The following is a 69,936-nucleotide window of genomic DNA, read 5'->3' as shown; positions in this document are numbered from 1 at the left end:
ATTTTGCCTTTGCTCTTATTTCCCAGTGCTTAGCATGGAGCACGGTAGGCGAGCTTCAGTGAAGCTATTGCCAGCAGGACCTTTCTGCATAATCCTAGGGAGGTTTTATTTGTAAGAACAGTTCCTGAGACCCAGAGAGCTTCCATGTGGTAGGTGGAGGGGGGAGTCTGGTGACACGGTGACATGGAGGAGACGAGCTGGAGGGGTGGCCACTGGATGAGCCCGTGGACTCTAACGTCTGTGAGTTTGCTTCCTCGTGGGACCAGGAGGTGCCCAGCTCACCCCAAAGGCTTGTTTGTGAAGGTGATCGGTAAACTCAGAGACCAGATATAATATGTTTATTATCATAAACACAGCACTTAATTAAGCTTGGGATCGATATGGGCCCACTGCCTTTTGTGAGCTGAATTAAAAAGTAAACTTATAAAAGGACCACACATGTGATGGGGAAATAGGAGAAAGGCGAGTGAAGTAATTACAGGTTTCCAGACACGATGACATGGAGCATGAGCCTGTGTGCTGTGCCCAGAGGGCTCCGGAAGTTCCGGTGTGTGGCAGGAGGTGTGAGGGAGGGTGAGGAGGAGACTCCTCAGGACCGCTGAGCTGGGCTTTGAGGATTGGTTAGGGTTTGACCATGGAGAGCAGGGAGAAAGCGGTGAGAGGCACGAATGAGGCTGGACCTGTGCGCTCCACAGACGATAGCTGCCTGTGGGGACAGTGGGCTGAGATTGTGCATCGGGAACAGCCAAGTTACAGGTCTGCAAAGCCAGGGGGAGAAATTCACATCGTGTGGCAGGAAACAGGACGTGAGGCCTGAGAGGATGGGTGTTTAAGCCTCAGGAGGGCTAGGAGGGCTGCGGTGTGGATCAGGCCCAGAGAGGAGAGCAGGCCCCATAAGTGACCTGCAGGAGGAAGGGCGTGATGAGGGTACAGGGGATTGTCGGACGTGGCTCAGGGGCTTCCGGGCTGGGCGGGTGGCTGAGCAGAGACCGGGAGGATGGGAGGGGGTGGTCAGGTGCTATGGGAAGAGTCATAAGTTTGTTTGGGGGTGTGACTATTTCACGGGACTGTGACGCTTCTAAAGAGCATGCTGTGAAGGCTGTTGGAGGACGAGGCCTGGAGTTTGGGTGGCAGACCCGGAAAGAAAACCTGTGGCATAATGGACCGGGTCCTTGGTGTTTTCATGCTAGATTTGTTCCTGCTAAGTCCTCCACCCCTAGGCGGTGAACGTGGCCTCTCACCGCTCACATCTCCTCCCCTGCAGGGGATGCTCTTACTTACCACAACGGGTGGAAGTTTACAACTTTTGACAGAGACAACGACATCGCCCTCAGCAACTGTGCCCTGACGCACCATGGCGGCTGGTGGTACAAGAACTGCCACCTGGCCAACCCCAATGGCAGATACGGGGAGACCAAGCACAGTGAGGTAGGTGACTGGCTCTGCCCACATTCAGTTCCCCAAGTGACTCCCTCCAGGCAGGTTTGTCTGCCTTCTCCTTCTGAGGCTCCCAGTCAGGGCAGGAGTTTGTTTCTAGGCTCCATGGCCTTGGGGTCAGGGCCCGCCTGCCCACCTGCTCACCCCTCCCCACGGTCTTGGGGTCAGGGCCCGCCTGCCCACCTGCTCACCCCTCCCCAGTGCCCCATACTTTCCGCCGGTCGGTAAGAGCCCAGGCTGCCCATTCAGAATATTCACACACAATGTGGGTCCCGCTCCATCTCACTAGACGAGTTCCTACATGGACATGGTCTTACCCAGCTTGGTCTGCTATCACCAAACACTATAGACGGCGGGGCTCCAACAGACATTTGTTTCTCTTCTGGAGGCTGGGAGTCCAAGATCAAGGTGCAGGCAGGCTCGGGTCCTGGTAGAGCCCTGTCCTTTTCACGGTGCAGAGAGCTCTGCTTATCGTCCTCTTCTTACAAGGGCACCAGTCGCACCTGGGGGGACCCACCCTCGTGGCCTCATCTAACCCTGCTTACCCCCAACACCATCACATTGGGGGGTAGGGCTTCAACTAGTTCTCCCGGGTAAACCAGAGCTATTTTTCTCATGTCTTTGGATCATCAGGGAAACACAGTCCTTTCTGCCCGAGCTCAGACCCATCCCTGGGCCCATTTCGTCCAGAACCAGCCAGTCCGCCCAGAGCTCTGTGCTGAGCACCTCCCCATTTCAGTGCGCAGAGGCACATCCTCGCAGCCACTGTCTCCTCTTGGCTCTGAAACTTTCCCATCTGCAGTGTCTCGAGCTTCCGTGAACATTGCCCTGACTCCTCACCGGCTATGGGCATCTCCTGCCTGCTTCCTCACAGCTTCTTGATCATTGCACCTTTGTTCCTTCTCAGCATTAATCCGTGCCCTCCATGCACTCTCTCGGAGTGCATCCTGGCTTTCTACCTCCATCCCAGGAAGCCCCGCCCCCACACGCCCCTCGCCAATGGCACTGTAAGGACTAGCACACCTGAAGCCCGGTGACATGATTGCTTTGGCCCTGACCGGCAGTAGCAGGGCTGATCCCGATCCCGGGTGATTTTTCACAGGGAAGAAGAAAGGTGCCCCTGGGAAGCCGTGGCGGGTGGGCCCAGCACCAAGGTGGCAGGCTGTGGCCCGACCCAGGGACGCCTGTGATCAGAGACCAGCTGTTTGCAATGAGCAGCCAGCGGGCCCCAAACCAGGCCCGTGTCTGCTAATAAAGGACATTCATCTGGTTAATGTGCTGCTCACAGTCGGCAGGGCGTTTATTTCCTGTTTATTATTTACCTCACAAATTAAAACACACAGAATTGGTCACTTGGGCTCTTTATTGGCCAGGTTGCGAGGTTATTAAGTGAATTAAATATTGTGCTCTCCAGTCAGAAGACATAAAATGAAATTTAGTTTTCAGCGGGCTGTTCGTTACCCCAGAGCTAATATCTAAACAGCCTAAATTGAAAATGATTCCACACAATAGGCCAATTAATATGTTTATTTTTGCCTTTAATTTTTTGGAAAGGGGAAGAGTGAGGCAAAGACAATGTGATCATTGCTGGCCAGGCTGATCCTGTTATCTGAGCCCCTGTGCCTCCTGGGCTCACCCCCCCACACACCACCCCACAAGGGGGCTCGCAGCCTGTCTAACCCCAGCTGCCCAGCAGAGGGCGCAGGTTCCTAGATCAACCCTCCCTTCCCTGAGGGCTCTCTCTGGCCCGGAGCAGTGAGGGTGTGGTTTCCCAGGCAAGGGACCCCACCCCCCATTCCTCTTCTTGATGTTGGATTTTTGATGTAGGGGGTGAACTGGGAGCCGTGGAAAGGACACGAATTCTCCATTCCTTATGTGGAGCTGAAGATCCGCCCTCAGGGCTACAGCCGGGAGCTCGTCCTGGGCAGGAAGAAGAGGACACTAGGAGAAAATTCTAGAACGTTCTGATGACCCATCTGAGCAATCATCGCATGAGGCAAGGCCGGCTGGGGTTGGGGCTGTGTAAGCTTGGGGTGGGGTGGGTCCTGGTGACTGGTAGTGGAAGCTGGAGGGAAGTCAGCCCCTGGTTCCTGAGAAGGCTGGTCACCAGCAGACACAGCCTGTCACCAAGCCCCAGGCCACCTGCATTCTCGTCCATCCACATTGGGGCCTGAAGACCAGCTCAGTTGTGGTTGCCCAGTGCATATGGGAGAGAACGACAAGGTCTTTCTTTCAGTCTTTCTTCAGTAACAAATATATAGGATTAGGGCAGAAAAAACCAGAATCCAGAGCTTTACTGACTGGAAAAGTCTGGAAGTCGGTGTGTGAATATGAAGCTCCGCTAATGCAAATCTTCTCTCTAGAAAGAAGCACCAAGGAGGTGTCCCTGACCAGGGCTGAGGTCGCCTGGTGCTGTGACCTCCCGTGACACTGGGTTTTGAGGAAAAGGGTGTACACCTTCCCCTTTCCAAAGCTTGCTGGTGTGGTGAGGAGGAATGACGGGAGCCAAAGGGACGAGATGGAGTCGCGCGGAGCTGAGCCCTGACCAGCCCAGCTCGTGGGAACCACGCCTTCCAAGTTTCTGCTGTTTCAAGCATCCTCTCCCCAGCCCTTTGCATAATCACGTTCCTAGGCCTGCATATGTTGTGAATAAATTCTCACTCGTTTCAACTTTAAGTCATTTGCCTCTTGATAACTGGTTGCTCCCAAAGTCTCTTTCCTGGGACTCCTGCTCAAGGCCCAGCCTCCCTCCCTTCCCCACCCACCCACCCTGCTGGGAAAATTTTAAGGTTGTGCCCAGTGGTGTGGCTCAGCCCTGGGGTTTTTCAGAAAGTGCTCAGCGTCCAAGGCTTGTTGTCGGAACAGACACACGGTCAGATCCTTTCGGCTTATTTTCCTATCTCTTTGGAAGGTTTTTCTGTAGGGAAATCAGTGACCATTGAAGTAAGTCAAATTCCTCTTCAAGAAGAAAATACTAATAAACCACCTGATTTAAAACATTTGCCTTGTGTTCTTTTCGCCACAGAAGTGGGCTTGAATTCTAAATTTAACCCAAGTGTGAGTGAAGGCACAGTCTGTGCACTTTAGTGGGATAGGGTTGGCTGTGGTCTCTTACTTGCATGATGGCAAATAATGGTATTTGGAAGCAGGAGGAGAGAGTGGGCAGGAGGACAAATGTCCCCTAAAAGCTGTAGTCTCCCTCCAGGACAAGGGTGTCCTTTATTGCCTCAGTTTCTCCCGGGTTTAACCTGTACTTTTGGAACTTTTTTTTAAATCAGCCTTTAAAATTTTACCCGACACACACACACACACACACACACACACAAACACACAAACACATACACACACATTGAGCAATGCCATGGTCACTGCTAGATCTCACGGTGGGTGGTCTGAGTGACAGTTCCAGAGCTGGGGCTGATCATTAAAAAATGCCCCACGTTGTTCTTTGACTCAAGAATTTAAGTGTCTGCCTGCTTCATACCAGGGGGGTCAGAGGTCCTTGCACTGATGGAGTGCATGCTGTCATTCATTCATTCATTCGTTTGTTCAGCACACTGAGTAAGCCTCGGGGTGTGCCAGCCCTCCTCTAGGCACTGCTGACCGTCACGTGACCAGCTCTGGCAGCTCCCACTCTGGGGCTGGAATGGGCTTCTGGGTAAACCTCTTCAGAGGGTCACACTCTTAGAGTCAGGTCATAGCCACTGGGGACAAACCAAAGAAAACCACAGCCTTCCTAGGCTGCCAGCCAGGCCCCAGGCAGAAGCAGCGCACTCATTTGATAAAGTCTCCAAGCCATCGCCTATTTCATGTAGGACACTACACAGCCCCTGCCCACAGCTCGGTGGGGACAGGCCTGGGACACCATGACAGTGGGCAGTGAGGTGGGGAGAGCGAGGTGACAGGGATATGGACTGGATGCTGCCAGGGGGAGGAGGGGGGAGGGGGGCTGGAGGGGGAGAGGGTTGCGGGCAGGGAAAGCGTCATGGGAGTGATGGGAGAGGATCTGTGGGGATGCCCCTGAGTTTGCTGGGAGACAGGAGAGGCCTGGGAGGAGGCAGGGCACCCGGGAAAGGGAAGTCTGGTGACAAAGACGGGAGGGTGGAGGGTGGTAAGTTTGAGGGAGGAAGTGGTCTCTGGGTGAGGGGAGGAGTGCTTGGTGCAGGGCCAAGCGGGAGAGGTGGGCAGGGACTCTGGTCTGGGCCACGGTTCTGGCTCCCGCTCTCCATCAGAATCAGCTGGAGCTGCTGTTCCCAGGTCCGGCTGGGCCCTTGGCGCCTGCGCATTTAAAGCGCTGGGAGGCGGGGAGGGGGGTCCGGATAAAGGGCAGCGGCTCACAGCGGAGGGGCTGTGCACTAGGCCTGTGCCAGGAGGCGTGGGACAGGGGGGCTCAGACCGCAGAGCTCTTCAGGAGGGAGGGTGAGAGGGTGTGAGGGCCAGGGTGGCGAAGGCACGGAGGGTCCTTCCCTGGCAGTTCAGAGCTGGTGTGGACAGTGGCGTCTGCTGGAATGGAGGCCCGGAGTTTGTTTGTCAGACGACAAGCGCTCTGCTTTTACGTGGAGAGCTCTCAGGGATTCGAGGATCATTAAAGCCAGAAACCGCTGAAGGGGCGGGAGAAAGACAAGCCTGAAGGGGCGGCCTGGAAGGAAAAGGACCAGGTGTTGTGTGCGAAGAGAGGCCCCCGACAGGGAGAAACGCAAATGGACGTACGGCGTGGCAGAAGGGAAAACAAGTGTAAATAATGAAAAGCTCCTGGCGAAACGTAGTCGTCTGCTGAAGTCCTGCGTGGAAAATCGTCCGGGTCGTTCCCGTAAGCCGGTCCAGGGCGCTGGAGAGGAGCCGGAGGAGCGCGGGTCAATGGGGCCAGGGCCCGCGGCCGAGCAGGAGGCGCGCGGTGGCCAGCCCGGCCAGCAGGTGGCAGTGTCGCCCCGCTCCACCGCCACGTCCTCTCCTCTGTAAAGGTGAGTTCTGGGGAGTCCCCACTTTTCTTCCTTCCTGGATAGCATGGTCTTGAGAGTCGCCTGTGGGTCCAGCCTGTGCTTGGTGGTTGTGGAGGCAGCGTGGCTGCTGGACGAAGGGTACCTGGGAAATGCCTTGGAGAGATTGCCTCGTGAGCCTGGACTCCTCCCGGACCTGGCCTACCGGGCTGGTGGCGAGACAGGGGCTGGGGGCTCTCAGCTTGATGAAAGGCAAGGGGGGCACCCCCTAAAGGGGTTTCTGGCAGTTCCTAATATGCAAATAACTCCACTTCCCAAGGTCCTTCTGGCTGTGGGTACTTCCTACGGGCACTGAGAATGGGCTGTTTCGATTCCAGTGTTACGTGGGGAAGTTAGGTTCCCAGGCCAGCCCACAGAAGCCTGTTTATGCTTTATTACAGCAAATCGCAGGGCACTGAGAAGGCAAGGACTAGAAAACAAAGGTTTTGGGGTGTTGTGATTTAAATAAGAGAAGGTAACAGAACGGAATGAAAATGCTTCTCCATGTTGGTAGGTGAAGACAATTAGCTTTAATCAGAGAGCGCTAACGAGAAAGATGCGGCTTGATGTGGAACCTCTAAAGGAGACATCTGAGTCCTTTGTTGCACCAGGTGCGCCTGCAGGTGAACATGCAGGAGCCCAAACCAGCACATGGCAGGGCCCTGGGGGAGGCGTTCGAGGCTCTGCTCCGTTCCAGGTCTGGGGAGCTGTGTGCCTCCTCTGGGCCTCGTTTCTTCATTTGTAAAACGGCACCATCCCTGGTTTACACCCTGCATTGGTCGCCGCAGGGATCAAATGGGATCCCGGGATGCTCTGTGTGTTATACAGTAGGCGGGAGGGGGGCGGGGGAGACCGGATCGTCCGTCTCCATAACTTCATTCAAAATGTTTGGTTTTCCTCGATGGAGGTGTCTCTCCAGCCAGCCCTAAGGTCTCCAGGCCATGAATAGCCAGCAATGGGATTATCATGGTTCACTAATGGAAGAAAGAGAAAGAGCAGCATGAGAAACAGAGGCTATTAAAGGTGAAGGAGAATCTGTGCATTTAGGAACCGATTTCCTTGGGGAATGTAGGAATTGAGCTCTAAGTAATGGAAGACAGGAACAGATAAGGCATGGGGGACGCCTGCCAGGGCAGCATTTCCCAAACAGTGTTCCTTGGAACCCTTGCTCCTCCAGGTGTGCTAAAAGAGGAGGTTTCATGGTCCAATCTGCTTGGGAAGACTGAGTTCAGCAGGGTGACACCTGTTTCTATTATCGAACCTGTTAGACGCTAATGTGATCCACGTGTGCAGATCTCAAGCAGCGGGATAGTCGCATATCTGACCATAGCATTTGTTTGTTTTCTGAGTATCTAGATCAGGGGTCTTCAAACTATGGCCCACATGCAAATACAAATATTGTATTTGTTCCCGTTTTGTTTTTTTACTTCAAAATAAGATATGTGCAGTGTGCATAGGAATTTGTTCATAGTTTTTTTTAAAACTATAGTCTGGCCCTCCAACGGTCTGAGGTACAGTGAACTGGCCCCCTGTTTAAAAAGTTTGAGGACTCCTGATCTAGATAATCAAATGTAATTCAGAGACTACACTAGCATTTACGTAGAGCGGTGATTTTCAACTGGTGTGCTGCAACAATTTTAAAAATATGCAATACCTGACTAGTCAGGACACTGACCTTTTCCCCGTAGATTGGCAAATAAAAAAATGACAACAGCCCACACAACAATGGTGCTCTGGTGTGCCCGGCACAGGGTAAAAAACATCAAAAATGTTCACGGAATAACCATGGCCACCCTGAGTGACGTGGCCTAGGTATTTGAAAACATCTCTTTGAACCTAAGACAGAGACCAAAAGCTGTGTTGAAGTGACTATTTCAGTCTTGTAATCCTGCGACTTTGAATTTGGTAATAATACTGGGGTCAAAGGCCCAGGAGCCAGCACAGGGGGTTCCTGTGAGTTGAGAGTTGTGGCATTGTCCAAGCCCATATCCACCCCAAGGTCCGGGCCAAGGCTGGGCAGGTGGAGCTGATGGTCTCCCCTCAGGTGTCGGCAGCTGGAAGGGATTGGGAGGGAGTCCTGGGGAAGTCCCGGAATCTGTGGGGATGGGCAGGGGACAGGAACCCACCCGAACTCCAGACACGCCCCTGCCGTGGGGCCAGGCAGAGGCCTTCCTTCCTCAGCCCTTGCTGATGGCCAGTGTGTTGATCCCGACCCCCACGAGCTTCTGGACCCTGCTGTCCAGGGTGGTAGCCACTGGCCGCAGGTGGCCGCTGAGTGATTGGAACCTGGCGGGTGTAACTGGGCGCCTGCACCTTTACTGCCATTCAGGCGGACAGTGTAGATATGGGACTAGACCAGCCGTGGGCAAACTACGGCCCGCGGGCAGGCCCGTTTGAAATGAATAAAACTATTGAGAAAAAAAGACCGTACCCTTTTATGTAATGATGTTTACTTTGAATTTATATTAGTTCACACAAACACTCCATCCATGCTTTTGTTCCGGCCCTCCGGTCCAGTTTAAGAACCCATTGTGGCCCTCGAGTCAAAAAGTTTGCCCACCCCTGGGCTAGTCCATCGTTCCTGGTCCTGGTGCACAGCCCTGTGCTAGCCGGTTTGACGACCAGCTTAGCATCACTGAAGGAGGGATCAGGAGCATCTAAGCCAGTGGTTCTCAACCTTCTGGCCCTTTAAATACAGTTCCTCATGTTGTGACCCAACCATAAAATTATTCTCGGTGCTACTTCATGACTGTCATGTTGCTACTGTTATGAATCGTCATGTAAATATCTGATATGCAGGATGGTCTTAGGTGACCCCTGTGAAAGGATCGTTCGACCGCCAAAGGGGTCGCGACCCACAGGTTGAGAACCGCTGAATTCTAAGCCATTGCATTTCGTATGAGGCAAAGCTATGGCCAACTCGGAAAAAGACGGATATTTATACGCACATACACGTGTCTCTCTAGGATTTTGATTTCTCCCCTTCCCAGGACCTGAGTGGACTCATGAGTCTGTTATTGTGTGGTTTGTGCTGTTTTCCCCTTTTTCCTTGAGGAAGACATTGCCCAGCCCCCTGTAGGGAGCCTCTCTAGGTGCTGCCCGGGCGCCTCTGACGCCTGGACCCCAGGCAGCTGCTCTGCAGGGCAGGGGCTGAGGGGGGTGGGGACAGTGCCCAGAGGGAGTCCCTGCATCCGTCAGTCCATCTGTCATTCATGAGTGAGTGACGTCTGGGAGAGAGAGGTCGTATCGAATGTCAAGAAAGGAACTGTCTGGCTCCAGCAAGGAAGGAGGCCAGGCAGGGCTTTTATTTTCTAAAGTATTTTATTAAATCAGTTTTTCTGTTGATGTGTTTGAATTTTTCAGAAAAAAAAAATACAAATACTGTACAATTTGGACCACTATGTTCTTCTTGAAAGGGCGACTACCCTTTCTCCATAGCCTTCCCTCCCCCCAAGAAACAGGAGAGCGAATCCCTGGAGAGCAGCAGCAGCAGGGGAAGACCTGCTCTGACAGGGGCCGTGCTGGCTGGAGCTGGGTACACATCGAGGGGCTCCCCAGGCCTTTGCTGGGGGAGGACGCCCCTTCCTTACTCCCTCGTTGTCCTTCATTAGCTTAAAACCCCCCGAGAGGGGCCAGGCAGGCTCCCCTCAGAGGCACCCCTGTTGCCAGAGGCAGCTCTGGGACAGAGGCTGGGAAGGAAAGGAGCGAAAATGGAGATGAAGGAAGGGATGGAACCAGGACAAGAGGGGATGGAGATGAGAGAGAGAGAGAGAGAGAGAGAGAGAGAGAGAGAGAGAGAGAGAGATGATGCCGCCCCTGGCACTGTTGTAGGTACCCCAGGGAGGGTCATGGGGGAGGCTGGGTGGGGAAAAGAGAGGCCTCGCTCAGGGCTTGGGTGTCCTGGGTCTGAGGCTTTGGAAGCAGCTGAGAGGTGTGTCCTGGTGTTTCGTGGCCGGAGCTGGAGCAGATGCACTAGATTAGGAGACAGCAGGGCCCTGCACCTGGAGATGGAGGCCTTGTCATGGAGGTGACAAACACTGCTCTCTTAATTCAGATGAGCAGCCAGTTGCCACGGCAACCATGTTCCCGGTGATCTGCTCTCTGGGATCATATCTAACACCAGCCTCAGCCGCCAGCCCCCCGCGTCTGCCCAACTCATCCATCCAGGGGACTGCGAGGCACAGACGGGAAGGCCGGCGTCCTGGGCAGCGGGAGACGTGGGGAGGTGACTAGCCGTCCTGCGATGGCCTATGGACAGTCAGCTGCTCTGACAGGCTCTCCCTGTGGCACAGGGGCAGGGAATCAGAAGGTGTAGCTTCTCTGGTCACAGGGGTTTAGGAGCCAGGGCCTGAGTGCCTGGGGGACTTGGGGCCTCGTAGGGGGAGGGGGTGACCATTGCTGGTTCCACAGTGTATGCAACTGAACTCGGCGTCCCAGATCACTGTGAGGAGACCTGGGACCCATGGCAGGCACCACCCAGCGTCCGCTCTGCACAGGCCTGGAGCACACCTGGGGGGCAGGTGAGAACCTGGTGGCCCACGTGCGCCGATAGAGCACTGTTAGCGCAATCGCACAGCATTTCGTTTCTGCTGCTATAAGTACCGTAGTTTAGCTACACTGTTAATTAAATGGCAATTGCACACCATTTGGGACCACCTCTGAGGGTTGCAAATGAATTTGGACAGCACAGCCTGCTCTCAGGAATTACCCACCATTGCAACACGGTCACAATCCAGTCCAAATACCAACCAGCTCATCAGACACGTGGATTACCTCGGCCTCCCAACTTCAGCCTGGTGGGGAGACACGCTCCTCAGCTCACCGTGGACCTGGTTCGTATGTCCTCACGGACCTCGGGGCCCACGTGCCAACCCACCCCCTGGGTCTGCAGAATTCAACACCCACTCCACCCTCGCAGCGATGGGGGCTCACTTAGGCCACTTGGGGGAACTGGCGAGGTATTCCAGCTTACCCTTAACGTCCTCACATACCCAACAGCGTCCACAGACAGTTATGAGTACCCACTGTGCGCAAGGCACTTGCCTGAGCTTCAAGATAAATATTAATAAACCTCTATATAGCTTCATCCTGCTTTCGCTTCAAGTCTGAATCTCCCGCATCCCACCCTCAGCACGCCACCCGTCGCTTCCAGTGTGCCTTCTGCGAGGCTGTGCCGGCGATGTCTTCACTCCTTCCCCACTGAAAGCCTCTGGCTCCGGGGGGTGCCCAGCTCAGGTGGGGCATCTCCTTCCACCTCTGCGTTGCACAGGACGGTGCACCGGGTGGAGTGGGCCGAGCAGCCTGTTACCTGGTTCCCATAGCTCCCTAGGAGCCACACCCAGAGCTGCCGTCCTGTGTGGAGGAGCCTTCCTGAGGGGCTCTGCGTGGAGCGTCTCAACGAGGGGTCTTGGACCCCGTTCAACACCGACCGGTGGTGATGAGGACCTTGCGAGACCATAGCTTCCGATGAATTCGGATCCATTGCACTTTAAACTTGCCCTCCTCGGGGAGGGGCCAGGAGCACGGGAGCTGGAGGGTCTGCATCAACAACAGCGAAGGGCACTGTGCCGGGTGCTGAGGCGTCCGAGGATGAGGATTCGCAGCAGGAGGGTTTGTGGGGAGCGGAGTAGGAAGCACACATCTGTAACCTGAGTAGTACATGGAACAGGTATGGAGTTTGTAACCTTGCAGGGTCGTGTAATTGTGCACTTGCGCCCGAATCTGGCCAGGCCCTCCTATGAGATGGTTTTGCGAGAGCAGATACTGTGCTGCGTGTGTGGGGTGTGCATGGTGAGCCCAGGTGGCTATGGATACGTGTTCCCTGTGCTTTGGCGTATGGACTGTGCCGGAAGTAGGTGGGGGGCACGCCTGAACCTGGAGCAGAGAGCGTTGCTATTGGACACATAGCTGCCCAGCCAGTGCCCACGCATTGTCCCCGTGCTCCCTGGGGGTGCCCTCCCTGGGGACACTCAGTCTGAGGTTTGCTCCTTGGCTGAGAAGTTCCTCTGTGGACACGTGTGTGACGCTCCAGGCCCCGTGTGTCGGTGGAAGGCCCCACTAGACCGGCAGCGATGGCCTCTTCTCCATCTGCAGGAGCTTGGGCTGGGCGGAGATCCAGAGGTCTTCTTCGCCCTTCTTCCTCTTCCTCTTCTTCTTCTTCCCCGGGCCGTGCTCCGGCTGCTGGCCCTTGCCCGGCCGGCTCCAGCAGCAGTAGCAGCAGACGAAGACCAGGGTGAGGAGCACTAGCAGCGGCAGCGCCAGCACCACGCCCAGGCAGACGCTGTTGAAGAGGCCCTCCTGGTGCTTGGTCAGGATGGTGTCCCAGATGTCACTGAAGAAGGAGCTGAACTTCTCCATGGTGCTCAGCTCGTCGCCACGTCCTGGGCTCGCGGGGACACAGCCTCGCTCACTCGTGACGGATTCCCCTTCGGGCGGAGGGTCTGGGCATGCCACAGAGAGCACCTGGAGAGAGAGAAACAGACCACTCAGGAAACGTGCAGTGGAACGCCCTCCTGTTTTTAATAACACCATCGATTTTAGGCTTAAGGGGAGGAACTGCAGATTTCCAGACTTCACTGGAATCCTACAGAGGCTCCATAAACAAGACATATGCATGCATTTAGTCAATAGGTAGTCGTGCATTCTCACCATGCATACATGCTGCTATTGGGCGTAGGATGTAAAAATCGATAGGCTATCAGTCCAGGCATGCAGGGGATGCTCAGCGATTGTGGGACAAAGGGATCGTGTGCACGGTCAGTGTTCTGAGGGCCCCTGAGAGCTGCTCTCAATCTCTCCTCCACCGCAGCTCACACTGTGACCTTCCATGAGCACAGCTCGCCATTTCCAGCACACACGAGAGCTGAGGCACAAGAGGCCATGCCGATGTCCGGCTGCCTGTCAGAGGGGACTACGAGGTCGTGGGTCCCATCCAGCCTCACTCCAGCCTTCTTACTGCCCCTTCCTGCTCCGAGCCCCCAGCCCTGTCCTCGCATCCCACTCCTGTGTCTGACGGGACTCACCATGCTTGGGGGCCCATCTGCTGGTCCTTCCTCTCCCTCATCACCCTGTCTGCTTCCTGGCCCTCGCCGAGTATTCCCACAATCCTTCCCAGCCTGCCCCCTTTCTTTCCAGTGGAAAAGGGGTCTTGACAGTCGCTCAGCGATGGCACTAGGGAACAGGGATGGGGTCCCTGGACCCTCCCTACTCCTGCCCTGAGCTCAGCTCACAGCTGGGTCTTTCTGGTTGCTTGTCTGGGCTGGCCCCTCTTCCTCCGGCACTCCTCCCCCTCTCCCTCTCTCCCCCTCTCCCCATGCATCTTAGCCATCAGCACTCAGGTGTAAGGTCTTCGAGGCTCCTTGAGTTCCGGAATCCTCAGGTCCTTGTGTCCAAGTGAGATGTGGAGGACAGGCATGATTCGAGGAAATGCAAGAGGCTTCTTGGTGCACAACATTGCCCAGGACCAAAGACCGCACTTGATCGTAGCCCAGAGGCCGAGAAGCGATGGGACCCCAAATCAGAGTCACTGGTTTTCAGGCTGAAGACCCAGCCAACCCTCTCACCTAAACATGAAGGATCTGGGGCCTGGAGTGGGGAGGTGACATGTCTGAGGACCCACAGTTGTGACAAACACCCAGACCCCTGGACAATGGGTCCAGCACTCCCAAGGCTGCCGAGCCAGCGAAAGAACTGAGGAGGAGGATGTTACCTTGTGCTTGCTTTTCGTCTGATACTTTCTTAATGGCCTTCGCGTGAATTACAGCTTTTAAGTGAGCAACAGGATGGCGCATTGTCAATGTGGGGAAGCGAGGGGGACGTGGCCCAGAATCATTGTTTCATTGTTTCGTGCACTGGAGCAGGGCCAGTGGCTGCAGCTGGGCCATCATGTGCCACATGGTGCCCTGGGGTTGTCCTCGGGGTCTGTGTCCTTGGGTCAGTCACAGGCCCTATAAGTGTCCCACGTACCCAGGGCTCCGTGTCCTTCAGAGCCTGCATGACCTCAGTCCTGGTGTGCTGGCCGGTGGCCCCACACCCTCATGGTACATCTTATGCAGTTGTATAAATGGGCTCCTGGCACTGTGCCGTCTGGCCCCTGGGAGGCAGTGAGACTATAAGTTGGCATGTATCACTTTACACCTGCTGGTCATTTAGTCTAGTCTTTCCCCAGGCCTCTAGCCCAGGACATGGTGCTGGCCTGGCTGATTCTGGGAAATTTGTCTCCTGATGCCCCAGGGCGAGCCCTTCACTGGTGTTGCTCTGGCCTCCTCTTCCTTTGTGTGGAATTAACCCGTTTTTGGCAAGTAGCCCAGGATGCTCAGAATCTTACGCTACTTGGCTACTCCCCAGACTGACGTAAACGTTTATGTTGGTCTGTCCTGGACAAAGGCAAAGAGAGTGACTTCCTGTTGTTAGATACTTTACAAATGCTTGAAAGACTTACAACAAAAACCAGGCCCTTCCCAAGTGAAGGTTTATAGAAAGCACAGGCCGCCCAGACAAACTCCACAGGCAACAAAGGGAAGCATTCTGAGATGTCACAGCCCCTCGGGGGCCTGGGAACACTGCCTGGGTCTGCCCACAGGCCACCAAGCCCCGTGGTCTTGACAGAGGAAAACCTCCACGGCCACCCACTGCCTCGCTCCTCACACCCCTCGCCTCCTCCCTTGGCCAAGGCTTTTGCTGTGACCTCAGCCTTGGACGGGCCAGTAGGTTTCGCTGCTCTGTTGTGGGGAGACCTGGGTACTTTTCTCTGCTTTGATCTTACCCACGAGCTTTCCTGGGACCAGGTGCTCTTCGCACTGCATTTGTGTGGTTCAAATTAGACACCAACCTCCACGTGTTGACAGTTTTCATGAAGGTAGAGCCACTTGGGGAGGACCTTGTAGGTGGGTAGGCTCTTGACGGAGAAGCGTGGGTGAAAAAGATGCTCACAGGCTCCGGGCAGGGACTTAGACCTGGGCAGGAGTGCAGGGGCCTCCTGGTGCTCCCGTGGGCAGAGAGGAGGTCTGGGGGTTGTGGCCGGGTCCCCAGGGCCTTCTTAGGGTGCGTGTTACTTCGGGGGCTTTGTAACGGGAGGCAGATGTTGTGATCAGAGCTGCCCTTCAGGAAAAGATGACGGGATCTGAAAAACTCTGGGAAATGCTTTGAGAGAGTTCTCTGTGCGTTTAACAGACATTTCGTGAGCACCTAATACAGTGGTTCTCAACCTTGGCTGCACATTAGAATCACCTGGGAATCTTTTTAAAATCCTGATTTCTGGGTCTCATCCTCCAGAAATTCTGTTTCTTTGTGACTAATGTTGTGGCCCCACCCCATAACAAAGAAACAGAATTTCCGGAGGATGAGGCCCAGAAATCAGGATTTTAAAAAGATTCCCAGGTGATTCTAATGTGCAGCCAAGGTTGAGAACCACTGACCTAATATATGCCACACGTTGCGTTAGGTGTCGGGGATTCAGTAATGAGGGACAAAGGTAATGGGGTCTGCTATCACGGAGCCTCGTACGTTCCGCTCACTGAGGGATCGTGCCATACAGGCCAAATCGAATCAGCAAATTCCAACTTAGGCTGCTTCGCTGGCTAAACTAGAAGCATGAATTTGAATTATGTGTTTGTCCCAATGTCCCAGGCCCTCCTACCCCTCCCAACCTTTGTCTCAAACTCATCCGTCCCATGGCACCTAAAATAGCCTTTGAATAAATAGATTTCTCTTCAAGCTTAAAGCTAAGTCAGTAATTCCCGTCTGGATTCCTAAAGGTACTGATTTGTGCCGGCTCCCCACACAGCCAAAGAGAGTATTCATTACCACGCGGGAACCCAGTCCGGGCGAAATGCGACTAAAAGGTTTTCTTTATACTTTTTACTCTCAGAACTCTTTTCTAGGCCCCCAGGCTACTCGCTAGGCTCGGCTAATCCGCAGCGTTTGATTAGCATTTATGAGCCTCGCACGGAGAGCATTCCCTGAACGATCAAAGGTGTCCTTGGGGGCGTGAGTTAATGTCAGAGCATCGGCAGACTGTTCTGCAAAAGGAGCCGGGCTTTGGGCCTCGGACGGCGCTCTGGGAAGCCATCCTGTTGTGTCTCCTCGTGTCGCTGCCACTGAGACGGGTCCTCTGTCCTGGACAAACCAAAGTGGGTGCCACCCAACCTGGGTCGTTCGGTTGTGATTGTGGGGATTGTCGCCCTGTGTTTCCATTTAGTCCCCAAATGTCGGAAACACAGGGCGACGATGCGTTTATTGTGCTTTTTTCCAGACGAACAATCGGACCCCTGGCTTCTCCTGAAAGGACCGTGTGGCTGAGCCCAGCGGCAGCGGCAGCGAGTGGGGTGGCCGTGTGGCGACGCAGGCCCGCAGGTAGGCGGCCCCGCCAAGGGGCCTCTAAGCCATGTGGCTGTGGGCTGTCAGAGCCGCCAGGGAACAAGGAGGGGACTAATCCACTGTGTTTGTGAAGAACACTCCCCTAAGGGGTGAGATGGAGAGATGGTTACCGGTGTCCGTGTCTGGGGATGGCACCGGGAGGGGGGAGGGTGGGAGGCAGGGGGGTCAAGGGCTGGACAAGGTGTTCTCTGGAGGATGCGGGGGGGGGGGGGACGGGGAGGAGGTACGTGAGGCGGTGTCCCTGGCTGTGTTCTGCTTGCGTCCTCCAGCCCTGGTCTGGCCAGGTCGTCGAGGCTGGTGCATTTCTTTTCTCTCAGTGGGGAATCACATCGAACAGTCTGTGCCGTCTCCCCACCATCTGTCCTTGGTGTCTCCCCTGCCTGCCCACACCGTGCCCCTGCTCCCCAAACCGCGGTGCAGTCCTTGCAAGACCCCGGTGGGGAACCTCAGTCTGTGGATAACGCTGCTGCTCTGGGTGTGTTTTCTCGATGGTTCTCGCCTGGCTCTCCTGACGTGCTCAGGGGCCCTCTAACTGATGGAAGTGCCGTTTTGTACAGAAATTGTCGCACCCCAGCAAGTAACCTGCGTGTGGATGATCAGGTTTATCACTGAAACCCGGCCCTGGGCATGGTGACATCGATGCCTGTGCTCTCCCCAATTTAAGTAACTGCTGCCCGTGACCCATGGGCGCCTCTCCCCCCGGAGTGTGCACACGTGGCGCAGGAAGTAGGTCTAGTTCCCTCCCAGTCACTGTGATCGTGATGGTTGCCATTTTGAACAAAAGCACAAGCTCATCGATGTAGACTGACCAGAACACCGTGATTATTAGCAGAATGAAATGTCGCTGGGTCCCGTGGGCGTGGCGAGCTGGGAGAGGCACAGGTGCGTCAGGTCGCTGGGTCCCCGCCCTGCTGAGGAGGAACAGGGGCCAAAGCGGCTGTGACTGGCCGGACACACAATGGCGATCGGTGGAGTGGGGGCCAGAACCGGTGTTTTCCGACTCCTGGCACCTCCTCCTGCCAGGTCTTCCCACAGGAGTCCTTAAAAATGGGCCCGGAGGCTGTGCCCACCTTCCTCTCCCTGGGCGCAGGCTGGACTGCTCCCCAAGCCCCCACACATCACCGCGGGTCCGGTGACAGAGTTCTGGCCCAGGGAACGGGTTCTCATGTTTTCGCTCAGCTTGCTCATTGGCTGGTGACAGGCAAAGGGCCATGGGGAGGACTCCGGGCCCTTGAATGACTGTGGAGCACAGCGCCCCCTGCTGACCACAGTCAAGAGTGGGATGAGTGAGAAGCAAACCTTGGTTGGGTGCGGCCGCTGAGGGAAGGGGCCTTTGCTCCCGCAGGTAGCCTGTGCTGACCGGTAACACGCCACGCTGGTCATGACTGTGACAACGATGCGATGATTCAGCAACTCCCCTCCAGCGCCTGATCCAACAGGGGTTAGCCAAGTGCTCCGGTGCCGTGCGGGGACCCCATTTCCCGGGTTCGAGTCCTGACTGCTCCTCACTGGCTGTCGCGCCGGGCGGGTCAGCTAACCTCTGTGTGGGGCTCCGTTGGCTCCTCTGTGAGGTGGAGTTGATAACCGGTTGTTGTGACAAGTCAGTGAGTCCGTGGACGTGGTGCCTCTTGGAGCCAAGGCTGGCGATAACCAAACAAACAGGGAGGAAGAGGTGCCACGATCCTTAGCTGACAATGCTTAGAGCTTGGGACGGCCCGGGTCCTGGCGGTGGTTACGTAGGCCTCCTTCAAGCGAAGGCGCTGTCTCTCTCTGTACAGAGATGCTTTCTAATCATCTGTTTTCAAAGAGACCGTTTCAGGATGAAAACATGGACATCACTCAGAGCAGCGTCCTGAGTGACGGTCTCTTCGCCCTCTCTCCGTGAACCCACATTCCGGGCAGAGTCGGACCCGTCTTCTCTCCCCCCCACCCCCAACCTCACCCCAGTGGCCTTTGGTCTCTGCGAATGCACCTCATGAGCCCTGAGTCTATGGATACAGCCCTGAATGACAGATGCGGCAAGGCTGCTACCTTCTGCAGGGAGAAGGGAGGTGACAAACAGTGACAGACCGAGAGATGTGCTCAGGGCTGCGCAGGAAGTAGTTGGTGTGGCCCCGAGGAGGGGACTTGGCACTGAGGTCTGAGGGGTGACAAGGATCCAGAGGGCACAGGGCACAGGGAATGGCCGTCGGGGCAGAGACCGCGGGGCAAAGGCTCCCAGGTGGGAAGGAGGTCGCCAAGCGCAAGTGCACTGGAGCCGGGAGCCCTGAAGGCGCCACGGGCTCTCCTTCCGCCAGGCAGCTCTGGGGTGGGGGTGGGGGTGGGGATGAGGGTGGGGTGGGAAGGAGAGAGGGGGTCCTTGGATGTCAGGAGCCCCTTTCATCTGTCTGAGCCTCGGTGTGGCTCTGGCTTCCTCCCTCCAGCTCCTCTTTCTAAAGCCTCAGTGACCGTGGTCCTCTCGGCCTCCTTTGGCTCCTCGTTGCTCAGATGATACCACAGATCTCTCGTGATCGGGTCCTGTCACCCCAGCCTCGTCTCCCACCACCGCTATCGCCCCACTTCCCTCAAGTTCTCCCAGACACCCCTGCTTTCTCCCGCCGTGAGCTTCGCACACGCTGTTCCGTCGCCTGGAAGGCTTTTCCACCTACTCCCCTCGTCCCGCTCAGAGGTCCTGTCCCCAACCCTCCCCAGATGGACTGCCTTCTCTTCTGAGCTCTGAGTCAGTACCTACCAGGGCCTTTATCTGATTGTATTAAAGTTGTTTCCTTTAAAAGCAGGAAAGAGCACGGGTCTCACACACACATTCCTTGTGGGCTCGCGTCTCTCATGCTCGTGCGAGCTCCTAACTAGCAGCGATCCACTCGGCCGTGGGACTTACAGCTCGCTCTGTGCCTGCCACACACTTGGGGCCTAAACGTGATGTGACGAGGGAGTGAATTCTTTCTAGGCTTGGACTAAGCCGAGGACTGGGTGCGTGTCCTTGGTCCCCCCCCCCTCGCCCCCTCCGTTATGGGTCAAACTGTGTCCCCCACAATTTACATTGTACAGGGCGTGGGAAGTCCTGAGCCCAGGACCTCACAATGGGGCCTGCTTTGGCCACAGCGTGTTTGCAGACGCCCTTGGTGAAGAAGAGGCCACACGGGCCAAGGGGGCCCATCATGTAATGTGCCTGGTGTCCTTCCGAGAAGGGAGTTTGGACACGGAGAGGGGCGTGCACAGAGGGAGACAGTGGGAAGTGACACTGAGAAGGTGGCACTTACAGGAGAGGGGCCTGGAACGAATCTTCCATCCCGAGCTTCACTAGGAACCTGCCCTACCAACACTCCGAGTTTGTAGTTCTAGCCCCCAGACCCGGGAGACGATGTTTCTGTTGCTGAAGCCCCCAGCTTGTGGTACGTTGTCAGGGCAGCCCCAGGAAAGTAGTGATACACCCTTCTGCTTCACCCCCACTCCACCCCATTGGCTGGACCCAGCAGCTCTACCTCCAAAACCCATGCATCCTAAATCTATCCATCTCTCCATCCATGGCCAGGTCACTGTGCCTCATCCGATCACTGTGACACCCTCCCAACGAGCCTCTGGTTCCCCTGGTCCCTCTAAAGCCTGCCTTCCCCCCACGAACCAGATCGCGTCACTCCCCACGCCCTGCACCTCCACTCACTCCCATTCCCCCATGGCTTCCCAATGCCATACAGTGAAACCTGAACTCCCCGCTGTACCCCATCATCTGGCCCTGCCTCCTTCTCCAATCTCATCTACCCTTTCTCACCCCCCACACCCTGGATACACCTACTCCAGGCCTGTCCACCCCCAGGACCTTGTGTGTCCCTGGTACATTAGCTCTCAGATCTTGGCGTGCGTGACCACTCCTTGCATTCGGAGCTCAGCTCAAATGCATTTCTGCTGAGATGTAACCTCAACTGTTACCCCATCAAGCCCCCTCTCCAGTCAACACCCCAGGCCTGTCTTGCTGCCCTTGTGGCAGGAACTTCCCGTTCACGTGTCCTGTCTCGTCACTGTAGGCTACAAATCACTGACTGCCTTCCTGTGCTGGAACATGAGTGCGGTGAGGACAGGGCGCTGGCCTGGCTCATTGTGTTTGGATGCCCAGAGTCTGAACTAAGGAATGAAGTCATGCCAGTTAAAGGGCCTCCAAGAAAAGGGATCTTGAATAAATGTTCATGGGTCAACCCCGGTCATTGGGGCAAGAGCAGGGGCAACGAAGGTTATAGGACAACGACCATCAGCCACGTCTCTTGACTAGACACTGATGACAGTTACTCACCGTTTAGCCCACAGGCCAGCCAGGCCCTCCAGCCAAGTAACTCTTTTCAGGAGGAAATAATGATCGAGAAAATTCCCTATCGCTGAGAGCAGCAGGGAGTGTGTGTGGGGGTGCCTTTATCAGTGCCCAAATCATCGCCTGCCTTCCTACAAAGGGCTCATTGTCGCTGGGACTTTCTGATAACAAGGGATCCTTTCCTAATTACTATTATATGCTCTGTCTCAGGTTCAGAAAGGAAAAGGAAAATGCTCCATTCATTTCACTCCAGGTTCAAATAAGTCAGTCTTTCAGTCAATCAAGGATTAATTAAACTGTGCTAGGAAGTTCAGGGGAGGCAAAAGACACCCTCTCTCTACTCAGAGATGATACCAGGGAAAGAGAGAACAATTTAAGAACCTGGGCTTCCTCTGACTTCCGGTGAGGGAGGGCCAAGGCAGTGATGGTGAACCTATGACACTCATTTTTTTGGTTGATTTTTCTTTGTTAAATGGCATTTAAATATATAAAATAAATATCAAAAATATAAGTCTTTGTTTTACTATGGTTGCAAATATCAAAAAATTTCTATATGTGACACGGCACCAGAGTTAAGTTAGGGTTTTTCAAAATGCTGACACTCCGAGCTCGAAAGGCTCGCCATCACTGGCCAAGGGTCTCCAGCCACTTTATCTCCGTTCCTCTTCACATCCTCTTCTCTCTTCTCATCCCTAATTACATGGTCTCCACAGGGTCCATGCGAATAATTAGTCTTTTTCAGGCACCCTTTGGATTTGACACTAGAAGTCACGTGTGAGTCTCTGAGAATCCCAACTATGCGGAATTCAATCAAATACCGTTCCTATCTCCAGCCCATTAGCAAGGCAACGACTTCCTCATATTTCCGTCCCTGAGATGATCAAGGAAATGTTCTGGTGTTTCTTCGTCTGAACAGAAAACTTGTGGTCAGGAATGTGGTCTCCCCCACTAACAGAGTGTGGAGTCTGGGAAACATTCACTTAAGCACTTTTTCCAGTTTTCTCTCCTGTAAATAGACATTAGCGCATTTCTCAGAGGGTTAATTTCATCCACTGTGCTACATCAGTTTTTAAAATCCTTACCCATGGATATGTTTATTGATTTGAGAGAGAGAGAGGAAGGGAGAGAGACACACACATCGACTGGTTGCCTCAGTATGCACCCCAACCAGGGATCAAACCCACAACCTAGATATGTGCCCTGACTAGGAGTCAAACCCGCAACCTATTTGGTGTACGGGGTGATGTTCCAACCAACTGAGCCACCCAGTGTGCTGCATCATTTTAGCCTCAATACCTAGCACAGTGCCTGATAGGTTGGTAATATAGATATTTGTTGAATGGATAGATGGGTGAATGAATGAATGAATGAATGAATGAATGAGGGAATGAATGAGTGGGTAAATGAATAAGGGAATGAATGCCTTATTGGGAAGAATAAAATAAATCATGTGTGTGAAGCATGCAGCTTAAGTATACCTCATACAGTGGGTGCCTTAAAATTGCCTTGACAATGATATAACACTATCTTTGTTATTATACTACTCTCTATCCATTTAAAAAACTATTTCGTTGTGACCAGAGTTTGATCCATTTTTCACTAAGCTGGTGTAAACAGTGAGTCAGCCACCTCCCCGGGAATCAGGGCAGACAACTGGCTGTTGCTCCGCCTTCTTGCTCTTTCCATTCATCCCCAGCCACGCCGCCCTCTTCTGCCCTCCTGACCTCCAGGACCCAGTTTCTGAGGGGCGCCTTGTTTGTCCATCACTATCATCTTTCTCCTCTTCATTTCAGCGAGAATGCTCACTTGTTTTCCTTTGGCTGGCCTCTGTTGACATAGATACCTCAGGAGGCCAAAGCCTCAAAACAGGGGGTTGGCAAAATGTCCTATCACTTTCCCCAGGAACAGAGGGTGATCTGTTGAGTCAAACAGCTGCCATTTGCTGCGTTCTTACTAAGAGTGCAACTCGGTGTGTGGTATCCAGGTTAGACATGTGTGGCCTCATTCAGCAACTCAGGAGGTGGGCCTCTGTAGTCCCATTACACAGATGGGAAAACTGAGGCTATCAGAGATTAAGTGCTTTGCCGAGGCTACTCGGCTGCTAAAGTTCATAAGACGTTTGACTATAGTCCTATCTGAGTCTCAAGATCCTGCTGTAACCACCATCCTCAGGAGGCCCCCTTGTCTTCCAGGATGAGGGGGTGTTCACCCATTGCCCCCCATCCTGCAGTTTAGAGCCTGCACCTGATGGATATACTCTTGATTAACTAAGATACCCCTGAGCCTTCAAGCAGCTCACATTTTCATAGGACCAAACATGGAAGAAGAGACGTTCAGAACAATACCACATATGACAGTGGGGATTAGGGATTATATTCACCTCATGGGCACCTTTAATTTTTTTCCTCTTCTGATTTCATAGGAAGTTCTCAACCTTTAGCTCATCCTGAAATTTGGCCACGCTAACCTCCCACGGGGCCAAGATCGGCTGGAGCTTTCGAAGGGCCGATGTTCCCCCCGTCGCACACCCTGGTCCCCCTGCCTGCTTCACCGGTCCTGTCAGCTGCCTGGTCCCTGCAGGCAGTTCAAGCTTGCGTTCCTTGCACTGTCCACTCCCGCTGGAGAGGGGCCACATCACCTATTCTGGGTGCTGTTCTGTGTAGGGGACAGCCCCCCAGGAGGCTTGACACAGAGAAACGGAAAAGGCAAAGGCAGCCTCACTTTCCAGTGTCACCTCCAGCTGGATGGCCTGATGCTGGTCTTTGTCTTTGGCTGATGGGATGAGGAGGGGCGTTTGCAAGAGGAATGAATAGCTATCAGAACACCCCAGGACAGCACAGGAGGGTGGAGGGGGGCGCCATGGAAGGAACAGTCAGCGAGGAGGCAGAGGACCCAGTTCTCGTCTCCCTTCAGTTGTCCTCCAAGCACCTGACCTTGGCCAGGTCTGTCCGGCTTTCTGAACTATGAAGCTATTCACCCGCCCAGATATTTTTTCTCAAGATTGTTGTAAAGACCGCACAAGGCGCATGTGTGAAAAGGACATCGGGAAGGGAAATTGCCGCCTAAATGCAAGGTAGTGGCCTGGTAGAGGATGCTATTAAAAAGCTGAATTAAAGCTCAAGTGAGAACCCTGGGCGGCTCTTAGGGGCGCAGCCCGCCACCCGCCTGACCCCTCCCCTCCCCTCCCGTTCCCCCTGGTCCTTTATGAATCGGCACCATTATCAGCTCCGTTTCCAATTTGGGGAATTTGTGGGCACACGCCGTGACACCACTCGCACCTGCCTTGGCCGTCTGTGTCTTTCTGATCCGACCACATCCTGGTGTTTGGGCTAATAAAACCCGTAGCCATGGTTACAGTGAAATACCTTGGCCACACAGCTCTCATTTTTACTTCTCAGACCTACTTGGTTAAGAGGGTGGAGCCAGTGTCTGTGGGTGCGGTGGGTGCCCAGGTGGGTTTATTTTTGGAGACGGTGAGCCGAGGCTCTGAGGTCATCTCTGAGTGAAGTGGGTGGGAGGGGTGGGGCCTTCTCCGCTCCACAAATAAATGGGGAGGCTCCGGAACTGAGGGCCAGGTCTGCACGCGTCATATCCTCTTGGAGGTAAAGAGTGTTTTTGGAAAAAGCAAGAAGACAACAGGGCACTTGTGTGATCCCGGGTCTCCCACTCAGGTGGTAATTAAAAAATAGGCCTTCAACTTGAAGTTGCACAATTCCCTTTAATATTGCAGAAGGGAACTCGGAGTTCTGCAAACTTTGCAGCAATAACCGAATGGCTGCTTCGTTTTTCTCGGTGGTGGCCGGGGAGAGGTTGGTAGGCTGGAATACTTGAAAACTAATGGGGTGGCGAAAATATACAATTATGCAACTCAACAGCAATGCAGATACGGGTTTATTTTCCTTCCCATTTCCTCCCTTCATTGAATGTTAACAGAAGTTCAGGACAATTAAAAACCCAGAGCTGCCGTGCTGTAATATTAAGGCTCAAAATGTAAAGGCCAAACCATAGAGGGAGCGGGCAGAAATATCCTGGTCCGGCCATGGCTCAGCGATGCCCAGTGGCACAGTGTGGAGTCCCCAGACCTGGCTGCCCTCCCCCAAGCAGACGGGCTGTGCAGAGGAGCTGGTGTGGCTGGAGATGAGCTTCACTTCCTGTCTGCTCCAGTTTAAATCTGCATCCCTCATGTCCAGTGCAGGCTTTTACAGTGCGACAAGTAATTGTGCTGAACGCAGAGCACCTGTGCGAGTGCCCTGAAGGCTTGACCGAGCACCCGCTCTGGCCAGCAGCCCTGGTGTAGACGGCGTTTCCTGTCTCACCTGGCGCGGCTTTAGGTGCCCACCTCTCCTAGCTGCCCCTGCCCAGCTCCCGAACAGAGAAACTCTGGAATGGCCATTGGCTTCACCCCTTCCCTGATCCCCTCGGTTCGCCAGACCTCACCCCCAAACGCCTTCCTCTCTCCCTGAAACGTGTGCAAATAAGCCATTTGGGAGAATGGACAGAAGAAACTGCGGGGGCGGGGGGTGCACCCAGATACTAACGTGTACGCACATGCAAACTAGTACACAGCTCACACCCTCTCCTCAGCCTCGACCCCTCACCCTGCCCCCCCATCTCTCTTCCATCCTTGCCTAGAGACCCCAAAGCTTTATGAAGACTTTCTGGAAAGCTCCTGGACCCCTGGGAGGGGGGATGAAGCAGGGAAACGTAGGCCTTGTCTGATCTCCCCGCAGGGCGGCCTCATGCCTGGCTGCCTGCAGGCTTGGGGCCAGCCTCTAGCTTTATCTCCCACTAGCAGCTCAGAATACATTATTATTATTTTTTATCAGACTAACTTGACGAACTGGGACATTGGGTGGGAACATTTTGATAGAGCAACCGGTCTGAACGGTGGCTCTGCCTCGGCCGGTCAGAGGCAGGGGCGGTCCTGGGGATGGGTGTCGGCTCGGCCCAGTCACAGGCAGGGACAGGTGTCCTGGTGGGGCCTGAGTGGGGGAGAGCCTGTGGGAGCCCAGCTCTGCTCTGACGCCGTCTGGTTGTGTGTGTGCAGGCTCCTGCAGGAGGTCACAGGAGCTGAGGGCTTGGCTTGACGACCGCGAGCAGGGGAGGCTCAGAGACTGTGATCTCCGAAGCCGGCTCAGATTCTCACCTGTGAGCTGCATGTGTCCTTGGCAAAGGCCTTCAGTTGCCTTGGGCCTCGGTTTCTCCCTCCCCAAATGGGGAAAAAGTCAGGACAGATAGCCGAGAAAGTGACCGCAGTGTGGCCTGGATGGAAGGGAAGGGCTGTGGCTTAAGGTCTGATCACACGCACCAGCTTCAGAGCAAACCAGCCGTGGACGCTGTGAAAGCGGACGTGCCTGCGAGTGTGCGCTTGGCCGGTAGGAACTGGGCTGCTGTTTGAAGTCATAACGGGGGATTGCAGACAGGAATCGGGCGTGGCAGAACACACGCAGTTCTGCAGGTGGCAAAGCGGCCTGAAGATCTTGGGAAACGAGCTCCCATGAGAGTCCAGATGGACAGATGGATGGCACCCCACCCCGCCTGGCGGCTTTCACCTGGCTGTGTAGTGGCGCTGGGCAACCTAGACCCTCCACGCACCAGGTGACCCGTGACCGGGGTCCCCCAGGGCTGGCCGAGCACGGAGCATGTCCCCCTGCTGAGCCAGTTCTGAGAAGCACATTCCATCCCCTGCCCTGAGGCGTGGGGCCCAGCGCTGTCTGTGGTTAACCCTGATGACCCCGATGACTCCGAGGTGGGGAGGTTTGTATGGAGTGGGTGCGAGTCTCCACACACACACAAAAATAATGCTGCAGGCATATTCTTTGTATCTAAGAAGCTAATAGTAAGAATCACAATTATTTGCATCGATAAAATGTGCCATTTGAGTTATTTTTCCTGAAGTTTGCACATGGGTTTTTATTTCAAGACAGGAAGTGCTAGTAACGAACCTACTATGTGACCAGGGTGGTGCAGAGGGAGGACCAGGCGGTGTGGGAGCCGGTTCCTTCCAAGGACTGTTTCTTAATGAAGCTCAGGGCGCTCCTGCCAGGTGCCGGGCAAGTCCCGGAGCCCCCGGGCCCCAGCTTCCTCATCTCTAAGATGGGAAGACGAGAAGCCCACCGACTCCATCACCACCCAGTGTTGTGAGAGCCGGACGATAGCATCATAGAGTCCTTTACAAACTGAAAGTGCCCTTTCCATTTCCAAACATAACAACAGCAATTAGAGGCGAAAGTGAATATCAGAAAATCCAAAGTGCATGCACCGTGAGAAAGGAGAAGGCTCAGTGTTGGCTTGGGTTCTGGGGGGAGGGGCGTGGAGGAGATGGAGGTTGTGCTGGACCCTGTGCGACCGTCATCACCTGGAGGGCTGGACACTTGGAGGAAGTTGGGGTGCAATGGATAGGAAGGGCTGCCAAGAGCAGAGTGTGGGACTGGGTGGCAGGGCAGAAACCCTCCGAGGAAGAGAGGGGGGTGCGGGGGGAGAGGTGAGTGGTTCAGGCAAGGCTGGTGAGATACAGACTGTGAAGGCCGCACACAGGTTTGCTGGGATGGGCCCCAGGGAGGCCCCGGAAGTTGGGGAGCAGGGGACATAGTAGGGTCAGTGTGTCAGACCTGATCTCTCTGGTCAGCCAAAGAACGCCTTGGCCAGAGCTGGGGACTGCGCAGGGTTAATCACAAATATTACAATTAAAAAAACCTTTTATTAATAGCCTACTTTCTCCCTCAGGCAAAATCTGATTAGGAACTGAAATGAAATATCACCAAAGCAATCAGAAAGAAACTGCTATTTATCTCCTGCTCCCCTGGGATCGGGGGGAGGGAGGTTAAAAACTCCGAAGTAATGGCTTCCCCAGGCTCCGCTGACACGGGTGGGCTTGCCTGGTTCATCTGTGAGTGGGGAAGGTGCCGTCAGGGACCTGCGCTTGTAACTCATCTTAATTTTTCAAAGGCTCTGCAAACATTTCTTCCCGGGTCCACGTCCTGCGGGCAGGGAGGGGTTTCTCACGGGATAAGCCGAAGAGCAGGGTGTTCGATATGTCAGTTTGTAACAGCAGCGCTGCCCGCGGCAGGCGGGACCCGAGCCTCCGGTGTCCCAGGGGGATGCTCTCACAGGAGACCGAGCACACGGGGCCCGGCCCCTCTGCAGGCCACAGGCCTTCCGTTTCTCAGGCTCCCTGGGTCCTCTCTTGTTTGGGGCCCCCCACAGGCTTCTTTATCTGGAACCCCCAGTGCTCCCCAATCCCACCCGAACCTCCTTTCACGTGAGTCTCGGCTGAACTACAGTTCCCCTTGGGAAACCTTCCATGACCTCACGGAGGGGAGAGCCCCGCCCTGTGCCCCTCACAACAGCCCCCACCCTGCCTTAGGCTCCTTGTTTATTCCGTCGTCTTAGAGTCTATTCCCTTCACGGCATCCCCACCACCTGGGCCGTGTTTACTCGTGGGAAGTATCTGGGAATGAATGAATGAACGTGTCTCTAGAGGAGGAAACGAGGCTCCCGAAGTGAGGCAGCCCAGGTCTCACAGCCAGTCAGGACCACGCGACAACTCCTCCCCAGACACCCCGCGTCTCTTCACTGCCGTGCAGTGTTCCTGGCTCCCACGCAGCTCTGGTCAGACAGACGGTCCCAGGGACAATGCATCCACCCAGTGGCACTTCATTATCTGGTTGGAGACTCTTACGGCCTGGGCTCCGGTGCCAGAGAGTCTTGGGCATCTGAGTGCAGGCGCACCCTGCCGGCCTCTCTTGGTGACGGGCTGCTTCTGACTCTCTGGTGAGGATGTCAGTGCCAAGGTCAGAGGTGACCGAGGCGTGACCGGACACCCAAGATCGCTGGCCTCAAATAGAGGGGCCTCAGGATGCCACTTGAAAGTGAGGCTACGATGTGTTGTTGGAGAGCCCCCCGACTGGCTGTGTTCCTGACATTTCCGCGTTAGGAACTGACATTCCATTTGGTATTTTCTGATTGCTGAGCTGAGTAGAGTCCACGTGTGTGGAGCGCTCAGCATCTCGCTGCCTCAATTACTGCAGAAGGCTCTCCTGTGTTTTTCCCAGAGGGAGGCACGCTCTGCTGGCGTTTCCTTCCTTCCCTGAGCCTGGGTTGTTGGTACGATTGAGGCCGAAGGGGCCAAGAGCTGCCACGTCTGCCGTCTGCAGTCCAGCTGCACAGTCCGGTGCACAGGTGTTGAGCACCCAGTGTGCACGAGGACGGGGCCCTCCTCTGTTGTCGAAGGCCCTCCGGGGCCTGCTGCACCTGCCCACTACCTGGCCGGATTCCTACGTGAACCACAGATACAGACTGTGCTTTTTGTGGGGAGATGGATGAGCACAGGAAACGGACGAGAGCGCAGGGCTAGTTAAGCATCCCAAGGGAAGCGCGGACAGACGGGGATGGGAGCAGCAAGGAGGCAGCTGTCACGCCAGCGGGGATCTGGGCCGGGTGCAGGAGGGTGCGGTCCGAGTTGGATGACTCAGTGCAGGCGGAGGGGATGACGGGTTCCAGGTTGCTCAAGAAAGCAGAGCTGGCCCCCAGGAGTCCATCACGGGTGCCAGATCTGGAGGTTTCCAAACGCCCACCGTTACCACGGCGACACTTCCACAGCTCCCTCCAGCCACCGGCTCTGACCCATGGACTCCTGGGCAGCCTGGCCGCAGGCTGGAGGGCCCCTCCTCTGTGGCCTGGGAGAAGGGCTGCTGGGACCATTTTCCCCTCCATGCTGCCTTCCCAGGGCCCGGGGACAGAGCTGCGGGTGGCCGATGGTGTGCTGGGCATGAGGTCCTTACGGGGTGTTTTACATGTTTGGCTATGAAAGCAATTATGTAAGAAACCTCGAGTGGATAGGGAGTAGTCAGCCTCCTTCTTCCCCGACTTGAAACACATTTGATCCCTCTGTATGTTCTTAAGTTTGGTGATAATCCTGATTTTAAATCTGGGGTCACAAAGGCAACCAAGCTGGTTCTAGTTGGCTCTAGTTCTTTCTCTTCCTCTCCCTGTGCCCCCCGCCCCGCCCCCGCCGTCCCCCTCCTCTGCATACTCAGTTAGCCTACCCGTGCAGCAATACTGCTAACACTCAGCACAGGTTGCTAGAAAAGAGGTTATTTCCCCAAGAGGGGCAAACCTGTATCACAGGTTGCAAACTGGAAGCCTGTGAGGCCGATGTGACCAGTGAATGGGTTTTGTTTCTTCTACAGCTTTCCCGATTCTTAGCACACGCTCCCTGCATTCCCACCCCACAGCCTGGGTTAAGGCCTGTCTCCCCCGCCCCACCCCACCCCACCCCCCAATTCACTAGCTGTCTGACTATCTCCTTTCCCTGATCCCTGGGCCACGCCGGTTTTGAGAAAGTGTGTGAGTTGAAATTGAGGTCCCAGGCATTGGAGTCACATGCCCGTGTGACAGGGGCTGGAAGTTCCATCTGCACTAGCACGAGGTTATGAACCCCTGTTTAATGGGCAGCTGCTATGTACCAGATACCGTGTGCACTGGGAATACAACAGACCGGCGGCACCAGGGGACAGCTGGGGGAGTCACATCTTACCAAGGGTCACCAAGCTTTATAAGTAAAATACTACTGGAGCCGGGGGAAGGACACTTAGCTCTTGGAAGAGACCTCGGTTCCCTCATCTGTAAAACAGGGACAATAGTTGAGCTGTCGTGAGGGTTAAATGAGAGGAAGGAGGTGAAGCGGTCACTACAGTGGCCGGCACACGTACATACAGTGCTCCATAAAGGTTGCTGCTGTTAGCTCTTGCTTCCTACCGAGTATTTTCTGTTAAGCATCCAAATAACTCTACCTCTAGGACAAGAGGCAATATCTTTCAGTAATTTGTAAGATCAAAGGCGACGAATAAGGGAGGAGGCACAGAAAAGCACGCCACTTAATATGCATATTATCTTCTAGAAAGGAACGTGAATTGATAAGCATGTTGATAAGAAAGTGGGGGAAGGGAAAAGAGTCTGGCGGCTCCTCAAAAAGTTAAACTAAAAATTACCATCTGATCCAGCAATTCCACTCCTCGGTATGTGCCCAAAGCAACTGAAAGCAAGCACTCAGAAGCAAGTCCTTGCACACCCATATTCACAGTAGTCAAAAGGTGGAAACAGCCTAAAGGCTATCACCAGAGGAGTAGGTGAACTGTGCTATAGACAGGCAATGGGATGTCAGTCACGAAAAAGCACCAAGCGTCAGTAGATGCCGGACCATGGGTGAACCCTGAAAACATGACGCTAAATGGAGAAGCCAGGCACTAAAGGTCAGACATTGTGTGGTTCCACTTGTATAGAATAACAGACAAGATAAATCCACAGAGACAGCAAGCAGCTTGGAGGCTGCCAGGGGCTGCGGAGGGGGAGCGATAGGGGTGCCTGCTCAGCGGGAACAGGGGTGACGAAAATCGAGGTGGTGGTTACACAACATCATGAATGTACTAAATGCCACTGAATTGTTCACTTGAAAATGGTTAATTTTATGTGATGTGAATTTCTCCCAGATAAAAACCATGTGGAAAGATATAATGCAAAGTTGCTTGAACTCTAATAGCTGGTAAGTGGAAAAGAATGGTCCAGTTTCCATTATTAATTGCTTAAGAAATAGAAAATGTCAGAGTTTATTTTTTTGGTGTGAATTTACCCATTCACTCCAAAAAGCAAATGTTGAATGACCGCACACCTCAGGGGTTTAAAATGTTCCTATTGAAGGAATAACTTTTTTAAAACCACTAAACACTTATTCCTGGAAAATGTCAGTCAGGAAGGAGCCTGGGACCTTCCTCCCCACATGGCACATGCTCTGTGACGGGTCCCCTCCCCTGTCCAGACAGGGCGTCTGCGTGGGCCTGAGCTGTTCTTTCCGTGGCTGCCGGGAGTCCGTGCGGCTGTCCACCGAAAACACAGCAGACGTCAGCTCTGTCCTCTCTCAGCTCGGACGGGCACAGTGGTCGGGCATCGGCGAGTCTCCCGAGCCCACCTTGCCTTTTCCGGGAACCAGATCAGGCTCCAGGCCAGCTGTCCGTGGGCGGGGCCCGAGTTTCTAATCTGAAACCAGAAGCGCTCCGAGCAGGTGGAGTCTGGGCCGCGAGCTGTGGAGGCTTCCCGAGGGGGTGGCAGGGTCACCCGTCTCATCACCTGGAGCGTTTCACCTCGGCCACTGCTGCTCGGCAGGCTGTGGACCCTGGGAAGTGGGCGTGGCTCCGGTCCAGGCGCGGACGGCAGGGTGACCCAGGGAGGCTGGAGGCCATCAGCCCCTTCCAGGAAAGGGGCTTGAAGGATGGGGCACGTCTGCAGGGCTGGCTCCCAGCTTCGCCCTTGTCGGTGGAGTTTGCTTACTCCCGGTCCCTATGGGCAGGTCCCTATGACCACAGTGTCAGCTCCTGGGTGATTTCAGGCCACTGCCCATGAGTGGCGCCTGGAGTCTCGGGGTCACGGCCACGCGTGGGCAGCAGAGGGGCGCTGGGAGGCTGGCACTGTCCCCTCGTGGAGCTCCCAGGTTGGGTGGGAAGGGCAGTACCTCTTGATAAGGTGGCCATGGTCCCCGTGTCATTTAGGTGAAGACACGGCATGTCCACTGCCTGCCGGTCGGTTCCCATAATGCCGCAGCTGCTGGACTCCTCCGTCCCTCCTCTGTCCCTGCCCCACACCCGCCTCGAGAGCCGCGAGCCCACCCTTTCCTTCTCACCACTGACGGCGCAGTAACATGCGGCTCTCCCTGTCCCGATGGTAGTTCTCCCTCTTTTCTGCCCGGTTTTACGACTCGCCCAGAAGCGAGAAGGAACTGCTGATGGGCTTTCCTTGGGGCCCTCTGGCGGGAAGTTAGGGCCGTCTTGGCGGAGAATAGAAGTCAACTGGAGCCTCCTCGCAGGAAGAAGCTGGGGGCAGGTCTGCAGTGGCTTATCAACCAGCTTCCAGTGCTCACCAGGAGGCAGAGCACAAGGGGGCTATTGCTCAGCGACAACCTCCACGGAGCAGCTCGCTTACAGGTGTGGAGCGAGTTTCTTCCCAGGGGCCGGGACCTGGGTGGGCGCTGCCCCGGCCCCGGGAGCCGCCCTGGGAGAGGGACCTCAGTTCCCGTGACGTTCATTCTGGAGCTCGGCCTCTCTGGTCCGGCCTCCCTGGTCCAGCCTCCGCCAAAGGCCGGCTCCCGGCTCTCAGCCCCCTGGCCCCTGATGCACCCTGTGGAGCTCTGTGGCCCTGGGGGCCGCCCTTCCAAGAACTTGCATTGCTTTTCCTTTTGCTGCTCGGAGAGGGAAGGGGCCCGTGGGGAGTCTCGTGAGCTCTCTCTGTGATGTGCCTGGAGCCGTTCTCACCGAGTGGTCCGCGTGTATCCGTGTGTGAGGTGTCATGCTGGCCCATCCACCAGCCTCGGTACAGTCTTCATGGCACGTTTCACCAAACACCCAATGCTGTCCCTCTTGCCGGGGGTCTTTGGGGATTCTGGAAGATCTGCTCCCAGTTTTCCCTGGAGTCTCGGGGGGAAGGGTCGGTTTCAAGGGCAATCTTTTTTGTTTGACCTCGGCCAGCATTTCAGTGCCTGTGTGTGTCCCCGTGTGTGAGGTGACAGAAACCCCAGAGTGTCCGCTATTCCTGAGCGAAGAGACCAAGCTCGGATTCCCGCCCCTCCCCTCACCGGCTGTTGACCTGGGCACACACTTTGCCTCCCTGAACCTTGGTTTGCTCATCTGTGAAGTGTGGGGGTGGGTGGCTCCTCACTCAGTGTTTTTCCATTTGAAGTCTTTGCGTGTGCGGTTACTTCCTCTTTTGCACCAACAGCCCGCCCTATCAGAAGTCTGTTGACTTGAGCGTTTCGATGTTGGCATAACTTGCGAGCTTCACTTGGCTGGCATATGTCAGGCTTCCCTGCTTGGGACAGAGGGAAAACCACAGGCACCCAGGGCAGGAGCCGATGCTCAGCTTCAGGGCCACTGCGGGGAGGATCAGAGAAAAGCAGCCCCCCGGGTGGACGGGGCCCCACGTGGGTGGTCCTTGGCCGACCGCAGGGAAGACTGGCCGCTTTCAGCCCCTGAGCTCCCGGGAGCCCTTGTGCAGTGCGCAGCCCGCATACACACTAGCAAAGCATCCACTTCTTCAGGCTCTGACCACTGTAGGCACGGAGTGCAAAGCAGCAGCCAGAATAGACGTGTGCCACTGATAGGACAGGAGACGCAACTGCTGCCTAAAAATATTTCAGGCCATTAAAAAGCTGCAAGTCTGGGCCCTTGATGCTGCTCAGATCCCACACCTCCAGAGTCCCATCTCATAGCTGCAAGAGGAGCAGTCACACCTTTTTCTAGAACCTTACAATGTGTGAGACACAGTAAATGCACTTTCTTTTTCATTTTGATTCTGATTTTATCCACTGCCCTGGTGAGTAACAATCCATCAGCCCCATTTTAAATATAAGGGGAGTGATGCTGAGAGATTCAAAGACTTGTTCGAGGGCAGCTAGTCAGTGGTCAAGGCAAGAATCGAACCCATGTCTGTCTAGTTCCAAGTTCAAGGTTTCTTTTCAGCCATAAGATCCTGACCTGGACAGGGGCAGCCAGACCTAAAGGACTACCCTATAGGGCAGTGGTTCTCAACCTTGGCTGCACATTAGAATCACCTGGGAATCTTTTTAAAATCCTGATTTCTGGGCCTCATCCTCCGGAAATTCTGTTTCTTTGTTACTAATGTTCTGGCCTCACCCCATAACAAAGAAACAGAATTTCCGGAGGATGAGGCCCAGAAATCAGGATTTTAAAAAGATTCCCAGGTGATTCTAATGTGCAGCCAAGGTTGAGAACCACTGTTCTAGAGTATTCATTTCTCACACAGGGAAGTGATTCCTGGGTATCGACATGTAATTTACCTGTGTGTCGCTAACCCAGGATTCTCTCCAATAGCTCCGGTATCACCCTGCAGGCATCTGGGGAAAGCCTTGGGAATCTAGAGAGAGTCATGTGGAAGTCGGCACGCGGCATGAAAAGAGTGTCTGTAGGCCATTACTGACACACCCAAGGCTCTCAGCACCTACATGGTCTCACGGAGGAGGCCTCTGCAGCTGCCTCCAGCACTGCTTTTACGCACATCTTGGATAGCCTCCCTCTCTCCCTGAGCTACCAACCTGAGTACGCACTGCCAACCACCTGAGTCTACCAGGCCTCTCCTGGAATATCCAATTTAAATGTGTCTAAAGTGTTAACTGCCTCCTCCTCCTACAGTCCACTTCCCAGGCCCACTCCTCGTGTAGCTCTTATGATGTCCACCACAGGCATCACCACACACCCACCCCCAGCTCCACCCGATAAGCATCCTCTCTCCCATTCATTCCTCCGTCACCACATTCAGTTGGGCATCAGGTACTTTGCCTCTCCTTTCTAAAAACACCACTGAAACCCATCTCTCTCCTCAGTTTCCATGGCCATTACCTTCGTTGAGGTCCTTCACATCTCTGCATCGCATCTCTCTAAGCCAGCTTCCACCTGGTCATTAGCCGTCTCTCCAAACACAAATCTGACCGTAGCCTTTCCCTGCTGAACAACCCAGAACGACTTCCCACCGTCGGGGAGAGGGCTCGCCATTCTCAGTACGTCAGATACTCCCCGTGACTTGCATTCCCCCCAGCGTGCCCTTGACTTTGCACATAGTCTTCCCTCGGCCCAAACACCCAACACCCTGCCCACCCACCCCTCCTGCAGTGTGGACTCCCCAGATAACGCCTGGGGAGCTGATCACTCCCTCCCTGGGATTGTTCAGTGTCCCAGGGCCACTGCCATTAGGATATGGATTATTATGAACTGCAGTTTGTTTTGGTATCTGTCTTATTGATCAGATTGTGGGTCCTCAAAAGCGGAAACGGCCTCATTATTTTGGGACTCCAGGGTCTTGACGTACTGCCTGGCGCACAGTAGGTACAGTCTGTGTTGAGTGAATGAGCGGATGGGATGGATGTGCCTCCCTCTTTGATGAAAGCAGTAATTTCGCTTGTTGAGTTCATTATTCCCCTGGGTTTCATCTTCAGGGAAAAGAGCAGAAGTCATCCTCTCTTTATTCCACAGGCTAAATATGACCAAGTGTTTGGCAATGCATTTCTCTCCTAAAACTGAGTCTGGGCTGGAGATGGGGACCAGAGTTTCAGAGGAAACGAAGGACTTGGTGAGACTTCCCAGTCCTGGGCCCGGGGGAGGCGTCACCAACCTCCTAGCAAGGCCTTGCTGAATCCTTTAGGTGGTGCCTGCAAACCATTTGTAGGAACAAGACGTATCAAAGCTACTTTTAAGTCTTAGAACTCAAGAATCTCTCAATGGCCAACGGGACTTCAAAACGAGGGGTCCTGCGGGGCCGGCATGGCTCAGTGGTTGAGCGTTGACTGATGAACCAGGAAGTCACAGTTCGATTCTGGGTCAGGGCACATGCCCGGGTTGCCAGCTCTGTCCCCAGTGTGGGGCGTGCAGGAGGCAGCCGATCCACGATTCTCTCTCATCATTGATGTTTCCATCGCTCTCCCTGTCCCTTCCTCTCTCAATTCAATAAAAATATAGTTGGGAAAATAAGAGGGGCCCTTACCAGTAGCTTCAGGTTCCTCTGAACCTAGCGCAGCGGCGTTGGGAGGAAGGTGCTTCTATGAGATGCTCAAGTGCACTTTCCCTCCCTGTCCCCGCCAACAGGATCGCGGGGCGGCCCTGCCGGGCTGTGCTTTCCCTTTCGGTTGGCAGGACCGGCATTCCCAGGCGCCCAGAGCTGCCGCGTACTTAACTCTCTTATTACGTAATGTGGTCCCTGAAGCTCCGCGAAAGGCTGGGAAACAGGGCATATCGTGTCCCGGGCCGCCTTCCCGGGTGGGCGGAGGGACCTTCTGGAGTAAAGTGAGGCGGGATCCGGTCCCAGCCACAGCCGGGAGGGGAGCCGGGGCGCGGGCAGCCCCTTCCACCCCAGGCTCCAGGCCGGGTTTTCGCTCGGCCACTTTCTGAGCCGGTGAGCACCGGGCTTCACCTGGACGAATTCGGAGACGCGGAAGCCCAACTTCTCGGCGGTCACAGGCCCTCACTTCTTCCGCAGCGAACGGAATGCCCCGTCCCTTCCCACGCGCCCAACGGCAGCCAGAGAGCCCGCCCCGCCCGCCCCACCCAACGGCCGCGCACGCAGCAGCCCGCACTCAGCCCGCAGCGGCGGGGCACGGGGACCCCCCCCCCCCGCCCCCCAGGAGGGGCCGAGCTGACGTCCCGAAGGGCCGGAGCAGGGGCTGAGAGGCGGCCTGGATGCCACCCCTGGGCGCTGGTCTCCTTAAGTAAGACGTGAGCTGAGGTTCCCCCAACAGATGGCAGCTCAGGCACGGGCTCCCGCGCAGCACCCGCCGGAGCCCAGACCCAGACTCACCTCTGTCCCGAGGAAGGCTGCCTGCCGGCGTCCTGGGTCCGCGGTGCTGCCGTCCTGGACCGGGATCGGGACCGGGACTGGGATCGGCTGGGCGTGGGGGCAGGTCTGGGCGGTCCCGGGGGCCGGAGCGCACAGCCTACCTGCGCCGGCCCAGGCGCCCTCTGCCTTCCCTGCCCGCCGGCCGGCCGGCGCTGCGCATTTTTGAGGTTTCGCTCCGACCCCCTCCTGCCCCTGAGGTCGCAGCCTGAACCGCCTGAACCAGCCGCGCGCTCCCGCTCCTGGGATCGGCGGGCGTCCCACCGGGGCCCTCTCACCACCACGGTGCCCTCGGACTTGGGCACGCGCCCCAGCCGCGCCCTCCGTCTTCCCGCCAGTCGCCCCCCCTCACCCCGCCCCGTGTCCGCCCCCTCCGTCCCGGACACGCCTCCTGCAGGACCCAGCAGGGAGCGGCCCCCAGTCGCTCACCGCTCACCGCAGGGAAGTTCCCAGGCACAGGAGACCTCAGCCAGGGAAACTGGGTTTCAGGGAAAGGGCCCAGTGCGCCAAATGGAGCAGCCTTCTTGGAAGGGGCGCAGGGGCGTGGAGAGGGAGGCCCTGGGCAGTTGGGTGGGGCCCAGTGCCTCATGGGGACAGACAGAAATGACCCGCTCAGCGGGGTGCACGCAGCGCCTCTGCAACTCGGTGCCATCACAGGAGCTGTGGGCAGGGGGTAATGCCAGGCCCTGGTCTGGAGGGGCCTCCTCAGCGTCATCTTCCAGGACACGAACATGAGATGCTGCCCAGGTGCCAGGCGCTAAGGCAGGTCTGCCTGCCGCCTGCTGTTCTAGGCGGTGTCTTCTGGCCTCGGCAGGTCAGCCTTAGGGTGACTGCAGCCAGCTGTTCCCACGCAGGGACAGCAAACACCCCCTGTTCACCCGCAGAAACCAAATGTCTCTGAGTTGAAAGGCCAGGGAACACCCAGCCCTCCAGGCAGAAATACCAAGAAGGATTAAGGAACAAGAATTTTTTTTTTTCCATTGCAAGGAGAGTGGATGAGATTCTCTTCCGGGAAATCCAGTGGAGTGCATTTGAACAGGAAGAAGGGGGAGGTGTGTCCCAGAGCAGGTGGACCAGCAGGTGCTCACAGACAAGCACCGATGGGCAGGTCCCAGCCCGAGGGTGTCTCTCCGAGCTCGTGTTTCCCAAGCTGGGAAAAGCACAATCTGTAGTCACACTGGGAGCCTACACTTGGCTCCTCTCACTCTGGAGCTTAAAGTCTTGCAGGCCACTACACTCTGCCGATTTTTTAAAATATTGATTTCTCAGAGGACGGGGGAGCGATAGAAACATCAATGATGAGAGAGAATCATGGGATTGGCTGCCTCCTGCACCCCCCTACTGGGTAACGAGCCCAAAACCTGGGCATGTGCCCCGACCTGGAATCGGACTGTCACCTCCTGGTTCATAGGTCCACGCTCAACCCCTGAGCCACACCGGCTGGGCCGGCTATAGATAGTTGAGGAGGACAGATGTGGGGGCCGGCAGTGAGGCCTTGTGTGCTGGCCCAAAGATTTGGGAATGGCATTTCCTTGCATGGTCCGGAAGGACACTGGACAGTGAGCCAGGAGCCTTACACTAGGCCTAAGGGACAGTTGTGTAGGGCTGCTTTTTAAGAGAAAACAAGAGGGAATGAAAGGAGAGCAACCGAGGCAATTGGCTTGAACTCGGGCTTCTTGGGCATGGCTGTCAACGGCAGAAGGAAAACCAGAGGCCTCCCTATGAGGCGGGAGCCCTGGGATGTCTGGGGGTGAGAAAGAAACGGTGACTCATGGGTGAGCCGGACGGCAGACTGGCCCACGGCGGATGGCCAAGGCTGCAGCCTGTTGAGGGTCTGACCCTCCCAGGGAGACGGGCTTCTGGCAGGAGAAGGGGAGTGGGAGTCGAGCCAGGATGCTCTCACTCTGGGTGGATGATGCATCCCTCCCGAAGAAGCAGGTTAGAACACCCCCTGCGCTTTTATTCTCTTGGCAGTGAAATCCCAACTCCCATGAGCTCATGAACGGCCCCAGGCAACCACAGGGCTGTGGCTGTGGCGTTTTGCTTAATCCTTATCATTTTTCATGTTTTCACTAAAGATATTTGCAGGTGGTCAAGAAGTTAGCAGGCTATAAATGCAGTAAAACAGCATTAATATCCAATTACAAAAAAAAAAAAAAAGCCCAAATAAGCAGATTTTTGTTCTGAGGCTAGAAATTGGAGTGACCACCCACTGCTAACGGTAGCACCTGCTGAGCCCCGGTCGCAGTATGTTGGGGACAAGAGGTGTTGCCTCCCTCCCCGAGTGCTGGGAAAGCCAGCGGGGTGTCCAGTGTAGAAGGCAGCCTGCGGGGAGGCCAGCACCAACCGCACTTGCCTTTGCCCCGGCCGTGCCCTGCTTCAGCAGGCGACGTGCACTGCTGGTCAGCATCCATCCACCCTGGGCCACCTGCAGACCCTCTCCCATCGGTTTGCAAACTCCCCGAGTTTAGCAGGCTTGTCCAATAGGCCGCGTCTGCACCCAGGACAGTGCTGCCCCCAGATGGCCACATTCTTCAGTAATGGGAAATGCTAAACTGAGGACATCATACTCCCCTCCCCTGAAAGCGGTGGTGATTCTCCCCTGCGACCCCATGGGCCACAGAGAGTCCTGATGCTCCGAGGAGCACCTGGACCTCGGAGGGCTGTGGACAAGGCACAGGCTGTTAGGAAGTGATCAGCCTATCGATCAATGGTGCGGATGAGATCAGACTTGTTCACCCGGTCCTGAAATAGAGTAGCGTCTTAGCACCACGAGGGAGGCGAGTTCAGGCGGAAATACTACACCCGCAGCGGGCACCGAATCTATGGGACGGGTTATCTCCCAGAGGTGGCTCAAGCTGGCAACACAAATGGGCTCCCCAAGGGTTTGGACAGACGTGTCAATGGCTGAGCGATGGGGAAGCTGCAGGAAGCCGGGGTCTCCCACGTGGGCAGGAGTTCAGGGTGGACCCGCTGCCCCTGACGCTGTGCGTGCGTGGGGTCTTTGTGGAGCAGAGCCCTGGCTGCCATAGGACTTGAACTTGAGCCAGTTGGCAACACCAACACTACCTCCCTGAAGCTACTGTCTCGGTGGCCTTTGCTCAGGAAGGCAGCGAAACCTTGCTCTTTTTACCCTAGCCAAGTGTTTTCTGCTTTTTGTTTGAGTCTCATGCATGTTCAGTTTTAGCGGCTTGTTAAAAAACAGTGCATTTTCCAGCTTAATTACAGTCATTCTAAGAAGATATTTCCTCTGTGACACCCCGCTGCCCCCCTCCAGCCCACCCCGTACAGCCCTTTAAAAATGCATCGCTTTTTCATTTTGGCTTTGGGCTTCTAAACAGATTCCGAGAGCTTGTTTTCGTACCAACTATTTTATTTATCTCTCGCAATTCCATTTCAGTCCGGATGTTCCCTCCTGAACTGTCAAACTCTGACATCGGTGCCTCTAATTATGAAAGCTCCTCTGAAAAGCTCCGTGATGATGGCTTTTCGGGGCGACATGTAATAGCCCTCAGTGCTGCGTGCCAGTGCCGAGGAGCATGGGAGTTCAGGCCGGAGCTCCAAACCTTGGCCGTGGGGGAGCTTAGGACCCTGGGATGTCTCCTCTAATACTCCACGTGTGTCTGCTGCACCCCCCGCCCCCCATCCCTCTGCTCATGTGCTTCGTGTGTTCTTGAGCGCTCCTGCAGGCTCTCGATAGAGCACCCCTTCCTGGAGCGGGGCTGGCGCGTGAGTCGGGTGCTGGCTTGGTAGACCTTCTCCTTAGACCAGCGGTTCTCAACCTGTGGGTCGCGACCCCTTTGGGGGTCGAACGACCCTTTCACAGGGCTCGCCTAAGACCCTTGGAAAACACATAATTACCTATTGTGTTTGTGATTAGTCACTATGCTTTAATTATGTTCAATTTGTAACAATGAAATTGGGGGTCACCACAACATGAGGAACTGTATTAAAGGGTCGCGGCATTAGGAAGGTTGAGAACCACTGGCTTAGACCCTTGGGCACGAAAGGGGCTCAGATTTCATTTTCTGTTTCTGGCGCTCAGCTCCCCAGAGTTGTGTCCCGGAAGCCAGTTTTACATCCCTGTCACTGGCCCTGCAAACGGGCCGGGCCAGCCCCGCTGTGGCCGCTGTGGGCGCCTTCGCAGCGGCCCTGTTGGAGTGTAAACAGAGGCCTCGGGGCCCATTGTCTGCAGGGGCCTGGGGCGGGAGGGCCCCGCAGAGTCCTCGTTTGGCCTGTCCATGGTCCGCCTTGCCTTCCGCTGTTCGCGTGGGATGGTTACTTGCTCGTACTGATTGATGGAGGGAGCCTCGTGTGAGCTTCATCCAGCACCTCCAGACGCACCTTGCTGTCACTTTGTCCGAGCGACGCCTGGGAGCCCCTCTTGCCCGCCGCGCAGTCATTCCAGAGGCAGTGCTGCAAAGTCTGAAACTGTTCATTCCTCTTGCCTGGAGGGCCCGCACAGTGGCTGTGCCTTGGCAGTCGGCTTCCTTAACTAGTTCAGTGACTCAGATCATCCACACCCCGCAAACAAGCTTCCTCTCCGTGGGCTGGCTGGTCCGCAGCAGGTAGCGGAAGGCTGACGACAACGCCAACCAAGGGGCAGCCTTCACCCCGAGTTGCAGGCGGCCACTCACCCTCTCTGTCTTCACCTCCACTGGCTGCTGTCTGTGTGGCTGGGCTGGCTAAGCAGCTTATGCACGTGGCGCCACGCTGCCTTTACGTCCTAACGCACTGCTGCTGGACGGATCCTGTAGACGGGGAGACTGAGATCTCGAAAATTTTCAAATGTGTCAGAGACCTGCTCCATGGAAGGCAGAGAGTCCAACAACCTGTTAGAAATGCCTTCACTTAGCATATATGTTCCCAGCACATGCGACACATGGGGTGAGAGTCTGGTTTGGGAGAGCTCACACTAGATCAGGTTTCCAGAACTTTCCGAACCCAGACTCCACTGCTGCTCAGAGCCCCGCCTCACTCAACCGGCGGGTCTGGGAAGCAGCCTGTGTCCCTGGGGCCCCATCGAATGAACTGATCCTGGGCTGATAAGGGCAACAGTAATAACACCTGGAGCTCACCGGTCGTTTCCGGGTACGGAGACATTTCCCACGTGTCAGTTACCTTCACCCGACCTTCGCAGGGAGGGAAGCGGGGGTGACAGGCTGGATGCCCACAGCAGTTGCAGAACTGGACCGGAGCCCAGGTGCTCTGGCTCCCACACCTGGGTCTCTCCATCCTACAGTGGAGCAGCTCTTAGAGGGGACAGACCTGCTGGTCACCTGGCGGAGTCCAGAAGCAAAGTCTAAAGTGAGGGACTCAAGCAGCGTCCGGGTATCCGTCTGGGAGGGAATTCCTGTGCCTGGGAAAGCAAGTGACCCTAAAGGGCAGGGAATTGCTGCTCTAGGGAGGCATCATTTCACACCTGTGGCTTCGTACGCACTTGACACACTTTTCCCTACACCTCCAGGGATGTGGGCACGCCAGCCTGAGAGCATAGGATCAGATGACATAGGAAACCACAGTCAAACTGTGTTCCAACCAACTGCACAGATATTTATGGAGAATCCACAATGGCCTCTGCATTGCGCTGGAGGCGCCACGGTATCGCCCTTGGGGAGTTTACAGTCTAATGGGGAACTGACCCATGAAACGATTAGCCTAGAACAGTGGTCGGCAAACTGCGGCTCGCGAGCCACATGCGGCTCTTTGGCTCCTTGAGTGGGGCTCTTCCACAAAATACCACTGGTGGCCCATGCGCAGAAGTCAGTGGTCCCTTGAGTGTGGCTCTTCCACAAGATACTGACTTCTGTGCATGGGCCACCAGTGGTATTTTGTGGAAGAGCCACACTCAAGGGGCCAAAGAGCCACATGTGGCTTGCGAGCCGCAGTTTGCCGACCACTGGCCTAGAAGAAAACTGCTTATCATGAAGGGCTACATTTTGTAATTTGGATTCAGGGACAGCGAGGACTGGAGCACTCATGGAAACCTTCCTTAAGCGGCGGGCTGGCTGGATTCAGGAGGTGCAGAGGGACTCAGGCGGGGAAGGCGCATTCTAGGTTGGGTAGAATACAAACAAAGGGTGAAGAGGGAATACACATGGTAGGGCTTTTTTTGTAAATAACATTATTTGATGATTCTCTCTCTCTCTCTCTCTCTCTCTCTCTCTCTCTCTCTCTCTCTCTCTCTCTCCTAGAAAACTAGGGAAAGACTAAAAAATATGCAGGAGAAAAGCAAAATACCACCCATCACCTGGTGACTGAAGGGGGCCAGAGCTGCATTTTGATGTGGGCCACGCTAGTCCCTTAGTCGGAGATGAGAATATTTCATATGTCAGTGGTTGGGGTCCCTGCAGGTTGAACAATGGACTGACTCCTCTCGGGGAAAGTTAATTGGGTGGACTTTTGCAGGATTTATTCGAGTATGGAGAGACTGGGAGACTGGAGTCAGAAATTCCAGCCTGCTTGGAGTCACTATCTCCTCCAGCTCCTGCCTTTAAAACTAGCTGGCTAGCAAACTAGCTAGCTAGCTAACTAACTAACTGCCTGATCGGTGAAGCGCTCTCGGTCACCATCACGGGAGCAGTTCAGGGACCCTGTGGAGGGTTGCTCTACCTGGTGAGAGGCTGTGTAGCCCTCATGATCCTTTCCAACCCCGAGATCCTAGGGCTTGTGTTGTTAGCAGGACAGTCCATTCCAGTAGATTATGATCCTGTGTCTTTTCTTACAATTTGACAGCAGTTGGTTTGTTCAGTACATGTTATTGGGTAACATGGTAAATGCTATGGGGAAGTAGAAATCATCCGTCTTTGAGGTGCTGGGTTGAGTGCTTATGTAGTTTAGCTCTGCTGCGTTCTCTTGTCATGTTATCTGTGAGCCAGCCTTACACGAGGAGCACCCAATCCAATCTCTACCTGCCCGGTCCCAGTCAGCCACCATCTCCTCAGAAAGGCTCTCCCGGACCCCCCAAGGCGAAGGTGGAGCCAGGCCTCCGTATTCCCACGGGACTCTCACGTGTCCTAGAGCCTGTTCATTTTCTCCCACACTGGGCTGCAGCTCTGTGTGGGCAGGGACGGTGGGTGAGAGGTTCGGTAGCCATTGACAGAGGCCCGTTAGAGCGCGGGAGGACCTGGCGGGCGTCCTGGGGAGCTACCCCCATGAGTGCCGGGCACTGGTTCCTCCTTCCTCATACTGTCTCGGGGTCTGCAATTCATCTCCCCAAAGACCTGACAATATTGGGGACCGCGTATGAAAAGGGGCACTAGAGGGGAAAAGAACAGAATCAAAGGCGACAGGGGGTCAGGGTATGGGGCAGGAACACGGCGAAGGAGGCCCTTCAGACACAGGGCAGGGGACACAGTTCCTAAGACGCCGTGACATTGATAAGAGGACCTTCCTGCCCCTCCTGCCCCTGGTGGCGGCCCTGGCGCTCCCTTCTCACAAGGTCCAATCCTGCTCCAAACAGAAGGGAGGAACCAGGCCCGAGGACTCCCCACCGGCAGCATCAGGCCCGTCCTCTCTCCGGTTCCTGGTGTGGCCAGGGCTGGGGGAGAGAGTGCTCCAGCTCAGGGAGAATTCCCCAGCCAGGGTGAACCTGGGAGAACCTGAGTGCCTGAGCGACCGCCTGCACAGGTTCCACCTGGAGCCTGAGTTCAGAGCAGAGCCGTCTCCACCTAGAAGCCTCTCCCTCCTCCTGCGGAGTCCCACAGCTCTTAGTGCCTCTGAGAGCAAGTGGGTAAAGAGTCTCTGTTCCTATATATGGCCAGACAAGAGCCCAATCTCAGCCGGCTTCCTGGTTGGCACGCTCCAGTTTTTCCAGACCTGCAGGCTCCAGAGGCTTCCCGCCTGGACAGTGGCTGTGGGGCCTGCGCGTCATGCGCGTCAGCAATGGAAAATTTGGCTCCTCAGTCGTCCAGGTCCCCACCCCTCCCCCGGGCCCCTCCCCCCCTCAGAATACTGCAGCTAAAAGCCAAATAATGAGGCGCTCCCAGCTGCAGCCCTGCTAAAAATAGCAAGTTTGTTTATTTTTATGGTCACGAAGCCCTTTTCCTGCTGTTGCTGTTGTTACGAGCAGGGCCCGGTTGGGCTCTGCGCTGGTCACCCGCCAAATGCATTCTCTCCTGCGTTGGGGGCTCCCATCAAAGCCTCTTCAGGGCCCCAAAACCCGGTGACCTGCGTTCTGTTTTGAGCCTCTCCTCTCTCAGCTGACACCTGCTCCCCTGAACTGGGGCTGTGGGTGTCTTGTTTTCAGATGATCTGCATGAATGCACTTCCCTTTCAGAGATCTGTTGGGAGGAGGGGCACGGCCGGGGGCAAGGATCCTGGGCAAAGAGGCAAGAAATCTGGGATGTGCTTCCTCTCTCCATGACCTTGAGGGAGTCACAGTCTCTCTGACCTGTTTCCTCAGCTAGAAAACAGGAGTAATGACATAGGCCCAGAATTCCAGTGGGATCGTGGGCATGAGTCAGCTCTGAAGAGTTCAAGATATCTCCAAGGGATTGTTTTCTACTTTGGCTAAACAAACCCAGGCCCAAGGATGCCTAAACGACAGATAATCCTTTTGCCTTGCAGGCCTGTTGAGCCCCCTCCCAAAAGGAGGTGGAAGGGGGATAAGAAAATAGTACATGGGGGTAGGGCGGGGAGTATCTTTTGATCATGGTTCCTTTGAGATCTGCAAAAAGCAAACCGCTATTGTAAAACCTGAGAGGTGATCTGGGCGGAAACAGAGCATCATGGATTAGGATTTGGGAAACAAAGGGGACCCTTCGACACCGTTAGTTTACTGTGGGCTCTGGAGCCAGCGTCACCCTGCTGTGTCCTATCTCCCTTCTCAGAATATAGAGCCATCATTAACGGTTCCTGCTCCCAGGTAGAAGGGACCTCCACCTGCCGGGCCACCTAGGTCACTTGGTTTATTCCACACACACAGGGCTTGTCCCATGCTCTCCACTCGGCATCCTGGAGTGTCGCCACTGATACCTTCTCCTCTGAGATGCTAATGGCTGAGGGCAGAGCTGGGTTGGATACGTTTGGACTCATCCGGGGCCACTGTGCCTATTGTGTTGGCTTGCCTTCCGGGGAGAACTCGGGCTTGCCTTCCGGGGAGAACTCGGGCGTACCCAGGGCTGTCCTGGAGCCTGGGCCACCTTGGGTCCCTGCGTCCTATAGGCAGCTCTGTGTCATCAACAAGATAACAGCTTTGGCTGATGGAAGCAGAAAAGGAATTTACTTAAATTTTAATTCATGACATTTTAAGGTTAAATTAAAATTTAGGGGTTCTGTGACCTGGATGGATCACTTTTTAATTTTAATTTTTTTGGATGGCTCACTTAAAAAAAACAATCCTCACTGAATTTAGCATTTCCTTACGTGATTAACATAGGCAACCAGCCAGGGGACTGGGACTTTGTTACCCGAAGAAATCACAGGCGTGTCAGCTCACATTTCAGTCGTTGCAGGCGTTCCAAAACATTGTTTATGCGCCGTGCTGCCGGGGAACTGCAGTTATTAGCCCTGCCAATGGATTTATTTAACGCACTAATAAAAAAGCACACATTATGCTAGCGTATATTTTTAAAATACGGTTTAACTGTATTTCGATATAATTGGCTTCCTGTGCATTTTATTTTGTACATCTGAAAACATTCTTTGTGTGCTTGCAAGGTTTCAGCAGCCGCCCAAGGGCTGCGTGGCTCGCAGAGGTTAAGAGCTCCTTGACCTGCAGCCTATCAGCGAGCTCACAGCCGGGCTGGGTACGCAATTTGCAGGGCCCAGTGCAAAACGAAACTGTGAGGCCTCTCGGCCAAAAAAATGTGAAGGATTGGAAGGTGGGCAGTGGCACATCACACCCAGCCCAGGACCGCGCTGAGCCCGGAGACCTGTGTGACTCCAGGTGAAGTGCGCCCGGCTCCGCCCGGCTCCGAGGGTTTCCAGAAAGGTCAAAGGGCCCGGCTTTGACCTTCTGCCAATTGTGCTCCTGCCGAGCACAGATGCTGCCCCCCCTGCCACACCCACACCCAGTGCTGGGAGCTGCCCCGAGGCTGTCCCCACTGGTATGTCAGTCGGCTGGATGGAGCTGTCCCTGCTGCCAGAATGCACTCCGTGTTCTCTCTCGTTTCCAATTTCAAGCCTGGACCAGGTGCTTTTGCCTGGCAGCCTCGTTAGTTCCTGGCCGGCCCTGCAGCTGCAAGGGTGGGAGTAAGCAAACCTGTCACTGCTACGGCCCCAGAGGGAGGGGCTCCCCAAACATAGGAAGGGGGTTCAGATGCTGGGTGGCCAAGAGGCATGAGGAACGTCCCTGACTGTACCCACATGCCCCGTGGGCACCTGACCCCTTTTGAAGAAAGCCCATGAGCTGGCGAGAACACGTGGCCACGTTCAGGCAGACGAGGCGGGGAGAGAATGCAGACTAAAACATTTTCCATTTCTGGGACACTTGGATGGTTTCTTGGGTCAAAAAAGGCAGAATATTTGGACTAGAGGTCATTCAGAAAATTCACCACCTATGGCAACAGGACATAAAAACTTGGGACTTTCACCAAATATCCTCAATCTGCAAGACCAGACAATGCCAGGAAGAATGGGTGGCCTCACACTGCCACACGGTGTAGTTAATTTAAGAGTTTTCTTAAAGAAAAAGACAGTGAGTGTGGACATACTAATAGTTGGGCCAAGCCAAGGGGACCCAATGTTGCTGTAGAAATGTACACAGTGCCACTTGTGTAAGCCGTAGGTTTCTCTGTCTGCCTGTCCCCTCTGGGATGTTCTTTAAAGAGTGGAGCAAGGACACAGCTGCTGCCAGAGGGCTTAGCCGAGCCCAGCGGACCGCAAGCTGCTCTGTAGAAGTGGGGCTGACAGGCCAGAGCAGCTGCCCCGGGGCTGAGAGACCCAGCAGGTGCTCAGGGGCCAGGGGCTCAGGGACCTGCCTGCCAGGACGGAGGAGCGTCCTTCACACACAGGGACCACGGTCAGCTTCCCTAAAGGCTGACGGAGCTGCTGGCCAGGCGTTCTGAGGAGGAGGGAGGAAATGCCACATGCCAGCTCCTGCCATGCGGCCTCTATGAGCGTTTTCCCCCCAGGGGTGCTGTGAGGTGTCATGATCTCCATTTCACAGCCGAGAGCCCCACGCTGGAGCTCCCGCTTCTCCTGACCCCCCAACATGTTACCGTGAGGAGAAGAGCAGCCCCCACCTTTTGGTTGATCTCCGATAAAAGGCTGGCAATTTTTGTCCCTTTAATATACTTTTCACTGTAGAGAGAGAATAATAATCTCCACCCTTCCCACCAAACAAAGGTTCGTTGGCAAATACATCTTGGCGTTTTTGTTTCTATTTTAAAGTAAACTCTTGAATAATTTTAGATTTATAGAAAAGTTACAAAAGTAAATACAGAGATCCAATCTATTCTTCACTCTGTTTCCCTGAATGTTGGCATCTAATGTAACTCTGGGCACATGTCACATCTAAGAAATTAGCATTGGTGTTATACTATTAACCCAACTAGGGACTCTTTGGGTTTTATCGGTTCATCCTCTAATGGCCCTTTTTTTTCTCTGTGTTAGGATCCAATTTAGGGAACCACGGGGCTTTGGGGAAACCTTGAATTGTAAGAGAACTTTCAGATTGCCAGTGGAGGGTTTCATCCTGGATGAAAAAGTGGTTTTATTTGTATTTTCCCTCATTTTTCTTACCAAAGTGCGTTGACTATTAGGTGCCCTTGAAAGCCTGATGGCCTCAATGAACTCTTAGCGGCGACTCTGAGCTGCTCATACGGACAAGCTGGCATGTCGCGAGATGCTGCAGAAATGCAAAATATTGGGGTCTTTGGAAACTTGGGATCCCCAAGTCTGTTTCTTCCCCGCAAGTTGTAAGTACTATCAAGCAGGACACTTTTCACGAGAATTCTCCCTCCCATCTCCTGCGGAGCCGTCAGTTTAGGCTCAGTCTTCCTTTGTGCCAATGGCCGGAGAGAGTGGCAGGAGGTGCCATGTCGTGTGCACTCAGATTCCCTGGGCGACTCTCTGCATTGGTCATAGCACCAGACTTGTGCTGGCAACACTCCAAGTCTCAGAGCGTCTTCTCATATTTGTCTGGGCTTCTGCTTATTGATTGGGCATCCTTGCTAATATAGTTTGTTTTCTCTCGAAATGGAACTGAAAACGGAATTATAATTAGGCACCCTTGAGTCTACGACGGGTCTCCTTTTACAGTCCTGCCTGGTGCTTTCAGAAATCTGTACAATCTCGGTGTGTGTGTGTGTGTGTGTGTGTGTGTGTGTGTGTGTATGTGTATGTGCGCGCGTGCTGGTTATATGGAACTGAGATTCCCCCAGAATACATTGGCTATTAGAGTTATTTATGAGGCTTCATGGACTAGATATAGCCAAACCATAAGTGCTTGATTGATCATTTAGCTCCCTATCCCCCATCTTTACCCACCATAATATAAAAATGTGCGTATGTCACACAACCGTACATATAACTGTCCATCTGCCCTTATAGCCCACCTAAGTCTCAGGGCTTTTATTGATTTTATTTATTTTTCCTTGGGGCTTCCTTTTAGAATAGCGACAATTGCTGATGTTTGTGGAGCATTTACTGCGTGCTAGGAAGTCTGCCATACTCTTGAAATGTTTTGTGAATTTTTCACAATCCTAAGTACCATTAACATGTTCATGTTTTGGTTGAGGAAAGTTAAGAAGCTTAATGTCATCCAAGGCCACACAGCCAGGAAGCGGCGGGGCTAGCACTCGAGTCAGAGCGTCTAACTCCAAAGCCAGTGTCTGTAGCCGCCTGCCGCACCGAGCCAGCTCGCTCACACACACACCTTTCTAGGCAATGATTGCCTCCCCCCCTTTAAGCAAAGATTACTCGCGTTTCAGAAACCAGTAATCTACATCATGTAAACTTTTTCCTACATGCAGAACTCTGCCCTCGATGCTGTAAGGGATGGGGAGATAAGAGAAAATGAAAGAGTCCCGGAGGGGAAAGAGCCAGGAGGCCGCATTCTTGTCCCAGGATTCTCACTGACTGGTTCAGCTACATCATGCAGCCTCCCTGGGCATCAGATAAGTTATTTGTAAGGTAAACAGCTGGGATTAGATGACCCAAAGGTCCCTGCCAGGTCTTTGATGCTGTTCCCACACCTTTGTGCCAGACGTGGCATTAGGATAAATGCCAGGGGTGGTCCTCCCCTCAAAGATCACGGGACCAAACCTTCAAGCATGTGAGACAGCTGAAGAGCAGTAACAGTGGTAAACTGTGTGCTACGGGCTCTCAGCAGTCACGGGACATGATCTTACTTGGAACTTGGAGCAGTGGCTAATACAAGGCATTAGATCATGAAGTGCTAAATTGTGGTGTGTGGTCATTGTGTGATGAGGTAAAATGATGGCAACCAACATCTCCTGAGTTCTTAGGCGAGTGCGCAAGATTTTAGGGATGCCGCCTAGAACCCCGGAATTCAAGAGAAGTCACACGTTAGAGCAATTCTTTTTAAAAAGTAAAAATCTTCATGATGCACAAAATATCACGATTTTAAATAAAGAAAGTCTCTGTGCTATTGATTTTTCCTTTTGTCTCAGTTCAGGCTTGGCTCAGCACAGCTCTGCGTGCGAGCCACACACCTTATTGCTTTACATCCATCATCTCCTTTAATCCTCACACTGCCCCTCAGGATTAGATTCTACGTTTCTGCATGAGGAAGCTGAGGCTTGGAGAGCAGGAGACACAGAGGTGGGAAGGGGCGGGGGTGGAACTTGAGCCCAGGTCTCTGGCTGTAGAGCTCATGCTTTCAAACATGGCCTATATGCCCTTACAATGTACAGACAGCGCTCACTGCCCAGTGGGCTGGGGGTGTTGCTGGGCTGGGGGTGTTGCTGGGCTGGGGTGTTGCTGGGTGGGCATGGGCTCCCCCTGGGCACTGCTGAGGTCCTCTGGGAGGGGTGCTCAGTGAAGCCATACTCACACCTGGTGCCTTCTGGCTGGGACCCTTGGGGAGGGGGCTCTTCTTTTCCTATCCAGTGGCTGGACCGAACCCCGAAACTCCAGGGCACACTCCACACCCATTTCACCCGAAGTAGGGAATCAAGGGGGAAGGGCCGGCTGCCGGACCCGCACGCTGAAGGGGCTGTGGTGTGGGACCCAGCGCCTCACAGCAGAGGAAGCCGTGCTGCACGCAGCACCCGCCCAGCCCTGTGTGCCTTCTCGGGGGCCCATCTGCAGCGCCAACTCGGTTTCCGGAGGAAGTGAAACCACAGGGCGAGGCCAGGCTCCTTTGTCAAGTTACCGCCTCGCGGGCAGCAGTCATTGTCTTGTAGCTTTGCACTCAGCACACATTTGCCCAGGATGCCAAGGCCAGATGAGCCAATGGGCATCTCGGCGGAGCTGTGCTGTTTGGACCAGGACCCCACCCGTGAGCCTTCGGGGATGAGGGCTGTGATGTCTGCTGCCCGAGACCATGCGTTGTTAGTGCAGACGGAGGCCTGAGATAACCAGATGTGGGCGAAGGGCAGTCAGAATGATGAGCCTCCGGGGCGGGCCCTGGCTTCGGAGGTGATCTAGTCCAGGCCTTCGTTTTACGGGAGAGGAGCAAGAAGCCCAGACGATGGTGGGACCTGAGGGAAGGTCGCATAACCTTTGGGGGCAGGCAGGGCACGTGAAATTGGGTCGATGGCAATTTTAATGCCGCCAGAGGGCCATTTGGATGACGTCAAAAAGCACCATTTTTAACAGCACAAGGGATCCTTGCACTGTCTGCTGACCTCGCCTTGTCCCCTTATCTCAGGGTCAGTGGCAGACGCACTGAAGGCCTCCTGCGATGCCTGCAGGGGAGGCCGTTGTGCAACACACGGGCTCTGTCTGCGACACAAACAGGGTCATCTGCAGGCGCAGCGCCCTCGCCTGTGCGGGTCTCCGCACGCTGCTCTGTCTTGTCTTTGTCTCTTAACGTGATGGGAAATCTTCTCGTTTTATATTGTGGGATGCATATCTCTGACAATTCCAAAATATTTACGTCTCTGGGATGTGGTGTATTTTGCCGGCCACTGAGATGCCCACGCTGGGAAGCTGTGTCTCTGTCCTTCAGCCGCCTTCCTCTCCGTCCCTCCTTGGGGCCTTTATCAATGGGGGTGGCCTGTCTCAGAGAAACTCAAGAACCTACGGGAGCAGGCGTGGGTGACCGAGGGCCATTGAATGACTTATCGCCAGTAAAAACTCCAGGTGCTTAATTTAAAAATATTCGGTGAACCCGATGAGTTTGTGCAATAGGGAGTGTGAGTAATTGGAAATAATTGGTTGCTGCCAATTTCATGAGGATAGTCAGCTATGTCTACATTATACAGTATGTGCATTATACATGTATGTGTATGTATGTGTACATTATGTGTGCCTGATAAGGTCTTAGGAACTACCCACAGTTCCCTGATTTCACCCCTCGATTTGGTGGCTGGACCTTTGTCCCAGGAGTTCCACTCTGGACTGCCCCTCCCCTCGATTGGTGAAGCAAGTACCTTATCTTTTAAGGTTCAGCTCAGGTGTTACTTCCCCTGAGAAATCTCCCCTTAATCCTTCAGGTAAAATGGGCCACATCTTTGTGTCACTTTATGGCCTGTACAGACCTCAGGGTCAGCCAGTCATGCTCTGCTTGCAATCATTTATTTATGGGCCTACGTCTCCCCTTGAGTGCAGGCATGACGTCCGTCCATCTTGTCCCCGAGCCCAGCACATGCCCGACACGAGGAGCTCTGGGAGCATTGCCAGGTGAGCCATAGTGCAGTGATGCTCAGAGAGTTCAGGCAGGTGCCTCGGTCATGGGTGCTGGATCGCCTGCTCCCGTGTCACGTGACAGGAAGTGATACCAACCTCATGAATACATGAACCACTTTTGTTTGTTTTGAGCAATGTTACCGGTAAGATGCCAGCATTTTGGATGCTGTGCATCTAGGCGTTCATATAAACTTGCGGCTATAAAAGAAAATCTGATTTTTCTTTCAAATGATTTCCAGTTGCTTTCGCTTTTGCTTTTAGAGAATAAGACAGTTATTGAAGTGTAACCATTATCCTGTGCTGATTCCACAGCTGGTTTTTATGCTGTTTTGAGGCTGTCAGCTCTTTCTGTCTCTGTGACTTTTCTGCGCTGACTATGCATTTGTCAGTCAAGAAGTATTTACTGAGAGCCCTTCAGGGTATCTCACATTCTTAACACACATGTTTTTCTTAAGTATTCTCCTCCTGGTGTAATAACTTCGGCTTCTAGTACAGTTTAAATGAGAGAAATATTTCACTGGAAGGTGTTTTGAAGTTTGTAATCCAGAGATTGGTGGCTTTGGTGGGGACAGTCAGAATTTATTGGCCAGGCATTATGTTCCCCAGGTACATGGTTATCTTGGTTCCCGTCCCTGTCCCAAGTGGAAGTGGAGTTTTACGGCTCAGGAAACAGATTCAGAGATGCCAGGCTCTGTAAGCAGCAAAGGGTCGAGCCAGGACTTGAACCCATCCCGTCTGAAGCTAAAGCTCACACTCTTTCCCGTGCGTTTTCTTATTTCATGAAACCACCCTACAGGCAAACATTTGGAGTGATTACAACTGGAAGCAGACTGTAAACTCCTCAAGGCTGGGACTGTGCATTAAACTGAAATGTGCCATTTGGCGATGTTGGCACATCTTTGTGTCTCTTTTCCCCCTGCATGTGACCAATAGGACTCATACTGGGAGTCCGCTCTGAGCAGGTGGAAGTGATGGGTGATGTCTCACACCCCTTCCTTCCATCAGCCCCAGAGACCAATTCCCAGGACCTAACCCCCACCCTGACGCTGAGCAGCGGCGCTCCTGATTCCAGCCACGTGCTCACCTGTTACGTCTGTGCTCCTGCAACGCAGGGCTCTTCCTGTGAGTCCAATGGCTTTTCGGTATCTGTCTGTTCTCTCCATACCATGTTCTGGAGCAAAGAAAAACACCACCAACAACCCTGCCTTGTGTAATTTACAAAGTATTTCAAGGTCACTCATTCATTTGGTCATACACCAATGGGACAATTTGTTTATCCATCAGTTTTGAACTCTTTGATTGTCTGCAGTGTATCTCAGAAATGCCCACTGTGCCTCCTTGAGGAACTCAGGCAAGCTTGCACACAGCCCGCACAGGACAATATATTTGCTCCATTATTCCCGTGAGCAAAGTGTAAGGGGCTCTGGGAGATAAGAAATGAATTGTATTGGCGAGAGGATAAGGAAAGGGGAGAACAGAAGCCTGCAGGACGGAGGAGTGAGGGGAGATGGATCTTCAGCCATCCCTCAAACATTTCCTCGACCACCTCCTACATGCCCGGCACTACTGGAGGCACTGAAAACGCAAATGTAAGCGTTACATGGCCTCTATCCGCAAGGCGCTCACAGACTCGAAGAGGGGCAAAGACCCGTGAGCCCCTGAGCGTTGGGTCCAGGATAGATGTGCATGGGAGAGAGGGATGCAGGAGAGAGGGTGATGAACTCTCTCTGATCTGGGCCCTTCAGGGGAGAAAGAGGCAAGAACTCCCACAGGAGGTGGGTTTAGCTGAATCTTGAAAGATATGAAGCTGCTTCGATGCTCAAAAGCTACGAAGGTGTTGAGGGGGCAGGGGAGCATACAGAGAGCACGAGATAGACCGCAAGGCATATTAAGGAGCCTGAAATAGTCAGGAGCTGGAGAGAGGAATGTGTGTGTGTGTTTGGGCAGCAGTGAAGGGTGTGGGCCAGGGTCTGGAACAGCAGCGACTCAAATGCTGAGCTAAGAGTTTGTGTCCTGTAGGCCTTGGAAGCCACGGAAGATGTTTAAACCAGGGGATGGTAGCGTCAGAATGGCATTTGAGTATGTTTTCATCAGTTATTAATGGAAGCACTGTGTGCATTGTTCTACACAGTTGTGCATAAGGGACTTGAGCAGCTGTGGATTTTGGTGTCTGTGGAGGTTCCTGGAACCAATCCCCTGTGGAGACCGAGGGATAACTGTAACTTTTGGGGGGTCAAAAGTTGTACTTGGATTTTCAACTGCACAGGGGTTGGTGCCTCTAGCCCCTCATTGTTCAAGGGTCAAGAGTAAATGTTAAAAAGTGAAAATTTAACCTTATTTTTCATGTAGTTACTGAAAAAAAAAATTAAAAGCATTTATAATCATATATTAAAATTAAAAGAAAAATACAAGTTATAAATAAGTTTTAATTACATTTTTAATTCTGTGATAAATGTGGATTCACACGCAGTTATAAGAAAGATCCCATGTACCCTTACCCAGTTCCCTCTTATAAAACTACTAGGGGCCCGATGCATGAAATTCGTGCAAGGGGCTCTGCCGCCGCAGTTTCGTCCAGAAGGTCGTCTGGAAGGACGTCCGGAAGGATGTCCAGTCTAATTAGCATAGTATACTTTTATTATTATAGATTGTACAGTTTTACAACCAGGATATTAATATTGATAGTTAAGGTTTTTGCCCAGGGTTTTGAAGTTGTACTTAATGACAGCTACAGGAATACCTAAGTATATCTATTCTCTCTCCCCTGAAGACGTAGCCTATGGAAATGTTTTAAAGAAAGCTGAATTTGAATTTGATGTCTTTGTAATTTAAGTATTTTTACAAAAACAAAAAGCACTTACAGTTTTAGCAGTCAACCGTCTTCCAATTACCAGTAAATATATTGGCATCATGCTTCCTCCACACACACAAATTCAAGGGTGACGTGACTTGTTTAATATTGCAAACTGTTCCTCAGCTGCTACCTGCATCCGTTGCAAATCCTGTGATCCTTCCATCAGAAGACGCGGGAAGGAGGGACACAGACACCTGGTGCTCCTGGGCAGGGCCTCCCAGCGTCCGTGCGCGAGGCGCATTGCGTTTACGAGAGGAAGGACCCGGCAAGTGAATTTGTCTCTTCTCTTCCGCTAAGTTCTCTGGTGCTCCAGTTCCCAGGGTTCTGTTTCTGAATGACAAACCCACAGCTCTTCAGGGCACGCAGACCCAGCTGCTTTCCGTGGGGAGGATCTGGGCAAGAGGCGTGAAGTAGTTCCTGGGGCCTGCAGGGCGCTGGAAGCAAGAGAGAATGTGCGGGTGCGGGCGGCTCTGAGCCGCCATGTTAATGAGCACCAGAGCCCCGGAGGTGCTCTCCGGATTCAGTGACTGTGTGCGGTGTGCGTGTGGTGCGTGTGTGGTGTGGTGAGTGTGTGGTGAGTGTGTGGTGTGTGTGGTGCGTGTGTGGTGCGTGTGTGGTGTGGTGAGTGTGTGGTGTGTGTGGTGTGTGTGGTGAGTGTGTGGTATGTGGTGTGTGTGGTGCATGTGTGGTGCATGTGTGTGTGCGTATGTGGTGCGTGTGTGGTGAGTGTGTGGTGCATGTGTGTGTGCGCGTGTGTGGTGTGTGTGTGGTGCGTGTGTGGTGTGTGTGGTGCATGTGTGGTGCGTGTGTGGTGTGGTGAGTGTGTGGTGAGTATGTGGTGTGTGTGGTGCATGTGTGGTGCATGTGTGTGTGCGTATGTGGTGCGTGTGTGGTGAGTGTGTGGTGCATGTGTGTGCGCGTGTGTGGTGTGTGTGTGGTGCGTGTGTGGTGTGTGTGGTGCATGTGTGGTGCGTGTGTGGTGTGGTGAGTGTGTGGTGAGTGTGTGGTGTGTGTGGTGTGTGTGGTGCGTGTGTGGTGCGTGTGTGGTGTGGTGAGTGTGTGGTGTGTGTGGTGCGTGTGTGGTGTGGTGAGTGTGTGGTGCGTGTGTGGTGTGTGTGGTGTGTGTGGTGCGTGTGTGGTGTGGTGAGTGTGTGGTGAGTGTGTGGTGAGTATGTGGTGTGTGTGGTGCATGTGTGGTGCATGTGTGTGCGTATGTGGTGCGTGTGTGGTGAGTGTGTGGTGCATGTGTGTGTGCGCGTGTGTGGTGTGTGTGTGGTGCGTGTGTGGTGTGTGTGGTGCATGTGTGGTGCGTGTGTGGTGTGGTGAGTGTGTGGTGAGTGTGTGGTGAGTATGTGGTGTGTGTGGTGCATGTGTGGTGCATGTGTGTGTGTGCGTATGTGGTGCGTGTGTGGTGAGTGTGTGGTGCATGTGTGTGTGCGCACGTGTGGTGTGTGTGGTGCATGTGTGGTGCGTGTGTGGTGTGTGTGTGGTGTGTGTGTGCGCACACATGTGTGCTGTGAGGTGTGGGAGCCCCTCCCACAGGTCCGGGCCTGGGCCTCTGTTGCCTGGAGCCTACGGTTAGTTCCATGGTCGTCTCTTGGGCAAGTTCAGGGAAGACTTGGAAGCTATTCTGCCACTTGCTAAGGGCCGTTTGTATCTGTTTTCTCATAAGCTAGTGTAAGGCTATTAACAATGTAAATGAGGCAGAACAAAACATTTCCCTCTTCAATTGAGAATTAACACGAGGTAAACACAGATCAGGAGGTGGTGAGCGACTATCCGTAATTTAGGACGCGGCTTTAATGGGACTGCGCCTGTGCGGAGAGGGGTGTGGGCAGAAGGGGATGTTGCTCTGAATTGTGGGGGAGAGATTTGTTTTTATGGTCAATTTCATTTTTTCTAGAGTCAAATGCTTGATATGATAATTAAAAATACATCAAGTCGCCCAGAAGGGGAGCCGTGTGTGCTTGGTTAGATGACAGCATAATTGCAACCCTTATCTTCCATTTTCAGACTAAATCTCTCCCCGTTTAGTTTTAATTGGCTGTAGGCCTCGCCGTCCTAAACTTGGGGTGCGTTTGTCACACGGTTTTATCTGAGCTAAGTTGTTTTCTAATGAACACCGTAAATCTGTGTGTGTGATTCATCTTGGTTTTTGTGGTTAATATTTTAAAATAACACCCAACTCTGCAGAATGTGAAATACAGAATCACTCTGTTCATGTCGGTGGAAAGCAGTGGCTTATTGAATCACATTTTAAAAGGTATATTTTTATTGATTTCAGAGAGGAAGGGAGAGGGAGAAGAGATGGAAACATCAATGACGAGAGAATCATTGATGGGCCGCCCCCTGTGTGCCCCACACTGGGGATTGAGCCCACAACCCAGGCATGTGCCCTGACCAGGAATTGAACCTGATCGCCGGGTTCATAGGTCAATGCTCAACCACTGAGCCACACCAGCTGGGCTGAATCACATTTTTTAAAACTCTCCATGAAAAACAAGGATTTGTGTTTTTGGTGTTTTCGCTCTAACTCCCATAGCAGCGGGTGTGGAAATTGTGCTGCCTTTTCATGATGGTTCCTTCTCTTTCTCAAGCTGTCAGTTCAATGGCGACCTGTCGAAGGCTCTTGGTCACCCATGGCGACGTTGCTGACACAGAGCTTGGCCCAGGTTCACCAGCTACTGACAGTGGTTCTCACTTGGGAGGGGAAATAGCTTTTCAAGTCAGAAACCCTCTCTTTGCAGCGGTGTTAGGGCTTCGCCGTGGTGCGCGGGGTCCAAAGGGTTTCCCAGCCCCTGGGTGAGCCCTTGGTCTGGACACTCAGTGGAAGAGGCGAGCGCAGTGGTCACGACGTGGAGAAGTGTCTGCGTGAGGCGCGGAGCCGGGTCTGAGCTGCCGCTGCGGGTGGGGCAGGGTCCGGGGTAGGACAGCCCCTGTCTTTAGCCCCGAAGGCAGTCGGAGGCTGAGCCCCTGAAGGACAGCAGGGAGCATGCTCCAGGCAGGGGAGCTTAGGAAGTGAAAGGGAACACTGTTCCTTTGCTCTCTAATGAGTTCGGATTAAAGTCATCATTTTATTCAAGAGACAAAGGAAAAGAAACATCATGTAAAGCACGTGTCTTTGAAAACTGGTCCTTCTAGAGGAGCCCGGGGGTTCGGCTGCGCGGCACACCTGGCTGCGCTTGGGAGCTTGGGACGTGCGAGCAGGGGAGGGAGCTGCCAGGCCCTGAGGGGCAGGGGGAGGGTTCCGGGGGGAGGGGGAGAGAGCCTGGAGCTTTGTAGGAAGGCATGGCCGGTGAGAAATCCCTAGAGAATGTTGGAGAAATGGGACATGTAGTATCAGATGTTAGATAGTTTGCTGTGTGGTGAGAAACTGTAACCCATCCCTCCTGACCTACAAACGGCCCATCAATCCTGCCAACGTGCAGCGCTGGTAGGAATGACTGCTTTGGGGCGAGGACAGGGCTGGGTGGAGAAGGCGCGGGAGTAGGGAGAGCAGAGAATGGAAATTCAGCGAGGGCAGGAAGTCAGAGCCGGAGGGGACAGGAGAACGTAGGTTCCCTTGCAATTTGCAGAAATCCCCAGACAGGCCTTAGACGCAGAAGTGGGGACGAGCCAAACAGGCGTATATTTTAAGGAGCACGGTGGGCCCTGCTGACCTCTCACTAACGCTTGTCTAAAGAGCCTGTTCTCACTGTTTGTTCTCTTCTCAGTTGGGGTCAGGAGCTTGGGGGTGCTTGCAAGGCTGGCTGAGTCTTGTGACCCCGGGCTGCTGAGAGATGGTTACAGGGGGAGGGTGACTGAGGGGGGGTGACGGAGGGAGGGTGGCTGAGGGAGGGCAGCCATCACTGAGACTCAGGGAAAATGCCAGTGGGGCCGGATCGTTTGGAGAGCTTGCGTAACGCTTCATTACAAGGTTTCCAGCTCAGTCATGTCTTATTCCCACGAGGGACAGCCAGGGGCCCAGGTGTCACTCTGCTCTTTTCCGGGTGAGAGGTCTCAGGAGAACATGTGACCTGAGCTGCCCGCCCACCCTGTCCTTTGGGAGCCTGGGGTGTGGGTGGGCAGGGGCGGGGCAGGGCTCAGTCCTTCCTTCCCTGTTGTTGGCTGACAGTTTGGCTCTGGGGGAATCTGTATGGGACTTGCACTGTTTCACATGAAAATAGAACCAGGCCTCCTGCCTTGCATATCAGTGTGCCTGGTACATGTCCCCACTCTGCACAGGAATTCGAGGTGGGGGGGTCAGGTGGGGGGCAGGCTGCGTGGAGGTCGGGCCATCAGAGGAGGAACCAGGGGTGCCGGCCCCAGAGGTCGCCTGGCTGGCTTGTTTCATTTGTCACCCTGACCTGCGCGTCCAGCCCTTTCTTTTACGATGTGGTCCCTGGAGACTTGAGGCAGCTCCCTGAGGTGGGTGAGGACGCGTCTTCGGATGGTGGCCACGCTGTCTGAAGCGCTTGCTGGGCTGGAGGGGTGTGGAGCTGTGGGGGAGGGGAGGCAGCCACGTGGATGAGCCGGCACCCACCCAGGGCTGGGGCGGCATAAAGAGTGCAGCCGTGTTCCCGCCTGGCCCTCATCCCCAGATCTTGCTGCCTGCTCCTCCTGGTCATTCAGATTTCCGCTCAACGACCTCTGACCTCCGACCTCTGGGGAGAAGCTTCCCTACCTCTCGGCCTCTCATGCCTCACTCTGCCTCCATCCCCCGTGTCTTCTCTTCGCAGCCCTTACCGCTGCCCGAAGGGCCTTGTTGATGGCTGGCTCCCATGTGGTTACTCCCTGCTCCCCACCCCTCCTCTCCCCCGCTTCCCCTGTCCCTTTCTCTCCAACATCAGATAGAACGTGAGCCCCACCCACACTGGAATCTCACCATAGGGTTCACTGTTTCAGCACCAGAGCCTGGAAGATCATCACCTGGGAAGTAACAGGTGCTCAGCAAATACTCGTTCAGTGAACGGACACCCAGACCCATCAAACAGGCCGCATTTCCATTATTTCCTGGTTTTTCAAGAAAAGCCAGGAGCCCACCTTTGCAGTGTCATCTCCCCACGTGGTAGACAAATAAGTCCCATCTGTAGGATTCTTGGTCCTGACAACTTCCCGTCTGAGGCCACTCCCTCTACTCCAGCAGACACTGTGCTGGGTTTGTTGGAGGGAGGAGAGGGGAAGGCTCAGACCTGGCAGGGAAAGAGGTGACAGAGAGGAGAGGAGGGAGTGGTGGCAGAGATATCTGAGGGGTGCAAGGGTGGGAGCTGCTGCTGGCCTGATTTTGGATGGAGTGGTGCAGGCCCCCGGGCCCTGGTGATGGGCTCATAGGCCCCTCTAAAGTTGCATGAAAATCACGGTGAGGTTAGATTTCAAAGGGCCATGTGGAGGGCCCGATGCAGTCACCAGCGTGGGCTGGAGCGGCCTCACAAATATTTGGGCGGCAGCAGCAGCCCCAGGCCCTTTGCACAACCCTGAGGGGCCCATTTGATGGGGTCTGGCTGTCTGTTCACTGAACCAGTATTTATTGAACACCTGTAATGACTGGATTGGATTTCCCATCGACAAGGGACAGGGACTCTGAGTCAGAGTAAAATTCGAGTCAATACAGCGACATGACAGTTCTCATACAACCAAGTCTGTGGATTCATACTCGATATTTTGTTTTTGTCCAAGTGGGGGAGACAGCTGGGGGAGACCGAACCTCACACCAGCACAGGGGCCTCACCTCAGGGCCCCTTGGACCCTCTCGGGTGCTTCCCTGTCCCCTGGGACCCTGCCCTCCCACAGGCCTCTCCAGGTTTCAGCTCGCCCCACCCAGAGGGAGGGTCCAGCTCGCCCCAAGCTTGTCCCTGAGGAATCTGCAGTCACAGCGTTTGCCCCGCAGGTTCCGGCAGCAGAGCCAGGGCCATGGCTTCGGGGCCTCTAGGTCCAGATGAGGGGCGGTCAGCGCCTGTTACAGCATCCGGGCTGTGTCCCCAGCACCAGGGGAAGGGGAATTCCCAGGCTCTGCGGGCTTAGTCCTTTTTTTTTTGGAAGAGAACAATAAAACCCTTCCTGACCCTTTTCATGTTCTAAACACCCCTCTTCCTCCCCCTTCCCCAATCCCCTCCCAGAGAATGACCGCACAGAAGCAGCTGCCTCAAGCTGGCAACAGGGTGAGGCTGTGCGGAGAACTTCCCCTGGAGCCAGCAGCCAGAGGCAGTGGAGAGGGAGTCTGTCCCTAGAGGTCAGGTCTGGAGTGGGCTGCCCAGCTAGTGGGGGTGAGGCTGGAGGGCCCTCTCTATTGAGCGTGCCCGTGACTGCCTCGGGGCCTGAGGCCTGCTCACTATTTATGACGCCGGGTCTGCTGTGTTCACAGTGCGGTTCGGGCGTGTCTGGGCATCTTTGGCAAGTTGGTCCGTGACCTGGCCAGGGACTCAGGAGCCTCCTGAAGGTTCCCTGTGCTATGGAAGCAGGAACCGAGCCCCTCAATCTTGGCCCGGTCACAGGACCCTAGGCTTCTGAGGGGAGGCGTGATGTCTGAGGTCAGATGGGTCTCGTGCATCTGTCTCAGCCCTGCCCCAGGGAGAGAGGGAACCAGCTGTAAGAGGAAGTGGAAAGAATTCGTGTCAATTCCACAAGACCGTGGGCAGGGACATTTCTGCTTCGGGAGCACAGCTTTGTGACAGCTCGTGGACCGGAAGCTTCTCTGAGAACCTTGCCATTGAGAGCCAAGTGTGTCGCTGGGACATGGGCGATGGCATAGGAAGTGCTCTATGGGAGACCACGGGTGGTGGGGGGAGAGAGAGAGAGAAGAGAAGTGGGAGAGGGAGAGGGAGAGAGAAAGACATCAGTGTCAGTAGATTCACTGAACATCGGTAATGATAGAGATTTACATCAGGACATTGTTCCTTGGACCACTTAGGGCCTGTAAGCCCTCGCCTGGGCCATGGGCTTCTTACACTGTTTTTATATTAAAGCAGATAAGAATGTCTTGCTTCTTGATGCAATAAGGAGGGAGCATCTGCTCTGTGCTGGGTCCTGTGTGGCGAGGGATGTGTGAGGTTTGGTTTCTGTGAGCGCAAGGCTAAGTCGAGGGTGTCAGTGTGCGATGTGATGAGCACAGTTAAGAAGGTATAAGCCCTCACCGGTTTGGCTCAGTGGATAGAGCACCGGCCTTCGGACTGAAGGGTCCCAGGTTCAGTTCCGGTCAAGGGCACATGCCCAGGTTGTGGGCTTGATCCCCAGTAGTGGTGTGCAGGAGGCAGCCGATCAATGATTCTCTCTCATCATTGATGTTTCTCTCTCTCTCCCTCTCCCTTCCTCTCTGACACCAATAAAAATATATTTAAAAAATAAGAAGATAATAAGAAAAGTGCCACTGTGGTCCGAGGTGGCACTGATCCGACGTGAGGTGTGAAGAAAGCGCTTTGGATATGTCAGCTAAGTCGCACCTTGGAGGGTGGATAGGATTTTGACAAGCGGAGATGCAGGGAGAGGATCTTCCAGGCTGCCCTGTGTCGGAGGAATGTTGATCAGCCAGCTCTTGCCCCAGTGTTCTGGGTGTGTGTGTGTGTGAGGAGGGGAGTGGAGAGGAGGGAGATGGCTGCAGTGGAATGAGAGAGGGCGCGTGAGCTGGAAAGGTCAGTGATGTTGGGAAAGGCCTTCAGGGGGTAGTGGGGCCTCTTCAAGGAGGGCCGGGGAGACGTGGACTTGTGAGAAACCCTCCGGCAGTGCGGAACAGGAGCTGAAAGGTGGTCCGAGGCCAGTGTGTGCGTCTGGGGGAGAGCTGGGGAGGCAGAGTCACTGCAGAGGCCTCGGGAGTGGGTGTGAGGGCCTCATCTGTGAGATGCGTTGAGGCAGCCCTGATCCCTGCAGAAGCAAGTCTGGCTGGTGTGGGAGGCAATGGCGAGTTTACCTGGTCATCTCTTATTTAACAGTTGCCCTCCCCCCACAAATGGAGGCAGAGACCCGGGCCCTCATCTCCGTGTCCCCCTCCTCCTTGAGCTCAGAGCTCTGGCCGGGTGGAGGCAAAGCCATATGAATGTGTGTGACAACCAAGTGCCCCAGGGGGCTAGGGGTGGCATGCGAATCGCTGGAGGGAGGGCCTGTGGGTTGCTCTGTGGACTTGGGGCCTGGTACCTGAAGTGAAACTAGGTGGAGTCCCGTGTGAGGGTGGGAGCCTGTGTGGGAAATCCCTACTGACACCCCTGAGCGGCCGCCTCACGGGGCCACCTGAACTGTGGAGCCCGATCAGTGGCAGGAGGTGGGAGGGTCCTGTCCTGGGCTGGGCAAGCGCCTTCAATGAGAAGCCTGGTTGCCGGGACTCCTGCTGAGCAGATGGCAGATCCTGGCTACTCAGGGGCCTAGGACTCGCCACTTTAGTTCCCACAAAAGCCCCTGGAGATCATCATTGGTTATAGGTTCTGGGTCACCCAGAGAAACTCGCCTGGCAGGGTGAAAAATATAGACTAAGTATTCTCTTCTTTATATTTGATGTACACCCCTCCTTTTTTTTTAATTTTTTTTAAGAATAATGCATGCTTATTTTAGAAAATAAATGCAAATAAAAAAAATATATAAGCACCCATTGTCCTACCAGTCAAGAGAGCCAGTGCCAAGTTTTCATGTTGTGAGGCGGTATGTCCTTACCGTGTGATTGAGAGGCGGTATGTCCTTATCATGTGATCGAGAGGCGGTATGTCCTTATCATGTGATCGAGAGGCAGTATGTCCATCATGTGATTGAGAGGTGGTATGTCCTTACCGTGTGATCGAGAGGCGGTATGTCCTTAGTGTGTGATTGAGAGGCAGTATGTCCTTAGCATGTGATTGTGAGGCAGTATGTCCTTACCGTGTGAGTAAGGTACATACCATATACATAGTCATTACCAGATCAGATACAAGGTGGGGAAAGTAGGCTTACAGTTGTGATACCAATGAATAACGCAGTAGTTAATACATAACAATACAAAAAAAACCTGTTTTGCAGACTCACAACAGTAAACCACCGTTTGCCCACCCCGTACCTGGCACACGGCGCTGTTTCTCTTCTCCGTCACTGGGATCCTCGCTGTCCTCGTTTGCAGGACGTTCAGGGCCTTACCTTGAGCCCCTTCCCTCCTTCGTTGTCCGCGAACCCCAGGTGGCTCACTCAGCCCAAAGGGAGCCAGAGCTGCTCTCAAACACCAGGGGTGACACGACCAGGCCTGGCTGGGCCCGTGCCATTGTTTCCCTTGCCGCCACGTGGCGCCACCGTTGAAAACTGTTTGCCAACACTGACGTCCTCACAGGTGGACTCCTCGCTACTATTGAGGAAGCCCGTGCGTGCGCTGCTAGGTCCCCGCTCTCTGAGCTCCCGTTCCACCCCAAGCGTTGTTCCCCAAGACCCAGGGCCAGCTGGTAGCGTGCGGGTTTTGACTTCATGCAGAAACAATTTCACAACAGGAGTCCAGGTGGATTTTAGAGAACGTGTGTTCAGGCTGGGGACAGTGAAGCAAGGAAGGGCCTAGGACGGAAGGAGTAGCAGGAGAGGGACGAGGTGGGGAAATGAGCCTGCGCTGGGCTGCTTTGGCTAAGAAGGCAGAGAAAAGGGGGGGTGGGGGACAGGCTCAGGGGGTTCGCCTTGCATGAGCTGCCGCTGCCCATTGCTCCCTGGTTGCAAGCCTTGTGGGTGGGGTCCCTTAGAGTTTAGGAGATGATGCCTAGGGGGAAGGGAGGCAGGGGGTGAGGAGAGAGGTGAGGTGTGGGTGTGCTCCTGGGAGAGAGAGCGTGTGTTGGATTTTGTTTTGAGGGGGTTTAAAGTCTGGGAGTTTAGGGGAGGTCTTAGGGGAGGGTCTCAATAGAACATTCATCAGCTTTATGCTGGTGTGTCTAAATGAGGTTTATTCTCTTCATGTCACCTGTCCTTAGGTGAGGTTGGCAAATGGCTCTAACGGGACTTCTGCTGTCTGTCTCCCTGAGTAGGTGATTTAAGCTATTTACCCGCTGGTAGGGGAGAAGTGCTAAGCATTTACTTTAAGTGTCCTTGGTTTAGGGAAGGTAGGATTTACTAGGTGGCTGCAAACCGCTGTTTAACGTCTCTCTCGGTTTCCCCACTCCGCGTGTCCGGGCTTACGGGCCTGTCTCAACAGCAGCAGTTTGAAGAGCATTTCTGTCCACCTTGGAAGTCCTGGAGGAGCTCTTGGGCTTCCCTAACTTGGATGTTTCACGGGGCGAGGCCGACCCGGGAAGCTGGGGGAGGTGGGGATTTTCTGGTGACGGACACGAAGAACTTGACCTATAGCTGACTTACCTTAAATGGCCACTTCTCTTACCGTTCAAGTAAGTTGCTACGGGAAGTAGAGCTTGGCGTGGCCACTGGCATTCAGAGCCAGGGTGGTTGTGAGTCGAAAGGCTTCACTTTCTTACACCGTCTATGCTTCCTTTCAGTGCTGGGCATTGCTCCTAAGTCTTTTCAGAATATTCGAGCTAAATGAAACCCTGGGTGGCAGCTGGTTGCCAAGTCAAATAGTGCCTCACCCCCGGTCACCCGGGCCAGGCAGGGCGTTCTTAGGGCTGGCTGAGGATCGCCCAAGTGCATTTTCTCTCGGTTACTTTTGAGGTCAAGCCTCCAGGGATCTGCAGGCTCTACAGTCCTTCCCTGTTCCAGCTATTTTAAAATCTTGTTTCTATGCTAATCGTACTCCACCCTCAGCTGGCCTTCTATCTGTCAAGTAAATAGTGACTGTCATGAGAAAAGGAACCAGAAATGCAAATGAAGGAAAACAAAAGAGTGAGCAGGAGCCAGCTGAGCAGAAACGTATAAATTCCTGCTCAGAGACACACTGTCTCATAGCCACACTCACACCTTTATTTTTTATTTGCTCTGGCGTAGGGAGGTTCTTGCATTAGTACTGATGCTGTTGGTGTTTTGTCGAGCTTGGAACTCCTCCCTCCTCAGATGGAGGGCTGCGAGGCTTATTGAAACATACCCTGAGTTTGAGTCAGACTATCATCTACTCCAAGGACCTGAGCATTCTTTGGGGGTGTTGGTGACAATTGGGCCCCTTCCATTGTTAACATACACTCTTCTATGCTCCAAGCTGTTTCAGAAGACCTTCAACCTCCTTTCTTCACAGACCTGGGCCTCCTCAAAGTCTTGACTTCTGCACTCCACACATCAGTTCTTGGTTCTGCATCCGTGCAGCATCCTCCCGGGAAAAAGGTTGCTGTTCTGACTCTCACTCCACCTCCAGACCTTCAACCTTCAAGTAGAAACTCTTTCCCCTTCCAGGTCATGCTCTTTTCCTCCTGGTCACTGGACATCTGCCACTTTCCTAGTGCGTTCCCTTTCTTCACTGACCATTTCGAGGTGGCTGTCAGCCATTATTCCCATGAATTTTAGACACAGTCCTGGAGTATTTTACCATTTGTAAGACAACCCATTCAGCAATCCAGTCTCCAAACTCCTGGACATCATTAACTCTAATATCCTTCATTTGTTTCCTCTTCAACCAACCTTGCTTGGGCAACACTCCAGTGTCCTCCTCTCTTTGGCCACACTGTCCTGTCCCCAAATGTCTCTCCCATTACTGTGACCTCATAGGCACTTCCTGTCCCTCAGTCACATCATTTTCTCACAGTTATCTGCTTTTTCTCGATCCCATGGGTTATAGAGTAATCTGAACTATGCTTTCACAAGCCTCTTTGATTCCTTTCCATCCTTTATCCTTCTATTCTATTACCCATAAAACCCCAACCTGCAACAAGTGGTATTATTACTCTCTACTTCCTTTGCTCTTGCACCAGAGTAGGGGAACAGCCTGGAAAAATAGTCACACATAGGTTGGCATGTGGAAAAATTCATGGTCTCCCAGCTCAGCTTGCCCCTTAACACTACCTCTCAATCGTCTATCTTTAGTCAACTCATTTCCTTCACCGACTTTCAAATCATACATTTCTTCAAGCCTCCTAGTCCAGTGGTCGGCAAACTGCGGCTCGCGAGCCACATGCGGCTCTTTGGCCGCTTGAGTGTGGCCACAAAGTTTCAATTGCACTGTACGTGCGCACCCGCACGTGGTACTTTGTGGAAGAGCCACACTCAAGGGGCCGCAGTTTGCTGACCACTGTCCTAGTCAACCCTTTTCCTTCACTCTCAGCAGACAATCAAGGAAATCAGGCATCACTTCTACCCCTGGACACAAACTCTCCCACATATGTCCCGTAGTGGCAGACACTGGGGGCCATGCCCACCCATTCTTTCTTGACAACAGGGCCCAGATTTGGCCGAGGTGTTTGGTGGCCATGCTCTCAGGGAGGCGGGGCTCGGGGATGAATCATAATTAGCCTGACCCACTGTTGAGTACTTCATTCCCTTGTCAGGCCTCTGGGCTGACCTTCAGATCCTCCTGTTGAACGACTTGCTAGAAATCTTCTCTAGGATGCCACTCAGCCCCCTCTAGCCCACCAAACCTCCTCCCTCCTGTATTCTCTCGCTAAACTGGGGGCCCCTCCGGTTACTAATCACTAAGTAAGACACTTGAGGGCCATCCTGAACATCTTCCTTTCTTCCTTCTCCTTATTCAGTCTGCCACCAACTATGGTTGGTCTTGCCTCCCACATAGCTCTCAGCATTATTCCTGCCTCTCCATTCCCATAGCCACGCCCCCCGTTCAGGCCTCTGTCACCTCTCTCCCACCTACAAGAACAACCTCCTAATTGCTTTCCCTATCTTCATTGTTTACCTCCTCCCACCCGTCCTCCACACAGCCAGAGAACTGCATCTTCACAATTAAGCTTCACTGTGATATGCCCGCGACTGAATTCTGTGCGTGGCTCCCCAGCCTGTGTTTACAGGGTGAAGGGCACATTCCTTAACCTGACAAAGTTCTTGGTGAGCGACCCCTGCTGGTTTCTCCAGGTTTATCTCCTGGCATTTGCCCCATATTTTATTCCTCAGCAATAAAAAGTCTCTTTTGTTCCCAGTGCACGTCATGTTACTTCTCAACACACACACACACACACACGCACACACACGCCTAAGTTGGATGCCATTTCGTAATTCTCCCACAAGACTCTGTCTGCCCTTTGACCTCTACAGCTGACCACATTGCTCTGTCATTTCTGTTTTCTGAAGGTCCGGCGCAGCTTTATTGATATCTGGGCTGCCAGTGGCCAGCCCATGGCAGGGATCCCTGGGCCACAGTACAGATTCCTTCATATTTGTTGAATGAATGAACAGCATATCCTCTAGGGCAGCAGTCGTCAACCGGTGGTCCGTGAGGTCCGAAAGGCTGGCGACCACTGCTCTAGGGGGTTCAGCCTCTGTAGACTGGGCCCCTGCAGCTTCAACTCCGAACTTGAAGAATGAGCTAACAACAGCGCCTGATTTCTCTGCGGCCCCTTGTCACTGCTCCCACATTTCCCATCCTGTCGTAATTCTCAGATTGTTTTGTTACCTCTCTAGTATTAGAATAATAAGAGAATTTCTCAACGGATCCACATGCAGGAAATAGGAAAAGCAACTTGTGATTCTGGGATTACTTGCATACAATTAACAGGTACATAAATAAGCGTTATGTTAGTTTCCAGGCTGCCAGAGCGGATGTTGCTTGCTGCGTTTGTCTCTCCTATGCCCCCTCTGCTCCCACTGCGTGGCTGGATGAGACGTGATCTCTCCTCAAGAGAAGGAAATTCTTAGACCTGGAGGAGGCAGAGACCCTGCAAACGTGGCTTCTTCCTGGATTTTGCAGAGAATAGCATTGGGCTGGGAGTCTTTTCTAGTTTAGAAATGTTTTTATCTCTCTGACTCCCCCTCTTGCCCCTCATGCCCCTCCCATCACCCCTCATACCCACCTGGGATGCCCTCTACCCTCCTGAACCTGTAAAATTCCAGAGCGAGGCGAG

At 54.1% G+C, this 69,936-nt stretch overlaps 2 protein-coding genes across 2 annotated transcripts in view; one reads left to right on the top strand and one right to left on the bottom strand.

Moving 5' to 3' along the window:
* The window catches only part of TNN (tenascin N), a 41,049-nt gene extending 36,942 nt beyond the window's left edge, over positions 1-4,107 (top strand). The window contains exons 18-20 of the mRNA XM_059674296.1: positions 1,265-1,428; positions 3,265-3,433; positions 3,801-4,107. Of these exons, the coding sequence (XP_059530279.1) occupies positions 1,265-1,428; positions 3,265-3,405 (305 nt within the window). The 3' untranslated portion in view covers positions 3,406-3,433; positions 3,801-4,107. The remainder of the gene's footprint in view (positions 1-1,264; positions 1,429-3,264; positions 3,434-3,800) is intronic.
* Positions 4,108-9,715: 5,608 nt separating this feature from the next.
* KIAA0040 (KIAA0040 ortholog) lies at positions 9,716-37,816 on the bottom strand. Its single transcript, XM_059674315.1, has 2 exons — positions 37,441-37,816; positions 9,716-12,875 (listed from the first exon to the last, which is right to left on the bottom strand). Exon 2 carries the CDS (start codon positions 12,768-12,770, stop codon positions 12,471-12,473), a length of 300 nt encoding a protein of 99 aa, XP_059530298.1. The 5' UTR covers positions 12,771-12,875; positions 37,441-37,816; the 3' UTR covers positions 9,716-12,470.
* Between the last annotated feature and the right edge of the window lie 32,120 nt (positions 37,817-69,936).

This window comes from Myotis daubentonii, chromosome 18 (assembly GCF_963259705.1).
Source record: "Myotis daubentonii chromosome 18, mMyoDau2.1, whole genome shotgun sequence".
Lineage (NCBI taxonomy): Eukaryota > Metazoa > Chordata > Mammalia > Chiroptera > Vespertilionidae > Myotis > Myotis daubentonii.
The sequence above is the reverse complement of the archived record's forward strand: the minus strand, read 5'-3'. Positions and strand labels throughout refer to the sequence as shown.

Coding starts and splice junctions, on each gene's coding strand:
- KIAA0040 (XM_059674315.1), bottom strand. CDS start 12,770: ATGGAGAAGTTCAGCTCCTTCTTCAGTGACATCTGGGACACCATCCTG.